This window comes from Colletes latitarsis, chromosome 3, assembly GCF_051014445.1.
Source record: "Colletes latitarsis isolate SP2378_abdomen chromosome 3, iyColLati1, whole genome shotgun sequence".
NCBI classification, from domain to species: domain Eukaryota; kingdom Metazoa; phylum Arthropoda; class Insecta; order Hymenoptera; family Colletidae; genus Colletes; species Colletes latitarsis.
The window spans coordinates 40,767,059-40,839,147 of record NC_135136.1 but is presented as its reverse complement, the minus strand read 5'-3'; the positions used below and the strand labels follow the sequence as shown (position 1 = coordinate 40,839,147).

Here is a 72,089-nt window from a genome sequence, read left to right as displayed (position 1 = left end):
TCAGACCAGTCGAACGATCGTCCGAATGACAAACGGAGTGGAAAGACAAACAACCGGTCGCGTGTGAGCGGTCTCCAGGAACGTAATTAATGAGCAGTTTGGCGGTCGGCTGGACAGCTGTCCCGTCTTTTTTTCCAAACGGCGACGGACGGAATCGTGACCGTCGCGGCACCGCCGAATGCCCGGGGAACGAGAAACGCGGAAACCTCCTCTGGATCCGAGTTAGAGACGCGCCTTCAGACGCGGCGGAAGGAACAAGATGGATTGCCTGACACTACCGGACAAGATCAATTGAATTTCTATTTGGACGTAACCGAGACCCGTTCTCCGCTCCCACCCACGTCCACGACGTCCCCTTTCCGCGCCAGCCAAACTCTAATTCTTCTTCCAGCAGTCGTCGACGTCACGATAATTGTACCCCGGTGATCTACCGCCGATCCATGACCACTCTGATTCATCGGTTATTCGATAATGGACGCTGTCCTGATTGCCGCTGGTTTTGTTAATTAACCGAGACCGATGGACCCCTTTGACGTCCCCCAAACGGCACCCAATGCTTTTTATCATACACAGTCTATGCTTGGAACTTCCACATCCTTCAGGACTAACTTTTGATTATTCTTTCCCCCTGGACACTCTGTATGTTCATGATTTATTTAATTGGTTACCGCAGTGTGTATTTACATCTATGATGAACCGTGAATACGCAAATGTCAACGAAGAATATTAGCTGATAATGCAAGAGGGTTGTGCAATTTTATGTAACGGTAACTACTCTCACTTTCAGTAATGCAAACCATTTTATAACGATGCAGGACGTATCTCTCGACGACAGCAGTTTGATTTGAACATCGCTACTGGTCTCTCCCATTTTTAACAAGTTCGGGTTAAACGTTCTTTGAAGCCAGCTCTGATCGATGACAGGGAATCTTTGAGCGTCAAAATATTGACATCCATCACGGATCGTTATCGATAAATGTCGAGAGAGTTCAAACGCATAAACGGTACGAGTGTTAGGATTGGTCGTGGCTAGGCGTAGAACGTTAATTGAGATTCGCAAAGGTGGTCGCTGAAGCATTAATAACGCGCTCGACATTTTCGACGTTGACCATCTTAGATCTTTTTGCAAGTACGATGCAAATGAAAGGGTACGCTCATTTCATGACCGTGCGAGATAGCCAAGTGATAATAAATGGCTTTGGAAGTAGCTGCCTAATTACCTTCACGGACATTGCACGAAGCCCGGCGATGGTGGTGCTGATATCGCGTAAATTCTTTTTTTTCTTCTGCGAGTGGCCAGCTACCGGTTTTACAGCGTCGGTTGAATTTAACTGCCTATTAATTAATACGCGTCAATTAATTTAGTCGCTGTATAAAAACGCCATTGCGCGTAATTATAGACGCGGCGAGCCTTGTCCCGATCGAGCCACGTCGTCTACGTGTCCCGTGATTTCCCTGCGATATTCAATCGAACATTTTTCTCTGGATCCGCATCGAGCGTTAAATCATTCTTTCGTTAATTTATGATGATTGTTCCTGGCCTCTGCTTCTCGTCTTGCGCCGTGCAATCCAAACCGAAACGAAGAAAATGTCAGCTCTCTTGGTGGTTAATTGAATCTTTGACACCATAGAATATTTCTATTATTAGCCTTAGAAACTATCCACACTAGGATCAAATTTTATAAAGGTTTGGCTCAAAACAAGGTCAAGCTTAATAAGACTGCCCTAGATTCGGGCAAGGCTAGGTTGAAATTGAATTATGTTGCTTTAAATGTGGACTACTATTCGAGTTATGTTTAGATCAGGTTTGAGCTAGGTTGCGTTACGAGTAGGACTTGGATTATATCTGAATTAGAAATGGAGTAGGTTAGAATTATGTTTGGGTTACGTCGAGTTTCGTCTGGATCAGGTTTAAGCTAGCCAGTTTAAGGTTGGACTAGATCTTGTCTGGGTCTCGGACACGTTTTACTTGGTGTTTAAGTTGGCCGTGGCTACGACTGGGTTATGCTAAGTTTCCCTCGACTGATCTAAACCCATTCTAGATCCGAAGTGCCACTTCCTCGATAATGCATAGTCGTAATTTAGGAGATAGTGTACCTCAGTTTTCACTGTCGATGGAGAACAATCTTTGAAGTACTATTGACGTACCAATATCACTAATCCCACGAAAATAAATAGGTTTAGTGCAAAAATAACTCGTTTGCTCGCGGCGATCGGAGCTAACAACTGCAAAACAGCGTGTCCGATAACGCGTAGCATGGTTACCCACTTTTACGTCACTTGGCCGTTTTCCACGGTGCGTTGTTTCTTTCCACGGACTCATGTCACTGTCAAGAAGGTATCGCGCGGAACAAGTGTCAATAACCGATTGGAATTATCAGCCAACCAAGAGATACGTCCGACAGGCGTATTCCTTGAAACGACGACTGCGAAAGTTGCAACGCGCGATAACACGAGGGTCGTTTCAGAGGAATATTATAATAGTTTCCATTTCTGTCGGCGCGTATAAAAAGTAAATAACAGTAAGTATATTCGTTACATTATACGGCTCTATAATAGTAGACTCTGCCATGATAAGCTTCGCTGAACCGACGCCAGTCAAACGACCACTGTCTGACGCAAATCATACAGAACAGAAATAACCATGTATCCCCAAGTTCAATGTAGTCGTCGATGTTGGCAAAACTAGCGAAAGATATTTGAATTTGTCGACTATGCACTTTTTCGAATCTTCTTTAAATTCGAACTATTTATATTATAGCTTTTATTTCTGTCAATGGATAAGTGACTGCTTCAAAGGCCTTGTTAAACGTGTATTTTTTCGAACTACGGTTTGATAATATCTTACATTGTTTCTGTTTGTTGCGGACTAAAAAGAGCTAATTCGAACAAAAGCCAGGGGAAGTTCCTGGTGTGCAGGACCAGCTCGTCGTTCAATGTATCATTAGGTAGTCATTGCGATCACCGTGGGTCCCGTAGGTACACGCACGGGCCGACGGACACGTGGGTAAGCCATCCTGGCTTCATTCACGTCAGATGCGAGGCGACCACGTCATTTATCTGCCAACCATTCCGGCTAACGATGCATTGCCGGTTTGTTGCCCGAACGTCGTGGCATCCTCGTGTTCTCTGGACGTCCCCGGCTGGAATTTGGAGCGCTTTTACGGTGGTACTTCTTTTGTCCAGCACGTTTTAAACCTTTAATTATTCGTTCCTAGATTAAGCTTCGCGCTACGTCAGATATATAACTCTTCACCAATAAATAAAAGACTATTCGAATGTAATAAAAATGTTCTTTCTAGGAAAGAGTACCGTCAAAAACAATGGAAGCTCAAATTTCAATTCGGGTCACACGAGACCGAGTTGCGGTTGAATTTAAAGCAGTATTAATCGGTAACTAGCCCCTTAGCGCGGTCATGCAATAAAGACATTAAACAAAGCAAAAGGTAAATAAATAATCGAGTAAAGAAGAAGCCCTGTACGGATGATTTTCCGGCCGTCAGACAGATTCTCTCGCGTACGGAAAACCGGAGACGCGAGTAGAGCAGTCACGAAAAGAATGTTCAAATTGTCGTAATGCAATATCACGGTACTAAAGGACTTAATGATCGTAATACTGTAATATCACGATACCGCGCGTCGGTGAAAATTGTGTTGTCATCTGTCGCCGGCGAAAGGAGGCAGACTTTTTTACTGGAACCCGTGGCACAGTTCGCTAATTACGCGAGGCATTTATGGTGCGTGCAAAATTTGGGAGTGGCCCGGACATTTGCGCGCGACGCGCGTTTACGGAGAAGGGTGGAAGCGTGGCTGTCTCTCTCTCGCGACGGCGGAGGAGTCCACTCGTTTCCGGAACACGCGAAACTCTCATTAACTTCGACCGCGCGATATTGTATTGCAGTTTAAAGTCGTTCCTCGCTCCTTCGAGCAGGCGACGCCGGCTGCGACCGGGGTTTTAAAAATCGTTCCAGCTGGAAGACCGAACTTCCACGGGGCTTACCGCGAACGATAACGTTGACGCATTTAAACAGGTAAATAATAAGCCAATTTGAACCGTGGGCGGAGCGAGACCTCCATCGCGAAACGTTCGAGAAATATTAGCGAGATCGAGACGAACCTGGCAAAAATTTCCACGATTTTCTCTCTTTTATTTTTTATTACGTACGTTTCCATTAAAGCGTAAGAATTCGTAGAATCGCGATCTATTCCCAAGATCGAGCGACTCGGTTTTCTCGTGGACAGACGTCGGAATAACGCCGATATAAAGTATCGGAATTATTATACGGTCTTCTTTATTACGAACAGCAATTTTACCTGCATCAATTACATTCATACATATTATACGCATTAATTATATTCGCGCCCGGGCGATTCCACCGGCGGTAATTCCGAGCAAAAGAGATTAATGTACATTAATTAAAGATGTGGGTACCCGTTAAAAGAGCTCGCGGGACAAGAACCGAATTGAAAAACGAACCTTTGTGATTCGACGCGAGTGCTAACAACATTCGTGTACTTGCTTAAAAATTCCGCGCGATACACGCGTGTCCTACTCGACGAACTTACTCCACATAACCATGATATATTTGTTATTAAACTCGGCTACACGATAATCTCATTGAAGTTGAATATTCTTAATTGCACCATCTTGGTGTTTAACCCGCTATAAATTCATGTATAGGGCAATTTATCTCTTCCTCTTTTTGATATATGGAACTTCGAATAGGGGTTGAGAATTCCTGTGGTAACCATAATAATACGAAGCGGATAATATTTTGAAAAAATCGTAACGCGTTTGGAGCTCGTTGCTCCCAGATCAGAATGTTAATTTCCCCGGTTGGATCATCGGGCGAACGATCGGTACGGTAGATGAGCAGACCGACGGAGCGTCGTGGCGTCGCTGGACCATCATCGTATCAATGCGCCGCGGATTGACAGTCCCGGCCATGATAAATGGTGGTTCGAGCGTCCGTGGCCCCGACACACCCCTCAACCGTCGTAGTTCCGCGTTCGCCGAGGATCCACCCCTGCTGAGCACAAAATCGGGAAGAGGGTGCCTCGCTCTCGGACCGCTCGCAGTCTGAACAGACACCGGAGAGACTATGAGCGGAGAACCGAAGATATCTGCGGCGAGAAGTAAACACGTTATACAAACGAATGCGGGATCGATAGCGTTGCTCGGGATCCCGTGAACACTCCTCTCTCTATCTTACTCTTTCCACGCGCTTTTTCCGGGGGGACCGTGTTTTCTTTCGATCGCTTCACAGGGGCTAGAGGTCTGGAGGGTCGTTGATACTTCGTGATCAATAACTCCGAGAAGGTAATTCTCAGATTTACACTCGGATGGACGTTGTATGCAGGGCCAAGCAGAAGCTCGGTCCTATTTATAGAATTTTAAGATACTCTGCGAAGGAAGTTTCGGTGTCATCGAGACGCGACTTTCGACACGAACAAGTATGAAAACGAGTTTGTTCGAGGAGAAACTGCTCCCCGTCGCGGCTCTTTCCAGGAAGTTGGCTCGCGGGCCCGTTGATTAATATTTAACGCGCGGATTATTGCTCCATCTCTAAGTAGAAAATTTCTTCTCCAAGTTGGAGGGGAATCGGCTCGTTTTCTATTCCGCTTTCGGATCTCGTTTGATGGACGCGGCTCGCGTAATTCGGTAACGCGTACCCGGGGTACGCGTCGTGGAATTTGATCAAAGATTAGCACGTTCGTGGCGAAATATCGCGACGTAAACGACATAATTTCGCGTTTACTTAAAATTCTCCTGAGAAAAATTCAACGTTCGATTAATCCCAACAAACTCGTTAGAACATCCTTCGAGCGTGTCTCAGTTTCGACTAAGCAGAGTCCCTCCTCGACGTTACGCGTGTTCGTCCGTGAACCATTGAGCCACCATGGCCGGACTAGCCGCATTTAAATTTCGAAATCCCCCCGGGGAAGAGTTGTTGGCTCGTCACATTCTGATTACTCGCCTCTCGACGCTTCAAGAAACCCGTCGAGGCCGGACTTTCGCACAATGCAAATCCCTCGGGAGTCTAAACAACGAGTGTGACCGACACTCCAAGGAATTAGTCGTCGGCTAATAGGTGTCAATATTTACCCTTTCGAGCTTAATCCCTGGAGTAGTCGCTTGGGATTTCGACTCCGAAGAAAGGAAGTCGTTGTTGCTCGTACCTGTGCCCCTTGTTTGGGATTAGTTTCCGGAAGAGCCGATCGAACTCGTCGAGTTTGGGATTTAGAAAGTCTAGGAGTTATTAAAGTGGTATCCACGTGGCAGAGTTTCAAGATATTTCGTCGAAAGGGAAAATATATCGTCAATGTGAGAAAAGGTATCGTGGTTTTTGCTCCAGTTTCCTCAATGCCTTTGGCCGAAAGTGCGGCCGCCCTTTGAGCGATTGCTCAGCGGTTTTTCCGCTCCGCCCCGAAACGCCTGGTTGTCCCGTTCTCTCTATCGCTGCCATTATAACCGCTGGTTTCTACTCATGAGCACCCATTTTGAATTTTCTATCGCTCCTTCTGCTACGTTCTATGCGTACGCTAAAGGAAACTTGCATCGACTCTTAAAGTTTCAAGTATACGATGAAATATTCCACGATAGACGAATAAAAATACAACTGTTAGAGGCGACGAATAAATTTTACCCATCTCTGTGCGAGCAAACACGGATAGTTCGAGGCGGATGGATGTGTAAAGTCAGCCACGTCGGAGCGCAAACAAAATATAAATCAATCGAACAATAATAGAGACCGTCTGGCTTGATCCCGATATTCCCAATTTTCCCAAATGGTCGCAAACGGCGCCCTCCCGACCGACGAAAATTTCTGTCCCTTCCGAGGAAGGTACACGGGGCGGACGGGGGCACATATGTTACGTGGCCCCCCAAACCCCGAGATGCCGCACCATTTCACGCAACGCGTAGCCCCAATTTAATTTGTCCCGCGAGCAAGAATCCGCATTCAAAGTAACTGGTTCGCCCCTCCTCCGTTGCTCACAGATGGACGAACGCGATCGAAAACTCTTTTGCTTGACGAAGAGAAGCAGATTTTAATTGAAAGTTGATTTCTTTATCTTTCAGTCATATTTTGAGAAAAATATCTCGTTTCCTTTCGTCGATCGAAGGTTTTACAATAATTGGCTGTCGACTGGTCGAGTCCTCGAATCGAAGGTTGCCAGTATAATTATTATTTCACTTGAGTTGACCGGTAATTCGTCGCAATTATCGTCGCGAGGCCTTCAGGAACGCATGATCGGAAGTCTTAATTACACGGTGAAATCCACGAGTCGTCGTCGCGACTTCCATAGACCGTAGGTATTCTTCTCGAGCAACGAGGAGAGGAGACACGGGGGTAAAGCAAAAAAGGAAAAAAAAGGGCAGGTCCTTATTTACAAGCGGGTCCAGACATAGTATTAAGCAAACTACCTGAACGACACCTGGGATGACGTATTGCAGCCAAAGTGCGCCGTCTTTATATTTTATGAGTCTGCCTCATAAATAGCAGCGTCCCTTAACAACCGAGCAGTCTCGAAGACACGCGCCTCCCCACGCGTTATCCCCACCCTGTGGCGAACGGACGTACTCGGCGACGTCGTCTTCATTTTTACGTTTCCCGGTGTCGCCTGGCCGCTCGCCCCGAACCCGGCAACCACCATAAACAGAATTATTGCCAGCTGTTCGCCGTTTTTGTTTGCTTCCAGGTAAACGTGGCTCACGAGCTGCTCGAGGTGTTACGAGAAATTCCCGGACGACCGACAATGAGCTGTAAAACTTTCACTCGCGGACCACCCTTGCTCGATTCTTTCCGGAAATCTGTTACGCGATGTTGTCTCCACCACTCGGGAGGCTATTGTTCGCCCGTCACACGGAACGCGTTCGCGTCGACTCTTGGACATTTTGATCTCTGTTTGGCCACTTTAAGGTTTTAAGGTCCCCGAGTACTGGACTCCTGAGGCCGCAGAAGTCGCAACCGTTGGCTCCAGGAGCCGGAAAATGTGAACGACAGGCATAAATTTTGTTTTCGTTTTGACCTACGATGATGCATGTCCTAACGACGCGTTGTCCATTTTCTAACGTCGTCCCTCGAATTTCCTCGAGGAGTACGTAGATGACCAAAGTTTCCCGCGGCCGAGGAAAATTAAGTCAGTAGGTGAAATCATTTACGGTTCGCGAAACGCTCTCCGAGCCGGGACCCTCGTTCCTTCCCACAAGTATCGCCCTTTGCGGATTATTATTTATTATCGCCGCACACACGCGAGCTCGGCCACGACGGTTGTTCTCCCAGCATCGTTTGGGTCTCTGTGTGCGTTGGAAGGAATCCATCTGTGCGTGTGGACGCGTGTCCATCCTGATCAGCCGGTCGGAGTCCCCGTTGGTTTGGTCACCGCGTCGAACGCATCATCAATCACGTTTTTTCGGGGTTACTTTACTATTTATAGTTTGTCCGCAAGGCCGTCTATTATCTTCCGCTAACGATAATTGTTTCGAAACCGGACCCTTTAACCGTAAGCCGATCATTAGCGTCTCTCAAGCGCGGAACGCCGATTGTGTCTCACTTAATCCCGATGATCGGCCTGACGAGGTGCTCGAACCGACCTATTTTTTATGCTACTCTCGGTTGACAGCAACGATAATCTTCTCACCTCTGTAAACGGAAATTAATAAACACGAGTCGCGGAAGACATTAATCTCTTCGTTAAGGAAAGGATTCGATTAAGATCGATGAAATTTATTTCTTCTACATCTTTCAGAATATGTAAAAATCTCCATAAAGGGAGAATACCACCCCTAACAGTATGAATAAGAGGCAGGGGTTGCTAATATGCCTAACAGCCACTCACAGGTTAAGAACAGGGATTAGTTAGTAAGATAGTAATATTAATAATTATAATCGATGTAAGTTAACGCGAAAGAGAGAGTACTAAATGGAACCTACGAGAAGAAATAGACAAATAGGTTTTGAGCGAGCAAACAGTTTACAAGATAAATGCATCCACTCTTGGTTACTCGAAGATTTATAAAATTTAATCTTGGATAAAATGACACCGGTACTAGGTGTAATTTAATCTATCGATTCGGCTACTATTTTCGAGGGCGAAGAAGAAAAAGATTTTCGATTGTCTCGGGTGCATTGAATGGTCGCGACCCTTTTGAAGGAGCCGAGCCTACTTTCATAATTCTTCAGCTTTCTTCGGTCTTTCCCCACGACGTTCCCCCTCCTCGCAAATGCGCCGAGACGAAAGTGGGATTAATGAAAATACAGAAGGTGAACGGGGGCAGAAGAGACGTGCTAAATGCACGTGTATATAACAGGAAAGAGGAGAGAGGGTTCAGCAGGGTTGATTAATCGTCGCCGGTCAGGCTTCTAGAAAGAGACGTCACTCGCAAGACTGCCTGCGTCTAGCTTTGGCCCCGCGTTCTTTGTTTACTTCCTCGAAATATCTATTTCAATCTTTTTCTTCTTTGAACAAGAACACTGCGAAACATTCGAATTACTAAACATTTTTGAGGGGACCTTTCTTTCATCGATAATACTAGGAGGCCATTAATGGTTCCAGTTTTACGCATTTTTGTAATTAAAATACCGAAGGTATCCTACTTTTTAACGTACCTTTAGAAATCGAGGTGACTGACGGGGATTGTAAAATGTAATTTCTCGAAAAATTAAGGTTTTAAACTACATTTTACAGCGCGAAGCATAAAACCGTGATGAGCCCATAAAAAGCGCGTACCCTCAGAAACGATGAAAGGGACACAAGAAAGAGATAGCAATACCTGAAACCCCCAGCCTAGAGTCTCTGTGTCACTCTTACTATTTAGAAGCACGAAATAAAAATTTTGTTCGTTCTTCATAATTTTAGTTAAGGGTCGAAGCATCATGGAAGACCCTCCCCTGTGTAGAATCTTCCACTTTGCCATCGTACTATCGACAAGATTTAAGTTGTAACACTGAACCTTGCCCTTGCACCCTTGCACGACTATAAATAATCTCGCGAGTTAATATTCGGGTTTCCGGCTTGAAAAATCCATTGGTTACTTCGATGTGTCATTAAATGGTACTTATCAATCGACTCGATTTTATCAGTTCATCTCGCGAAGCAGCTTCCAGTCGGGGGGTTGGCCGTCGACGATAGGCCGCTTAGATCCGGCCAAGAGTCGAGGGGGTCGCACACATGGCAGGCATTGTGCGAGGTCGGGTGCGAGGGGAACCAATATGGGTTCTGTGTCAATAGCGTTAATAGTGGGAGGGGATTGCGGCACGGATCGGAAAGCGGGTGCGTGTAACGGGGGTGGCCTTAACTCTGAATCAAAGGGCAGCTGATAGAACCGAGAGCTCCCCTGCGGTAGCCACGGGAGGCGCTACAGAGACCCCGAAGAGAACCCGAGGGTAGCCAGCCCCCTCCACCTCCGCTCGGCAGCCTCTGTCCGCGTGGTACGGCAATAAACCGGTGAAAGTTTGCCGGGGTGCCCCTTTTTGGCACGCGTGGAACCCCCTGTGCACCGTGGACGGTCGAAATCGTCACGGGGACAGAAATCGTTTCATTTCATTGTAAGTCGGCATCGGTGCCTGGCAAGAGGGCCTCGCTCCGCTGTCGTCCTCTGGAAAAGTGCTCCGACCTCGGTGCAAGTACTCGATGATAGTTCGCTACCGATAGTGTGTTAAATATTTTAGTGATTAACCCCGTGATCACCCATACAGTGTGCAACTACCCACGTGTGACTTCCCAAAGTGTTGACCCTCGAAACTCGTCGTAAGAACAATCTTCGCGCGTCCTTCGATTCGGTGGTTCCATCGCGATGACCAGCTCCGCGTATTTCGCCAACAGCGAGGCGGACTACTGGCCTTATCAGTCGTCCATCGGTGACCGATCCACCGGACAGGTTATGTACCCCGAAACCGTGTATCAGACCATGCATCAGCAGCTGCACTCGAGCTCGGATTACAACCAGAGGCCCGTCGAGGGCCTCTCGCCCCCCTCGAGTCTCCTGGAGACTCTTCTTCGTCATGGGAAGGACGCTATCGGCGAGGATTACGCGAATCCCGCCGTAAAACCGGATACGCCGTCGATCGGACAGAATATTCCGCACGTCCCGTGTCAAACTCCGCCGTACACGCCGACGTCCTCGACGGACAGGACGTCGCCCGTCGCTGGATTCCTGGCGGACCCACAGGAACGCGTCCAGCAATCCGAGTCGCGGAACGGATACATGCAAAGCTATCAGAGGTTCCCCGCGCAGCCGCGTTCCAACAGTTGCGTGACCCCCTCGATGATGACGCCGAGTTCGCCGCCTGATTACGCGGTGCAACAAGGATACGCCGGTTTCGCGAACAACAATAATAACGGGAAACAGGGCTCTAACGAGGTTAACGAATACGTGGACGATCAAACGCAACGGCAGCTCGACTATCCCTGGATGAAGTCTTCTTACTCTAACGGTTCGTGGAAGCGTTAATTTTCTCTTTGATTTCCGACGAAGTTGAATTCTTAACGTGCGTCTACCCTTATCCGAAAATTCCTTCCTCTGACCAAAAAACAATTATCGTGTTTCAGGCGACTCGAACGGCACCGGGCACAAGCGAACGCGACAGACGTACACCAGATTCCAGACGCTGGAACTCGAGAAAGAGTTCCATTTTAATCGATACCTCACCAGAAGACGGCGCGTCGAGATAGCACAAGCTCTGTGCCTGACCGAACGTCAGATCAAAATCTGGTTTCAGAATCGGCGCATGAAGGCGAAGAAGGACGGCAGACTCGGTTACAGCGGCCAGGAGACGAGCGCCGAGGACGTCGTCTCGACGAGCCAGAGCGGATCGCCGATCGACGGCCTCCTCGCCACAACGACGACCGCCACGACGACGACCCCGATGCACACCGTGGCGACCGCGACTCCTGTCCAACCGATCTCTGACGTGCAAGAGTACCACCGTCTCCACGAGGCTTATCTCCATTATCGTCATCAACAGGGCATGTACGATAGCCATAATTACTACCAGAAGCAGAGTTATGGCAGCCAGATGACGAAGCTCGATCATCACGGCGAGTCGTGAACGGTTTCAGGAAAGTAACTGTATTCGCGTTTGTCCACGGATCTTATATTGTTGTACATAACGTTCCCTCGCGTTGACTGATAGACTGTGGAAGACTGGTTAGTGTAATTAACGTGGTGGCAATTCATAATATTACTAAGTACCGACGACCAGGGGAAAAGGACAATTCTTGATCGAGATGACCTATATTCGACCGATTCCTCCGATATAGAAAGGGCATATCAACCTAGTCAACGCTACCTCAAACGGGAAACAGCTTGCAACGGCGAAGTCGATCGATACGTAATCCCGAAGAAAGGAAATTACGAAGAGCTCACGACAAAGTTCGACCTTTACTGTGAATCGTGAGGAGGGAATGGCGTTCGGGGCCAGCTGACCCTGCAACCACCATGATTTATGGCCGAACTAGCTAAACAGCCGAGCATCCTGTAGCTCAGGTATCCCGAAAGCGCGGCCGTTCACGCCGTATTTTGCTCGGGGACGGTACAGGCCGATCGGTTTCGCGTTACAGTACACCGACAACACACCTTCGGAGTACTGCAAACGTCATTCCGAAAATATTTTGACTCAACCGCTAATATTCATACTCGGCTGATTAATGGCGCTGACTCAGCGTCGCGCGTTTCCGCTTTCGCTACGCTTTTCGGGAAAACGAAGGTTCGAACCGCGGCGGAAACGTTTGTGGAGGTCGAGAATCGAAGAAATTAGTTTTATAAGTTGGAAAGAGGAAGAAATGCAGAAATATTTGTCGTTGGAAATGTACCGAAAGTTTGATAGGGGGTGATTTTTAAGAATAATTTTGTCGAGGACGTGGTCGAGAGTAAGATTGAACGATTAGTGAAAAAAGAATGTTTGCAATCGAGAACGGACGAGAACTGAAAGAACCGACCAGAAAGACAACGTGGGGAGTCGAAAAGTTAAGGGATAAAGAGTGGGGGGATCGGTTGGCAGCTGCGCCGTTCGCGTCAAACAAGATGGCCGAAAACGTTCCTCGTGCGTGTGCGAGCGTCCTTCTTACGGTTACTTTTTTAAGAAATAATCCTTCCAGTATGATTTGCAATCGAGAATTTTTGTTCACCGTTCGTTCGGACGATCAAAGTCGTGTTGCCGCGATTTTGAGACCTGTGCTCGTTAATTTTATTCGCAAAATCATGAAGTGTGCGTCCCGACGAAGTTATCGAGTATTATCGATCGTTCGAAAGTTAATTTTTGTGTAAATTTTGGTTCCAAGGTTCGCGGATTGATTTCGTATTTATTTTCACCGAAATCGCGATGGTAATTATGTAATTTATAAGGAATTCTTCTTTCTCTTATCGTAGAGTACGTATTCACTATTTTCTGGTGACACGATTTTGTGAATTATGTACATAAACAACGCAAAATGTTCCTATTAGTTAGTAAAATACTGTACATAGAACGATTTATCTAGCGACATTAAGGTGATGAAACGATTGTCGAATATTGTTCGAGCCCTTGCAAGCGCAAGGACCCTTATCTTTAAATATAATAATCGTAAAATTATAAAATTCTCTATTATTAACATAGATTTATTTATTAACGGGATAGACTACCGTGACAAATGCAAAAGTTTGTGAATATTTTTTTAACTGTATTGTAAGCGAGATACTAGTCGAACTAAGATAAGTTCCATAAAGTAATTTTATAGCAATATATTTTACAGTAAAAATAAATTATTCGAAAAGCGTTACTATTCGTCCTTTAACAATTTTACATCTTGTAAATGTAAAATCTGTACCCCTCGAGCTATATGGGTGTTCGGCCACTCCTGGAAAAATTTTAACGGAAGATTCTAGATGCCAAAATAAGACGAAAATCAAGAATATTAATTTCTTGACTGTGGCTTCGTTAAAAAGTTATTACAAAATTAAATTAAAAAATTTCAAATCATTCTGAAAAAATTATGTTTGGTTGCGGGGGTCAATTATAAGCATTTTTGGTGAATAGACATACCCCCGAAATCCTACGCATTTTCAAGAAAAAAATTCAATACGGACGGAACTTTAAACGTTTATTTTGGCCTCTAGAATTTCCCATTAAAATTTTTCCCAGGGGTGGCCGAACACCCTGTATATTTTCCGTTGTAATTCATTTAGAACATAACGTAGAAAACTCTTTAATAAACCACTCGATGTAGCAACGAGAAAGAGTGTGCATTCGTTGGAAAGAAATCTCAGTTCCCTGATAAAAATAAATTAATTTAGACCACCCGCGAAGGGTTGATCGCATCGAAGCGTCGCGAGAAAGCCCCACAGAAACGATTCGGCGAACGAGGCCGCTAAATCGCGAATCGTGCTTTCGTTATCAGTCGATCGCGACTCATCAATGGTGATCGATAAAGCATTTTAATGGCGACCACGGGTCTCCCTTATCGCGTGGATTCCTCGTGCTTAAAAGCTCGCCGCTTTTAAATATAGATTCCTGGTTCTTTCTTATGCAAACAGCGGGATCCATGGCGGAGGAGATGTGCCATTTGCGAAATGGTCACGGACTCTCCGGCCAGAAGTGGGGCGGAGAGGGAAATGGGGGGAGGGCCGGGAAAAGGTTTGTATGGCAGTGTATAGGTAAACCTACATTGCAGAGCGCAACCCTGGGACGAACGCCAGCAGCGAGAGTGAACCTTCGGTTTCTAGGGGTTGGACGAAGAGGGCGAGGGTCGATATTGTGCTTGACAGATAGTTTCCCATAGCTCCGGCAATCCATCATGGCCGGCACGCGGATACGTATTGGTTTTTCTGCAACGCGTCTTAGCTGTGAACCTCGAATTGAATATATTTCTTTTTTTCTCTGCAGCCTGTCCGGGTAACCCGCGCGGAATTTATCAGGTCTCCCGCGCACTGCCTCCCCCCACCGGCAGTTTATATTTTTTTTTAACAGAAACTTCCTCGAGTTAGGGTACCTTTGGCGCTCGATGACGAAACTCGTCTATACCGGGAAAGAATAATATTTCTTAATTTTCGTTACTGTGATGTTGGGAAGCCGGGGAAGATATTAGTACCGTTTGACAAACGAAGTCGAATCGATTAGCCTACGAGAAGTGGCAACCTACGAGCCCATAAACAGCGAAAAGAACACAAAACGAACCTAGTCACCTTTATTTATGCAGACGAATGAAACCGTCCACGCGCAGGTTAACATATGAGCATCGTGACAGCCACAACCACGACAAGATCTACATTAAAGCTCTGCCTCTAAACATACTCGCGCGACTCATTGCGTCATCGGTCTCCAACGTGTCCTACGGCCAGAGGTGGGATCGAGTTCAATACGTGCTTATAAATCTGAATCAATTGCTTGAAATCGAATAGCACCTAAACAAATTGACACTACGTTTCGCGAGTACTAAGTATTAAATAAAATCAATTCGTGTATATTCGTACAAGCGTCTAAATACATAAAAATAAATTACAATTGCTTTTAGAAGATCTCGTTTCATGCAAATCAACATCACAACCTGAGAATTAATTTTTTTAGCTCTTCGGTGAAGAGTCCTGTCACCCTACACGTATATTCGAACCTTTACTCCGCTTCCCTCCGCGATTAGGCACTACTTAGTCGACTCTCGATGGTATCCCTAACCACAAATGGTGCACAAGCACGTCTCGCAATTCGTAGCCGGTTAAAGCCCGGGTATCAACGGCAATAATCACTTCCTCGGACTCGTCCCTGACCAACGAGCTAGATTATGGGGGTGCAGCAAATTGGAGGGACGAAGTAGGATGGTTTGCGCGTCGTTCTCCGGGTCGCAGAGAGGAGGGCGGAACAGATACACGTGTCCCGGCGGCTCTGCTTTGCGACACGTGATTCATGGGGGTCCCGATACGTTTTTTACACCTGCGACGGCTTTATTAGAAATTCTAATGGGACGAACAAGAGAAAAGAGATGGAGAGAAGGAGGCAGCGAAGAGTGACACGCGGCCGCGAGGCAATGCTCCATGAATCGGACCGAAATACACCGGCTGTGCCCGACTTCTTCCACCGGGATCCCTTCGATGCCTTTGGCTTTCATTACGTCAGTCTGAAATACATCGACGTCCTGACGTGATGACTTCGTTATCTCGGCCAGGGGCCCTGCTGGAACCCGTCGTCCGCGTACATACGTGAGTCTGCGGACCACGGGCCCCTCGACGGCCCCCGTCGATCACCGGACGATATTTATACTCTTGATAAAAATTAACCCTTCGCTAACGGGTGTCGGGACGAACCGGATTCCTTCCGCGTTTACGATACGATAATGGGCAATTTTTGACAAAATTAAGGGTGGTGTCGATATGGTTCATCACGAAATTTGTCCAAAATATTGAATAATCAAATTCGAACGAAAGATAGCAAACCCAATTTCGATGCTCAGCACCGCTTGGACGAGCAACTCCCCAATTTGACTGACGATCCTCGACAATCAATACTCATCCAAAGCGTAAAATGAAACCCCGAACCGTTTTCGTCCGGTCCACCCTTGGACGACCCTCTCGCTCGAAGTTGCTCTCTAACGTCGGAAACAACCCCCTGGAAAGGTCTGGTGCAACGAAAGGAGGGCTCGTCGCCGCGATGACGAATTCGCAAACGTCTGGGCGATCGTCATCGCGTTTCGAGCAACTCGTCGGTGTTTTGCGGCAAGGATGAACCGTGTCTGAACCGCGATCACTTGTCAACCTCTTTCTCTCTCTCTCTCTCCCTCCCTGCGAGGAGATCGGTCGCGCGCGCGCGTTCTCAGGGCACGCCGCCGCCGACGCCGCCGCCGACGCCACGACGAGACCGAGAGGCCTAGGAAGGATGGTAGGTGTAGGACAAATACCGGGCTCCGAAGTGGCGAATACCGAGAAGGTGGTGGGGATCACCACGTACACGAGCAGAACCGCGAGAGAACTTAAAGTGGAAGAGATAGCCGGTTTCGTCGGCACGATGGTGGGGGTGCGGCGGCGCGATGGTGGGGGTTCGCGGTAGAAAGGGGAGGGGCGGTTGAGGGCGGGCGCGCGCGACAATTCAACAGGAACGGCCGCGCTTGCCACATCTGGCGAGCGACCGACACACTACCGCACAATTTTCTCGTGATTTTCCTTTTCCATGGCGCACGAAACAATCGAGCCTCGATGTTTTCTGCGCGGCCGTTCTTTTCCTCGAGTTTTTTGCGCGACGAACGAGGGGGGAACAATGGTCCCGTCAAGGACGACGATCGCGAGAGCGAGGATGCAACCGCGAGTAGGTAAAAAGAAGAAGAGACAATAGGGCAGAGAGGCGCGATCGCGCGGAACGCGGAAAATACGCATGGAAAACGCGGGTGAAACGGGCTGAAGCGTTATCCGCGAGAAGCGAGGAGAGCTCCGCCTCCTCGGCCGTCCCCTTCGCTCCGGAACCCCACCGGCGCGTCGCCACCCCGCGGTGCCCCCCGTTTGACCAACTGGCTACTACGTCACACATGCTTCTGCTCGCCTTGGAGCCGCCAACTCCGAAGGCTCTCCTCTCGACCGGCTCAGTCGGTTCAGTGAGTTACGAGTTGCGTCCGGGTTCGCCGTACGTGCGATAACGGGGGCGTCAATCGGACCGCGCGATTGGGAGAGGATTCCTAGTCTCGTGCACGCTTTCCATTCTCTCTCTGTCTCTCCCTTTCACCCGTCTCCGTCGTTCCGTCCCTCGGCCCGTCCCTCTCATTCGGCTACGGGCAACAGGTTTGAATTTATGGGACAATAAAGAGTGCGGTGCGTAGTGCGCGCGTGTTTCCCTCTCGCTCGCTCCGATACCGGATCGTCTTTCCCGCCAGACGGCCGGCTCCGTCTCTCCCACGGACACGTTCCGAGTTCTCTCGCGGCGTCGACGAAGAACAGCGCGCTGGAGACTATCAAACTCTCATAAAACTGTCAGCCGCGAGCAGCTGACTTATGCGCGCCCTTCCACGGAGCGCGGCAGGTTCGTTTCCCGGCCCGGGCCCCGTCCGTTTCGCGGGTTCCGCGATGTTTCCGGAAGTGAAACGAGTGCACCGGTTCGCGCAGTCTAAGAACTGAGTCCGGTACCCCTCACGCAAGCAACAACAGCAGCAGCATCACCACTCGCAACGAGACACGCGGACGCGTGACCGCGAACGATCGGTCCGGCACCGTTGACGCGCTCAGCGACGAGTTTCCTCCGGAGTACGAACGATCGTCCCGAAGCGATCGAACGAGATCGTAGATCGAGCAGAACCGGCAGTCCCGCGGGGAACCACCTCTTCCTCCTTCTTTCCGCGCCACGAGGGTGTACGCGGAAGGGGGCGCGTGCGCGCGTTGCCCCCTCGCGGAGACGGCAAGCGGAAGACTACTTCACGGTGACGTTGCGGCCAGAAGGTTGAAGAGAAGAGAACGAGAGAGAAGCAGCGAGATCCTCGCCCCACCATCGGTCCTCGGGGCTCCCGAATATCTCTCCATTAGCCCCCCTGACGGTGCTATCCCCTCCTCTGTGACCCCTCGTATTTCCTGTCCTGCTCGCACACCCCTCTCGTCGGCTCTTGTCACGTCGGGTAGCAGCCAGGCAACACCACCACACGAGCAACCAGCGGCGGCAGCGCCAGCAGCAGCAGCAGCAGCAGCACCAGCAGCACCGCAGACCCGACGGAGACGCAAGGAACGGGGTTGAAGAATCCTACGCCGGCGGAGAGACCAATCAAGGTTTGACGAACGACGGGGATTGGTCGAGGCGCTCCTCTGACACGCAGAGAGCGCGGGCACGTGACAAGCTACCGCACACACCGGGCCTCCGTTGGATCGCGGCGAGGCCTTCAGTACGATACCAACCACCCTCCGCGCACGCAACAGGAACGGTGAACGCGAGCCGCGGCATACGCTTCACCCCCTAATGCGGTGATATCGGGCACACACCGGCTTACCGAGAGGAGCCACGGACGGTTTTCAAAGGTTTCGCGGTTCCATTTTTCGGACGTTTGTTCGGCCGCGTGTTCCGATCCGCTCGCGGTCCACGGATATTTGAATCGTTTTCGGCATTCGACGCGACTCGGATTCGTGCGGATAAATCATCGGAGGAAGAGCGGGGAAGTGCACGGGGGTCTCGTCTTCAATGGGGCGACCCGATAAGCTGGCTGTTACGCGCTACTGCACGCTGCCACCGCGAGTTCTCTGTAGGTAATTGCGACTCGTGAGGTCGTAAAGAAGCAGAAGACAGTTTTATAGCCCAGGCCCACGTGGCCCTCGTAAACTCGACGCGGCTCGGGTCGGCTTCAGACTCTGCCCGCCTGCCGGCACACGGCCGCCTCTCCTTCTATTCGTCGCGATCCCCCTCGTTCATTATCGAGTCGTTTAGGGAGCCGGGGTTCGTCCGCGCGATAGGTGCGAACGCGAGTAAACGGCCCCAGTGTTATATCGGTAACCTGTCGCCAGTGCGAAATGACACCGCTGCCGTGAGACCACCGACGCGATGACACGATCCTGTACTTAACGATAGTGCGCGTACCCCGTCATCCGCCCGACGACCGATCGTGCCGTTGTTCTCGTGAATGTCGAGCCGTAAGCGCGCCGAACGATCGGTACAGTGACGTCGACGACTGGTGCAACCGCGTGAACGATGAGTTCCTATCAGTTCGTGAACTCGCTAGCGTCGTGCTACGCGGGCCAGCAGCCCCAACAGCAGCCACGAGCCACTGCGAACTCGCCCGGAGAACCGTTGCAGGCGGCGTCGCCCGCGGGCGGGGACTATTACAATCCGAACGCAGCGGCCACCAGTTACCCGGCGCCTTGTTACTCGCCCCAGCAACACTATCCTCAGCATCCTTACGCGACGCCCGCGGCCGGGATGCCGCACGCGGCCCCCGCGGGCATGATAGACTACACGCAGCTACAGCCCCAGCCGAGGCTCAGCGCGACCACCACCTCGCAACAACACACCCTGCACGCACAACAGTCCCAGCATCACCCTCAGCAGCATCATCCTCAACAGCTTCACCAGGACCCGACGACGCCGCTCTTGCAAGCCGCATCCGCGCCCTCGGCACCCTCCACCTCCAGTTGCAAGTACGCCGACTCGACGTCCTCCGCCAGCGTTGCATCGCCCCAGGATCTGACCACGTCCACCTCCAGGAACAGTCCCACGCCTCTGGTCGCTTCGGGCACCAGCAAATCCGCCACCGGTCTCACCTCGCCGCCCGGAAGCTCCCTCAGGTCCTCCGTCGCCGCGTCGGCCGCCTCGCCGCCCACCGGAAACTCCAGACCCGGGGCCGAGGAAACCTCCACGCTGACCACCGCGACATCAGCTTCGTCGCCGGCCTCCTCGACCTCCAGCACCTCCAGCACCGGCAACAACTCCTCGAACAAGCAGAACGCATCCGGTGGCACTCCACCGCAGATTTACCCCTGGATGAAGAGGGTGCACATCGGGCAGAGTAAGTCAGTTCCACCTATCTTTCGCGTTTAATTCGGGGGTACCGTGAGACTCGCTCCCTCCGAGTCACGTGACTGGATCCCCAGGCGAGTCGAGTCTAGAAGGGTTCTAAGAGCCCAAGTATCACTGGGTACCGATCGTTCGTGTAAACTCGATGCAAATGTTCAGACATGATTCTTGTAGTCGAGAGATCAGAATTCCCGAAGTTTATCGAATAAGTAGATCGTTAAAAAATGGTACAAACATAAGCTACGATGCAAGGGTTGCAAACGCGTCGTATGATCTTGTTGAAAAATCACTGCATCGCGTTGGAGCAGAATTCTAACAGTCGGTAGTATTGCAGAGTCGCAAAAGACGCAACGTTTTCTTGCGACGTTTCCTGGACGCTTACCACCCACGACGCGTACACGTGTTTCGTGATTTTTCACGGGCCGAATTTGCCGAAAAGGAGTTCGGATTTCCGTGGGAGCCGTTGGGTTCTCGTGTTTCCCGAAAGCGCAAAGGAAACGGCGACCGGGCCGCGAGATTCCGTTAAACGAATTGCGGCGGAAAAAGAAGCGTAAAATCGTAGCTCGCGCGTCCGGGCGTTCTGTTAGGCCGTAAATCGCGCGTCGGCGAGGCCCGATCGGTGGATAAGTCGTCGTGGAAATCTACGAAAGAAATATCGCCGGCTCGCAAAAGTTAGCGGTGATTTGTGGATTAGCGCCACGAAAATTTGTGCCAGTGTGTCATAACAGGAATGTGGAATCGCGGCTCCTTGAGAATCGCGATTATTTCGCGGTGGCCGGTTCCCACCCGAGACCGCTAAATCACGACTAAAATATTTAACGGCGCTATTATAAATTTCGATACACGCCGCGATAGCGATCCTCGCTCGTATATCACGTTCCGTGCCGTTGAACGAGAAGTCACGGCGAAATTAGCGAGTTCTTCGTTTCGCAAGGTCGAGGAGTCTTCGAATTTCGTACATTTCCCGATCGATAGATCGCGAGAAATCCTTCGAGGACAAATTGCGCGCCAAACGATTTGATCGTCGATTTAGAGCCATTTGCGGCTCCGTCAGTCCGTGGTTCGTAAATGTTTCACGTTATCGCGGAATGGCTGACGCGCAGGGACGAGCGCCGCGCAAGAATAGCAGAAAAATAATCGATAGGACTGCACGGGTTGTTCGAAAATAGGTAGAAATTACGCGGATATTGTGTCGGTAGCGTCGGAAGGAATAAAATCTTGAAGAGTTTAGACCCACCGGGAACCAGTAATCGAGAGAAATTTATAGCGTTAAAGGCCCGTTGCTAGACCATTCCTCTTCATTACCATAATCAGTAAAATAGAGCCGGCTACAAACGGAAGCGGGGTTTGAGAATCCTCGTGAAGTTTCCGATAGATCAACGCGCTTAACGATCTAGCGTGATTCGAACCAGTTTATGATTGGTTGGGAGATTCGAAGCAACGAAAATATCAGGTTTACCACGGCGATCGTGGACGCAGGTTTGAAAAACGAGAGAAAGAGAGAGGCGCCGAATCCTGTCAGAAACGTCCAGTTTCAGAGGACCGCTATTTATCAATTTCCTTTTGCCACGAAGACCTCGAAACCGAGCCGGAAGATTCGAAAATTATTCGCGTAAACTTTTCTCTTTTACCTCAACATCCCCCATTTCAAAGTCTCGAAGAGACCGCGGAAATCGACTCCCAATTACCACCATTCGATAATGTCTACGGCCACGAAATCTAGTCAGTGAAACATGCAAACCCCCGACGCCTACGAGGAGTCTAAACAACAACGGGGTAGCTCTAAGCGCAAGTCCCGAGATTCATTAGCTATCGTCGGAGGAGCGACATAAAAATTGCCACGTCGAACAGCCGCTGCCGCGAACGCCCACGCCAGCACTCCCGGAAGGTAGCCGTCACCGTGGGCCGATCCTCTGGCGAACCGCGATTACGTAAACGTTGGTCCCGACAAGTGGCTGGTGCCGGGCGAGCGGCGGCAGTCCCTCGTGAAATCGGGCTGGCGATTCTCGGATAACGACGACGGTCGTCGGGCTATAAAAATACGGAAACGGGAGGAGACAAATAGAGTGCGTCGCCTTCGGTCGGCGGGGACCGTTCGAGGGGGGCAGAGACACGGGGTGCAAGCAGCGAGTCCTGGGCCAAGAGTAATTCAGCGGAGTCCAAGGGACTGGATCCACCTGCCCCCGTGGTTCAAAGGAGATAAGACAGCGAGCGCTGGTCGCGTTCACATTAGTCGCCCCGCGTGATTTACTGCGCGGCCAGTATGATTCAGTCAGCGGGGAATTTGACGAAGAATTAATGGTATTATGATATCGTGTGTAACTCTATGTATGTGCGCCCGGGCCATAAATCAGGCTGCATTGTAAGGCGCGGGGGGCCCTTTCCTTCGTTCTCTCTCTCGATCCGACCACGGACCGTTCCCTCTTCGTCTCTCCAGCCTCTCTCGAACGAAGGCCGAAGCCCATTCGACGGGCCTCCAAACGGGATACGAAAACCAAAGCTCCTTTCCTGCGTCTTTCGACTTCCTCTCTCGGTCCGCCGCTCACGCCTCCGCTGCGTGATTCGATTCTTTTCCCGCGTTTACTGCCATTCCGATTAGCCCATCGACAACCAAAATACTCACGGTTGCTCGATAACCTGGCTACCCCGAACGGTCCCCCTCAAATTAGTCGGAAATTAAACGATCATTTTGCTTCTATGATTTCCCTAAACTCTGCCCTGATCTCTGCACCACGTTATGCATTATTTAATTTTTTAAAGATATAGTCGTAATTCTCAATAAGTTCTCAGTATTCTTTTTCAATATCTTAATGTGCAATATATCTGAAAGTAAAGCTTATAACAGCTTTTCCCATCTCTAATATCTTGGGTATCATTTATCAATCCACGCTGCAATTTGCTCAAGAACAACACGTTTCGACGACGCGACATAATTTTTCTATCAAATTCAAATGATTCCTCGCTTTGTGAGAGGAAGAACGTGCTCAAAACTTTGGCTAGTATGAAAATTCACCGTCGGGACAACGGTCCCTCCGAGTTTCTACCGGAACACTGCGGATAGAACGCTCGAGATCCGAATTTTTCGGACAAGAACTTCTTACAAAACGTCTTGAACGACCTACGGCGTTAATTGTACGTTTCCACGGGAGAAGACAGCGCCGTGATAATTGCCTTCTTCTCAGAATTGTGCATCAATGAGACGAAGCTGCACAAGAGCGGCCGTAAATCACGAAGAGTTGCACGACAATTGCCCCGTCAAAGGGGTAATTGTACCAAAGATAATTATGCTAGGTGATTTCTGACCTGACCGTGTATTTGCCAAACGATCCTGAAAGCAAAGGACCCCGTTGTCCTGATTTTTGGATACGCTACCTTGGGCCTAACCAGAACTTTGCCTGGCTTCGATTTACGATTATGTTTTTAATAATTCTGGGGAGATTTGGTGATCATTCGAAGCACCTTGATGCTCAAAACTGTGATTTTTGAAAACTTCGTATTGTACTGTCTCCTGTGTTCAGAGATGAAATATAATATTATGAGTTATTTTGATCCTAAAAGCATAAACGTTGACGTATCGTTTGCAAGCTAGATTTTCCAATATAGAATACGACGTTGGAGAAAAACAACATCGCGACTATCTTCTAACGCAGTTAATTAAATTCAACGACTTTAACTCTTTGTAGATACGAGTGGCAGTATATTATGCAATTTATAGAGCAAGACACGACCATAAACAAGATACTATTCGTTAACGAACGTACAGCGTGACGGGGGAAGTCGATTTTAGTTTGTCGAAAAACTCATTCCAGTTATCTGCTAATTTTCAATCATAGATCAATTATATAAATTAAAAGTTTAATAGTAATATTATTGTGTTAGGAGAATTCCTTTCTTCGCTTGTACTTGAATCGATCTGCTATCGTTCGGAAATGTTCTATATTAATCACGATTTATTAATTGTTACGAGCTGCTTCCCTGACATTAACGCTGCTCAAAAATATAGATAAACGTAGAAACAATATCGAGGAAAAGGTTCGTACAACATTAGTCAATAGGATGGGGAAACATTCTATTCCTTTCACTTCGTAAAACCCTCGTTGCTTTAAATATAAAATGATACCATAATATTCATTTATTAGATTGTCTTGGAAAATATAGAGCACTTAAAATACTTGTTTCCTGGTCATTTTTAACTATCGAAGTGAAATAAGTTCTCGATTTGCGCGGTTAATTCATTCCGGAGTTTTCCACGTAAATTGAATTCTATAAATAGAATGAATAACTAGGAGAAAGAAAGATTAGTCTCGCATTAAGAATAGTATGGTATCATCGGTAATTATTATTTAAAGAAATTGTTAATTGCAAGCCTTACGAAGGCTGAATAAAACATTCGACTTATCGTGACTCGAAATTCCCTCCAAGCCTGATCTTTCTTTTTCCCTACATTGAAATTAACTCATAGACGTATCTTTAACTTTTTCGGTTTTCAGTCTGTTAATGAAGAAAAAAAATTACAAGTAGAACAGAGCTATAATTAGTCGTGTACTTTAATATTGCCCTTAATTTTTTCTCTGCACGAATCCAGTATAATATCGAAGAACGCTGGACAAGATCAGGTCTGGTATTAATATTTATACCGTTAACCCCCCCTCCCCCAACTACGCGTCCCCCAAAATTAGCTACGAGATCGTCCCGGTCGCGATTTCGCAGGATTTTGTAAGAAAATAATTGCTCGGTTGGTTGTAATTGCTGATATAATTGCTGATAGCAAGTAATAATTAAGGAGCGGGATCAAGTTCGAAGGAACACGGCCAGCAGACTGGTCTTTCGACGTGAAATCGCGGAACGAGTCGAAGGTCCGTTACTCGGTCGCGATCGCGACGGTTTTGTCCGTCATGGCGCGACACGGCTCCAAGAAAAAAGAAACGCTCGGACACAAATATAAAACTCAAGGATTTCGTGTCTCGAGAGCGAAGAAATACAGCACAATACTCGAATACATTTAGAAATAAATAAGTAAATGAGTTGTACCACAGTTTACTCGAAGGCAACACAGTGATAATTGTTATTTTAATCGTCTCGTACTATTTAGAGATACAGAATCATAATTACGAAGTGTAATTTCATTTTTTTTCTCAAAATACCTATAACGTGACATTCAGAGAGATTAAATCGAAGATTGCAAGTGTCTGACGAACGTAGGAAAGAATGCCACGTCGCGAGCCAAACGTAAGAAAATAGACAACGCATCGGGGTTGAAATAATTGATTCGTCAAGGACCCTGTTCAGCAAACGCGAGTCGTACGGCTTGCCGTCGCGACGCTTTGAAGCCGACGCGAACGTCTTGGCGTCCGATTTGAAGAAACAAACGAACGTTGAGAGAATCTGGTGTTTCCACGTCGAAGAGCGAAATCGTCTGTGTTGGTCGGAAATATATGCTCTTCCGGAACGAGACATTCGAACACACCGAATGAAAAACAAATTTTAGAATAGTAGTTGTTAATAACTAACCGAGTTTGTGAAAAATGACTTTTGAGATTGATATCAACGTCGACAAATCAAGTTCCTTTCTAAATTATACACTTGGATTAGACGTTGACGGCTTTTCGCACGCTACAAACTGTTTTAATTTTTCAATCTTCGCGTGCTTAACCATCAAATGAGTTTGCAACCGGTTGTTTCGATGCAGAATCTGTTATTATTTAGAACAGAAACTATCAAAAGAAATAGTTGAAACAGCATTAAATCGTCAATAAACGTGGATAGTTTAGAGCGTCTATGTGTTAGCCTTATACATCGAATGCAAGGGATTATATTTATTTAAATATTGCGAAAGATTAATTACTGGCGCTTGCAGAAACGTGTATGTCGAAAGGTTGGATCTATTAAACAACGGTCCTGACCATACTGCACGTGTTGTCAAGACATTTTTAAGGGAACGTAAAATTAATGAATCGCAGTGGGTGGCACAATCTTCTGACCTTAACCTTATCGAAATGTTGGAAATCGACGTGGAAAAGTACGTAAACCGGCGAAAACCGGAAAATGATGAACAATTATACAGCGTTAAAGAAGAAGCATGGAAGGAAAATACGTGGACAGACGTATTAAATTAATTGATTCCACGTCACGAAGACGAGTTGCCATTTGACGCGGTGTTATTTTTTTTAAACAGCGATGTCCAAATACGAATAACTAAACTGTGGCCTCTGCTAAAACTTTTAGTCGTGTACTCAAAATACAGTTTTAGGATTGAATGAATTACGAAATTAGAACGTTGCTCGAGGAAAGTTTTATGAAATCTTGGGGTTTTTATCAGTAACGTGATAAAAGGAGTACAAATATCTTGACGCGTCGTTGCTCTGAATTCAGCATTTTAAATTACTACGATTTAAGTCATTTTAAACATTTCCAATAGTTTGTCGAATTTATTGTGGTTCACTTCAGATACAGTTACGAACAAATTGCCATTGGTCCAAGTGGTTATCTATTATTCGAATGAAAGTTTGCCCATTTTTGGTGGGTCAGATCTGGCCCACTCACAGTTTTTCGATTCCTAAACAACGCTAATCATCGACGATCCGGTCAGAACAACGGATGCAAATACGAGAACTGGCCTCCAATCCGCTGCCAAATGTTTATTCTGGGCGTGTCGGGTGCCGGAAAATCGGCGAGAGGAGCGAATCGTCGGTCCTAAGAGCGCGCGTTAATGTCCGTAGATCATGCAGCTTTGTGTCCGATACAATGATCGAGGAAAGGTGATCCATTCCAGTACGATTCCTTGCATCGACCAAAGCTAGAGTAACTATGTTTCAATGCATGGTGGAGCATGACCAGTAAGTACAGGGGTATTTGAAAGATGATTGTACTGTCGGATGCTGTCAAACGAGAAAACTTCAACTTAAATTCCACCAGAAAACAAGAAGAAAGATTCTGATTATAGAGCGATCGTGTCCATGATTACTCCTTATCTTCGTCGAAGTTGATCTTTCTGACCCACACAAGTGGACATTTTAATCTACTTTTACGAGTGCTACCGTGCCCATAAAATTCTTTTAGGAGAATTTAAATTCCCTCGTCCAGATTACCCTGAGAGAAAAAAGTGTAAGACGCCATGATTGGAAGCAGAAGAAAATTCCGAGAGAAACTCTGAGATTTTATTTCCATACGAGGCTCCAAATTTTAATAACAAGATGACCGAACGATGACACGATCAGATAATAGTATTCAATATTTTACTCGTAGGATTTTTCCGAGATCTCAGATTGTCCGTCAAGATCCTTCACGACGTCTTAATACCAGATAACTTGCAAATGAGCGAAACACTGTAATTAAAGTTGTTCTATCAGATGCATAGATTTTACGCAGACTGCTTATAGAAAGCTGCTCGGGGACGCCACGGAGTTTTCCAGATAAGACGGTATCGATAGAAAATTGCGTGGATAGGCCCAACCACTTTCATGAAAGTCATCGCGGAACGACGGACAGCTTTTTCAATTCCCTCTGCGACTTTCTACCTCTTCTTTTATATAATTAATCAGTGAAAACTTGCTGTAAGATTGTAACGTAAACGATTCTAAGTCGACGTAATTCTGTTTACGAATAACGCAACATTTTTACATGGATCAGTATCAGTTACTGTTTGCTGAAGAAATCTAATTCTTTTTCAAGGAGGTTATAGGGTCGAAGAATCAGAATTGGGATCAGATCGGGGAGCTTCGAAACTAGGAAGACGTATCCGTGGGATTTAGGTTCGAAAAGTCGGTGTCCTTTCAAGGAAGGCTGTTCACTATTCAGTAGGTGGAAGGTCGTTTCACTCCCGCGGCCCATAATCACGGGTCAATCATTCCGCCATAAATAAGGACAGGCAAAGGGCCTACGAGCAGTGGCAAGGGTAGCAACATCGAGCAACTCCCAAGGCAGAGATGAGCTGATTGGACCGCGCGCTAAAACAGTTCGAACTTGATCGCGCTTAACTCGTTGGTACTGATGGTCATTGATTGCATATCAAGTGGTTGGAACCTGTTACCACGACCCGTGGAAAGCAACTTGGTCGAAGAGTAACGAGTCCAGAGTATGAAAATGTGTTGCAAACGCGAGGTAACTTTTAGGGACATATTCTAGCGGATTATAGCAACGCGTGGAGGAAGACACTTTAGATCGATCATGAAGTTTTCGAGTCGGATAAGAAATTGAATAGTATATTTTCTGGCGAATAGAAGTTGAAAGTCTCCCCTTCCTCGTCCTCCTATGGCAAAAGCTTTAATCACGGCGATACTTCAAAGAACGCTTAACGTTAAATCGAAGGAACTGGATGGAATTGGCAACGCGCGTGTAACGATCGGCTTTTTCTTCGATCGTCGGTATGAAATTAACAAGCTTAAGGATCGTTTCGCATTGGAAGGATCCTCGAGGCCGACTATACCGCTCGCACGATGATGAGAGAGCACGCCAGACGTGTATGCATCTACGATTACCATGGCTAACAGGCGAAACTAACACGGGAACGCCGGGACTGGAACTGGTTTTCCCGGTCGCATCGTATATTTCATTTTAGTTAACAACAAAAATTCTTTTCATTAGTATGCATTAATCAATCAGCATGCATGAGCAATTCCCTGTCAAATATATTGCTAGTTCCGCGTTACGGGTACACGGGCTCATCCGCGAGGATACGTCCCGCTCGCCTACATCGTTTTCCCTCCCGCGATCTAAGTTAACAATACTTAATTTAACCGCGGGGATTGCTACTTCATGGAATTTTTACGCGTAAAGTCAAGCGAGGCCGACGGTTCGCGATGGGAGATTTTAACGATAGAGCCCGGAATCGAACGGTCTTATCTACTTTCTATTATATAATTTTATGCGTCACAAAGAGAAGCGTACAATCTACGCGATAGAGAGGATCACGTTGACGTAAGGTCAACGATGTCGCGCAGATACCAAGGTATCGCCGTGGGTAGAATTTTCTGCTTTAACGAAGACGTAGATCCCGCCCCAGCTTCTTGTTTACCCATTCGGGCTGCTCCAGCGGGGGCGTGACACGAAAAAGTGGGGTTAGCGAAGAGAAAGACGAACGATAGTAGCTTCTTCGTCGGCGGGCACCGATAAGAATCGAATATGGATGAACTTTAAAAAGAGATCCGTTCGAAATTTTGCTTGAAAAAGAAAACAGAGACTTGAACCCGAATCAGAAAAATACGTCGGGACGATTGATGGCTGGTTGGTCGGCGCTTATCACCTCCCACTTAACGATATGCCTCGAAGGGGTGCAAAGGATCGCAACGAGGATCGTAATTGCTCGTTCTCCATGAACGGAGGCCGGATTCGAAAGTTGCACGCCGAAAGGGCATCCAATTTGCCAGTGTCTGGAGCGCGAGCGGGCCCGTCGCGGCAAGGACGCGGTACAAATCACTTATTAGGACATAAATTTTCATTGCAAGCAGCTAGTGCAAACGGGATGAGCCGATGGGGTAATGGATGTGTGCCGGGAGCGAAGTGGGCCGCCTGTTGCTGCGTGGCCCGCTCGCCACGGGGATCCTTGATCCTTATGCTCCTGCAGTCGCTCTTTCGACCCCTACAAACCCCTCCCGAAGGAGGATTCCCGCTCCTGAAAATTTACGAGCTGCCGCTGAATGGAGCCCGAGCAGCCCCGCCGGCACACTACACACGTTCCGTGGTTTTCCCGCGACAAAAGTCCCCGGAAAACCGAGACACGATCGTCCCAACGATGTCTTTCTCCGGTTTATCGCGAGATGTCTTCATATGGTACGTGGTCTTTCTTCTTCCTGAAAGTCGAGAGCCCGTGGCTTCTTTTTTATGGGGAAAGTTTGCCCCGGAGGACGGTCCGGACCAGTCCTTGGCAATTTCCTGCGACATTCCGTTGCACGCGTTTAAGGGAATCGCGTTGAAATCGCCCATAAATGCTTTTGCAATACGAACGATGGGTTCGGAACTCATATGTAAATCGTGTTACACGAGACTCTAATATGACAGGCTTTAAATATGAAGAAAGACCAGGGAAAATTTATTGAAAATTTTAAGTTTGAGGCAGAGTCGATCGAGGAGACGCAAAGTGGCCAGCAATTACGCTCAATTTTCTGATTCGATCGTCTGCGGTTGAAATGTTATCGACGACACCGTGGGTTGAGTTATTGCAATTTTTATCGCCGGGGTCCATCTCTTCGGGGAATTAAGTTAATTTTCTTTTTCCACGTTGTTTTTTACAATAACCAATTTAAGTATCGGAAGCTGTTCAAACGAAGATGATAAAAAATCCGGTGGAATTCGAGGCTCGTATGAAACAGAGCGTTCACTGGTTCGGGCTGCACCGGTGATCGTAAAAAAAGCAGTCTTTCGCTCCCCAGGAAATTTATGGCCTGCTCTTGAATGGCGTCTGTTCGTGCGTCTTGGGGCTTGATACGACACGAGCACCGGAACAACCGAACACAATGATTATTGCGGACGCACGCAGCGAATATTGACTCGAATATCTGGAACAATTTAACGTGTCCTCGAGGCGTAACATCGTCGTACAATTCTACCTGGCGGACGCCACGGACCTGAGTTATTTATGTGAATTAGAGAACATTTTTCGCCCCTCCGAAAGCCTCTGATTTTCATTCTCCGGAGAAACTCGGTTCGAAACGAAACGTCGCTTTCAAACTTAATTCTTATTTGTGGGAAGAACGTAATAAATTAGTACTTCCTGTTGTTACGAGCAATTTGATTACATACATTATCGAAATTTCAATCCTGTTTCGCGATCGTAAATAAGCTATCATGAGAGATTTTATCGAGCAAACAAAAATAATTGCTCTTGCGAAAGATCCTCGTATGTCCACAGTTCCCATCGTTATAGAAATAAATTTGAAAATCGCTAAAAAGAACACGAATGGGGTTGGAAATGTCAGATAATTTATGTAGCCGAATGAATCAGAGCTTATATATTTTCATTCTAACCTTTATATTTATGACGAATGTGTATTGTGAGATTTTTCCGAGACACGAGAAACGAAACAAATTTTTGCGTTCGAAGAGTCTTGAGCATTAATGATGTTCTTCCGCGTGTTTTTTTTTATTGAGACGATTACGTAAGAACCTTCGCGGAGCGTTGATAAACATCGCCAATATCTCTCCATATTTTTAAAAGTTTTACGAATTCGCATTTCGATACGTTTGCGTTTCGAGTGGCATCATTTCTCAGCTTGTAAAAACGCCAGTCTCTGCGCGGTTCTAAAGTAAACAACCATGTTCCTCCGACTAGAACGCTATTTAATAGGAAATTTTGACATAAATCAGTGTCACAAATTCGTAGAAAAATGTACTCTATTTTTACTAACAACCTATCCCACTTTCGATATATCAAACTTTAAACTAAGAGCTTGCTAAAGACTTTCCACGATGTAAAATATACAGGGTTTTCGGCCACCCCTGGGAAAAATTTGAATGGAATATTCTAGAGATCAAAATAAGACGAAAATCAATACCAATTTGTTGATTGAGGCTTCGTTAAAAGTTATTAAAAAATTAAATTAGAAAGATTTCTTTTAATTTGAAAATCTGATGCCTCCTTAAGAAACATTGGAAGATTTCTCTCGAGTCCAATGAAGAAAGAGGTATTACATTGTGAGAATCGATGCTGGAGGAAGGTTGGCGAACTTTTACTGTGGTCGATGTAGTAATTTGCAACAGACGATTATTCGAAATTAGAGCAATTTCGAAATGATCGTAGAATCATGGACGGACGTCGCGGCGTCCGATTCGCGGATAACCGAGTCACGTTATACCATCTGGATATAATAGTCGCGTACAGAGGCCGACCGTGCTCGTTGCAAATAAATCACGCCAGGATCAACGGTTCCGCGCATCTACATCACCGTTTTTAAACGTATGATCGAACGCGTTCCCCCGATGTAATCGAACTCCCGAGCAATTTGCACGGGTCCGAAGTTTCCTCCTCGGGACGCGCGAACTTTCCTTCGTCGACCGTCGATTGATCACTAAAACCACTCGTAAAATTGAAATTAAAACCGGCGATCGGTTGCTGTTACGATCGAGGAATTTTGCGAAACAGAACTTTGGAAATTACTTGTCGACGCTGTCAGCGATTTCCAAACAAAATGAATAGATGAAATATGTGATATTTTACTGAACCACGTAAGATCAACCTTGCGTTTCTAGACTTCCGTTCAACCGTAAACCTGATGCAAAACGCGTGGATAATTGAGACGTTTAATCTAATCGCAGAAATTGGTGCCCTCGATCGGCGCGACTACGAGAGATCGATCGTCCATGTCGATGCAGAGCGACATCGATCGCGCGAGTGACGTACGGAAGCAATATTTCTTATTGCCTTTAATTGAGACGCTGCTTTGCGACTTGTAGCGCGATTCAGCTACGCTCGGCGCGGAATACGCTCCACGGAACTCGTAAAAATCGACGTTCTCCGCTGTTATGGTTCATTGTGCCGTGTAACGGATGGACGTATCGAATATCCGGTGTAACGCGCTGCACGACTCGACATATCCGCGGGAAACCGATGCTCGACCGCGGGGAAATATGACGTCCAAGTGACGGGCAACCGAACGTGTTCGAATTTGTCGATTGCTACGCGACCCGCCATTCGCGTAAATAGTTTTCATCGTACTCTGCTCGACGAGCATCCTGATTAATCGTTCCACGCTTTTCATTCACCCGGGGATCTTCGATAACGGGGATGGATCCTCGATTTTTGTTTCAAAAATGTTTGTACACCGCGTTGTTTATCGAAACAACGTAGTGCCCGAGTTAACAGCTCGTTAGGAATATGATTATAGGTTCGTCCGATTAAAAAGGCGCGTTTCGATCGGCGGTCTTCTCGTTAGCGGAGTCGAAGAGAGGCAACATTGTGTTTAGTTTCTTTCACGCTAGAGGAACTAATCTGGCCAGCGGCTCGGCGGACCAACGCCACGAAACGTTCGAGGCAATCGTCTTGAAAATGTCTACCGAGTTTCCAGAGCACGGCAACCATAAGCGCTAATCGGCGAACGGCAACCGTTAACGCGCGCAAATCGTCCCATTAACGGAGTCGGTGGTTAAAAGCAAATGAGCTCGTTCGACGCGATTCGTTAGCACCTACGTACTATGACACGGCACATTACGTTCCGTGTAACAATTTCACGGGCGCACCCCGGCCACATAAATTTTCCGTTCGAAGATCGCGACGGCAGATTAACGAGAAAATTTCCGCGGACGAAACTGAAGAGAAAAGAAAGAAAGAAATAGGTTCGCATAATTCGACGGTTAAGGGCCGCGACGGGCTCGCGTGCGCGCGCAACAGAATTTATTTATTTATTCGGCGTCCAGCTGCACGCCTCGGTTGCTTAATTATCCTTCGGATATTTCAATCCGCGAGGGCACGAACGCGCGCGTTTCGCCGCGTCGGCTGGCTGCCGCGCCGCGGAATCACGCTCAGCTTGCAACGTCCCCTTTTACACCCTTACCCAACTATTTTCGGACCGACTCTGGTCCCGCACAGCCTCCATTATCCTTCCTAATCAGGATAAAACTCACGGATCCAAAATAAAAGTGCAATTTTTAACTAATTGTTTCCGAACGATCGTCTATGGCCGCTTCGTCGCCAGTGGTATCTCCGCAGAGTGATTTATACTTCCTGTTCTCCGGAGATTGATTTCTAAGTCGCAATAATATACGTATTAGCCTCGTATAAAATGTCAGAACATCCGAGGAATCTTCGGAAGACCTTACTTTAAAAGTCAACTCGAGCATCGAAAGAGAAGTTATGCCGATTTGCTGTTGGCTCGGTATTGAAAAATAATCGTGTTATGTAATGAAAAGGGAAGAATGCACGGACGACATTCTTGCGATTTCTTTATTGGAAAGGAAGCAGAAGAAACTGACAATCGTTGATTGCGCAAAGCGGAATACGCCGAGTGATGTCAGATATTTCTTATTTGTCAATTAGCAAATGGTATAGCGTCAATTAACTGGTACGAACCGTTTCGAGTGTACGGATCAGAGTGGAAGGCGGAATTAAGTAGGAAACAGCTTTATTCCGTGGGTGATGCTCGGTGTAAAATATGTTCTGTAAAGTGTGTTGTAGAGGCGGCCCCCGCGCACACCCGGTGACCCGAGACCATAAATAAATGCTTGCGTGAGGTTTACACACTACTGTGAATTCTTCCGAGAGATCTTACTATACGGATATGACTTTCAAACGTTGCCGTCGAGAGACCGTGAGCGATTAAACGAAACCCAAGTTTAAAGGTTTCGCTTTTTTACCCCTCTCGCGATAGTTCAGAGATTCCGAATGCAATCTCGCTCGAATTTAATAACAATCGTCGGAAGCTCGCTGGAAACTGCACAATATAAATCGTGAGACTTTAAAAGTGAATAAAAAATTATAATTTAATAAGATTTCTGAATCCCTAAACGACATTCTAATACTCAACACGAAGCTAAACTGAGCTTGAAGTATTTAAGAGTGTAGAAACTGGTTGATATCGAATGGACGGCTCGAGAGAGGAGTAATTCCCGTATAAAATGAAGGAAGGGCTCGGAATTAAGCGGGGAAACAGCTTCATTCGACGGGTGACTCTCGGTGCGAAGAGCATTATGGTTGTGTAGAGGCGGTTCCACGTACACCCCAGCGATCCCGGACCATAAATAAATGCTCGCGCGAGGCTTACGTACCACCACGAACTCTTCTCCGTGACTCCAGCGCCACCCGACCGGGGTAACCAGGAGGAACGCCATGGCCGATCAAAACCGACAGCCTCCTAAGAGGAACAACCTGACCTAAAACATAGGTACTACATGATTCATAGAGGACGGGGCCGCAACGTGTCTGCCGGAGTCTGGAAAGAGAGATGCGTTTCCGATGATATTTATCTGCAACGCGTACGACTTGGCATGGAAAATAAGAAGCAGATGGCGTACGCGATCGGGCCTCGTAACGGATTCTGGCAAGTCCCGCGGAAACATTATTCTCGAGATTACTCTACGTTGCACGCGATAAAAGTTTCGCGGATTTATTAATACGCGACTCGAATCGGTCCCGACTACAACAATGATGCAAGGACGCGTGTTGTTGACCCGGTGCACCTGTCCGAAGTAAAAGTAGATGGCAAATTCTAGCGCGGTTACCTGACGCGCAGGGCTACCGAAGAAGATGGCCGCCGGGTATTTTTAATGTCGGAGGAAATGGGAGATCTCGGTCAGAGATGGCCGAAACTCTTATCTACGTAACAGTTTAATTTCCTAGCAACGAGTAATATTTTTAGTATAAAAAAAGTAACGTTCCTTCGTCTCGGATTTGCTAGTTCGATTCATTAGTAATCCTTATCTAACGTACTCTGCCTTTGACGCGACATTATTAATCATTAGAACAGTCTTCGATTAATCAGCAGTATATTAGTAGATAATTAATTTTAACAGATTGTTCAAACAATTAATAGCCTCAGGCAGCGTTTATTCGATACGAAGATTTACCGACTACACCGGCTGGTAGATTCACCATAAATCACAGTAATATTTGAATAGCGTTTCCCTAATTGCAACTAAAAAATCACGACCCTCGGAATCCGTGCTCCATAAGATAATCAACCCCCTCTCGATTTCTGATCCTAGTCGCGCGTGGGGTATCTCGACCACGAGGAAGAACGTTCGAGGATCGAAAATATAGTTGCAGGTTATAGTAAATGAGTGGATAGGACCGGCGACAGTAACAGCCAACAATGTAACGCCAGGAAAGTGGCGCATAAAGCACGATAATCCAGCGTAACCGTGGCAAATCGCGCGCCAAGAAACACCCCGTCGAACGGATTAAGCGTTAACGGCGAAGGAAAAAGCGGTCGTATGAAAATTATGTACGTTTCGCGTTCTTGCACTCGCGCTCGCTGGAAATAAATCGATCCACGCACACGCGGCGCGCTCGTTTGTGTGTTTTTGTCCGACCTTAGGCAGTTCGCATCAACGCGGCGCACGGTACTCAGACACGTAAAGAGTCGCAGCTGACTGTATTGTTCCCACTGAAGGTAAGTCATTAATTTTCCCGCGCCCGGGAACGCTGCCCGGGACCGTGTGTGTACGGGTACACGCCTCTGTGTGGGCACGTGCTCGCGCGAGCGCCCTTACATTTATAGAATGTCAGTACATTCTTCGGGGGAGACGGTCATTCAACAGATCATCGCCGATTAATAGTTGGCCACTTTTGTTCAATTTTTATGGAATCTCGATGGAAAGTTGAACGGTTCCGATTATCGTGTTTTGTAGTTGATTTGGAATATTTTTATGGGAGTACATTAGAGGTTTTTCCAATTGCGTGGGACAGTGTGGAGAGAACCAAGACCCCTGGAGCACCGACGGTCTATCAAAGTGAAAATACTCGAGGTACACGCGGTATTCAAAACATTCGTGACGCTCATAGTCCCAGCCAGGACGTCCGAGACGTTTAAAACATCCGCGGTACGTATAAGGCAAGCATAGGTAATGGAACGTTGCGAGGCAAGGACAGTGACATCAGTATCGGTCGTCGCAGCGAGCCATCCGTTATTCAACGAACGCATAAAGACCCCTAAACGCTCTGATTATCGAAAAGACATCGACTCCGGAGGATAGCCGCGCACTGGCAACGGACGGAGATAATGCATTCGGAGGTTGTCCGTAGGTTCGAGTCGCGTGTGTCGAGCGATCGGACCGTTGCCTGATGGATGGAGACGCGTAGCCTCTATTCCCCATTCTTCCTCAATCCCGTTCCGTCGTTCGTCTCTCCCCATCGTACGGATGCCCCTCACCGGCCATCTTCCTCCGGTCTACTCGTCCCTCTCTTTCATCCGATCGCACAAAAGTAACCCCTCGTCCGCGACAGTTTCTTGCGTGCACGGGGCAACGGCGTCCACCGCGTGAATTCAATCCGACGCAGGGCTGAGGAGGGGAAGGGACCACGGAACGGATAATATGTTATTCTCGAGCCCATCGAGAGGCCTCGTCGGATGACCCACTGAAAGGCGTCTAATTTCGGATGTACTATGATTTACCGTGTCGTTCGGAAAGGATTGAGAGATTACCGGAGAACAAAAACGGCCCGCGAACGTGCACGGGCTTCGTGAGAATCTCGGTTGCCCGTCGGGGCCCCCGTTCGCTCGCTCGATAACGTTTAATTTTAGATGCACGATTCTTTGAAGAGATCGCGCGTGCCGATGTCTCGATCGTCCAGACTAGCGTCTACGGGGCACCCTATATTTACAGCGAGCTCCTCTTCGCGAAGGTTTCTCGCTTACGCGAATCGAAGGTCGAGCCATTTTATACCGATTGCAAATACTCGTCGCTGCTCCGAGACTTTCGAGGAACGTTCCACGGGATAGAAAACCACTTGTCAAATCGTTTGCTTAGCGAGGAAACGTTCAAGGCCATCGGGCGTTCGGAGCACGTACGTCAATATTCCGGCGGACGATGGCTGCGCATAAAAGAGACGAAAGAAAGACCCGCGGCGACTTTCGTTGGCTGTCAACGGGTACAAAGTGCAGAAACGGAGGGGAGGCGACGGCGACGACGAGGCGTTAATTGAATTTGGGTTCGTGTGGATTATTGTGAAGCGTTTAAAGCGGCCAGAAACAAACCTATTTGCGTCGGGGAGCTTTCTCGTGGAAGATAACAAATGATCCACGAGGCGGCCGGCTCGCAAACTTCGGCATAAAAGCTTCACCGAGAGAACCCGTCTGTCCCCTTTCCAACCCGGGCGCCGGGACCGCGTCGTTTCTTTCTTCAACCCCTTGCGTTCTTTCCTCCCCACCCCTACGCCCACCCTTCCCCTCCTTGCTCCCCTCCAGCGACACGCTTCTTTCGAGAACCTCTCGCCGAGCAGCGCCGCGGATTGAAAAGCAATAGTTTTTGAATTCTATTTATAACTGTCCGTTCCACGCGGCCGACGCGGAACAGAAATGATCTAATTCGACCGTAGCCGGGACTTCCCAAAGGAGGTTTCGACGGGCGCAATTATGCGCGCACCGGTCGTTGGTCCGAATCCAACAATTGGTTATTACGTTCATCGGTCGGAAATTGATGTTGCGCGCTAGGATATGTTTAAACGAACGCGGTGGGAAAATAGATGTGGAGCGCAAAGATGATCCGGACGGGTATAAACAGAGGCGGCGCGTACACAGGGTGCTTCAGAAATACAAGCAAATGCTTGAGGAGCAGACAGGGATAATTGCTGCAAAATTCCAAAGTAATCGACAGTTTCAGGTCTGCAACTAAAGTCACGGCGGAAACCGTCTCGAATCGTTTGTTTTTTGTTCCCATTACCGAGCCTCGGTCAGCTTCGTAGTCATTGGGGGGTCTCGAAGCTTAAGGTTTAAAAGCTTCATGGTAGATCCGCCATCGGTAAGGGTTCTTTTACGGTAGCCAACCTCGCGAATGACCAGGCATTTTCCGATACCGATTCCCAAGAACGAGACTCGCGAGTGGACTAAGAGCAGTAATTCGAGGAGGATCCTTGGATTACGCGCGTACAATTTCTGTGAAGTCGTTTCGTCGAGACGCGTACCAAGTGGCAGCCAGTCGAGCCGAACCGGTCGTCACGGCTCATAAATATAGCAGGTCCCTTTTGAAAATGATTACTCCGGCGGAATATATAACCGACGAGTTAGTCGCGCGGCGGGTCGACCGTGTCAGCTGTTTATCAGTCGAAATAGATCCCGGTCGGCTTTTCTGCGTCGGGTTTAACGGGCGACATAGTCGGGAGCGGGTCGGACGCGCGGTAACAGGTGGATCGCGTAGCGACAGAGCGGATCGGCCGATCGTCGTCCCGGGACGGGCGTCATCGTTGTCGTTGTTCTCGTCGTTTTCGGCGTGGAATGTCGACAGGTCGTTGATTTTGCTGGCCGACTGGCCGGCGATCTTTGGCCCGCGATCGGCCGCCAGCTGCGAAAGCACCGAAAGGTCACAAATCAGCCGGGATGGAGGCTGAATGACGCAAAACACGCCTAGATAAATTTAAATTGCGCACGGACCAAGCCCCGCGACTCTTCGTCGCGGTTTCCGCGAAAGTCCGTGGGCGCCACTGGCCGCGAGCCAGTCGTCGATGCGTCCCGGCCTGATCCCTATCGTCGCCAGGGCACTTTGGTCGTCATCAAAGACGCGTGACGCGGGAAAAATAAGCGAATTCCGCGATACGGCCACGGCTGATTATGAATTCGCTCGGTTGCGTTACGGCAACATCGAGCAAAGGCTTGCACTCCGGCGATTCTGATATTTGGCGCGACTGTGGAACACCAGTTGTTGACATCCAAGGGTCTCGATCCGAAGAACCGTGTCTTCATCGGGTTCGAGACGCTTGAACCGCGTCCAACGGTATTTATATATCGATATCAGCCACGCGGGTAGCTTCATCAGGATCAAGGCGGACGCTGTGGTTTGGTGTCCCTATTCGTCTCTTTGAAAATAGAGTTGCACAGTGCTATACAAGTTGCAACCTAACGCAAAAGCTAACACATCGGAACATTCAACGAGGACAACAGTGTTGCTACCTTCTCACCAAGTACAAATTGTTAATCTGTCTAAAGCTAGGAAGACTTAGCTGCATCCTCAGTGCCCAACGACAGTCGCGTTTTAATAGTATTCTGGTAATCCCAGAAAAACTGAGGAGCACCTAGCGTTTGATCAAAGGGATCGTCGCCCCTTGTGATGCAGATATCGCCGCGAAGCAAGACGGAATTATCTTCCAAGACGCGCAATTAATCGTCTTTGTCGCGAGAGAGGAGCGGCGAAGACGCGAGCAACTGGTAAACCGCGAGCACACAGTAGAATCGCTCGATTAAGCAGGCTGGACGGAATCAGAATCTGACGCTCGGAAACGGCCGCGTGTCGCATTCCACGGCCCCATGGCGAATGCTTCGCGCATGATAGCGGCCCTGTGTAGTTCCAGTATGCCGGTTAGGAGCGGATTCTACCAAAGTATATATAGAATCTTACCACCGCTAACCCCTGCCACGCGTATCTGGCCAGTTATCTGATACGAGCGCGAGTTACCAGGGCCCTATCGACCGCTTCGATCTGACCGATCGATCGGGGAATTCCAAAAGAAATAATGGAACGTCCTACGATTCGCGACTTAATGACAAGAAAGAAATTAAACCGGGGGATACCGACCGACTCGACGTTCCGGAGCTAGGAACTTTTGCGTAGCTCTACAACCTTGAATCTTCGTGAACTGGTTCAACGTGCAGACAGTTTGTCGAGAGCACTTTTGTTGAAATAGGTTTCTGGTCTTCTTACGCAATATTTGAGTTCGGTAGCTTCCAAGACTCGAATAGAACTGTTTTAATCGAAAAGCACTTGGACTGAATTTACATGGGTGTAAAACACTTGATTGCAAAGATAACACACGCTCTGTACGTTGGTTCGAACATAAATTGTTGCCTTTGGACAACCCGCAGACAACGAAAATTCGATGAGAGAAGTACTGTAAGGAAATAGGGGTCAAACAGAGGATCACATTTAAATGGCGGACATTGAGAACCCTGAGACGAATTCAGCGCATTTGTCGAATACTGAATAGCGCATCAATAACGAGTTAGTATATATTTATGATAGCAGCTGCACCTCGCGTTTGCACTGTACCTGTGAATTCATCTCCACATCTGCTTATCGTATTTTATCGAATCCATTAATCCACGCAACTTTAATATAGTAAAGAACCATTACGATTATTATCGTTATTAAAGACCTGGGACGTATCGTGACGATTAGTAACTATGAGGGTACCATTTTCCACCGAGCATCTGGACCTGCTCTTACAAATGCACGTCAGTGTTAAACATTTACGGCCGACCAAATGCCTTTTCTCGAACACGAATTCGTTGGGCTACGGCTGAACGCGCGACCATAAATCCATACCTGCGCATTCCTAAAATGTATGGAAAAATCCTGCGCTCGCGTGATCTCGGGGCAACGAGAGATGCCTTGTATTTCATTAAACTAAGACCGGCCGCGTGGAACATACGGAAAGAATGTCGTTGCCACGGAATTTCAGCCTTCGGCTCGAGTAAAAAGCGGAATGGACGCAGAAATGGTAAAGTGTCAGTTTCGTTCGGAGATTCTGACTCTAGCAGCCTAAATTAAAATGCAAATAAGCAAATAGCGAATCTTCGAGAGTTCTAACAACAAAAGATAAATAATTACTTTAGAGAACGATACGCTTTTTCAATTTCCAAATGCCAAACCAATGTCTCAGGCCCAGCTTATCGGGCTTCGAACACGACGGACTCGGAGCAACAAGTATTTATAGCTTCGAACAGGAATCTGTGTCCGTAGAAATTATAAATCATCGATCCTCGTCGCGGAGATTAACCGGGAGGCGAAGGAGCACCGCGTGGCACGACGACAAAGACGATGTTAGAATCTAAAATCTACTCGAGACCGACATCGTGGCCCGATCCACTGAAACACATCCAGCGCCGTTCAAATCTCAGCTCCCCATTGACACGGCCGACAAAAGAAGAGAAGAGGTTCATAAATAACCCGGCCAGTTTATCGTGCCTATTATGCAATTACGATTGCATCTTTGAAGCCTAGGTGGTCCACGGCCTCAAGATCGTACGGCCGAGCCAACGAGATAATGCCTCTTAAAAAGTTGTCGTTGTTTCGGCCTGGATGCTTGGCTAACAGTTTCGCGTAGCCCCTGTTTCTCCGTTTCTGTCGCTTCTTTTTTTACCTTCTCGTTTCAAAACAATAGCTCCGTGGTTCGCGTACTCCTCGATACCGCCTTGTCATTTTAACTCCGAACGAGCGATTTTATTTTTAGGCCCCCCCTCGGGCCGTCTACCTTGTCGCCAACCCCGAGTTCCGCGTTTCCCTTTCAGCGTTTCCCTAATGGCTCGTTTAGGAGCTCGGAACACGGTCGAGTCGCGATCCGTACACCGAACAAATAGCCATGAATATTTCATTGCGAAAGCGGGCATTACGTTGTCCCTGATAAGAAGATCTTGCGTAATTGATAATTGGGGATCGGCCGGAGAGTGGCGCGTGCGAGCGAAGTTTCGATAACAAACTGTACCGCTCGGAGACGAAAACAGGTACACGCGTCATAATTTATGGACGAGTGCTTCGGCGTAGGCCTAAGTGCATGAATATTTATGCGCGAAACTCTTCGTCTACGAAATTCGCGATCTCTGCGTCGGACGGATTTGAATACAAAGTTGAACGTTCTCCAGATAGTCCATCGTGAGAAGCGCGATTTAATTGTTGTGCAACGCCGAAAGAAACTATTCTTTACATCCTAACCACCGAGCAAGTCTGAGATGTTGACACAGAGAGTATGTTTTTGTAAGTCTGACTTTTCGATATCGAAGAAATTATTCGACCCAATTATTTCTATACGAGTAACGAACCGTGATCGTAGTTTAAGAATGGATGTAACAGTTTAATGGGTTATTCGTGAAGAAAATTGGCCAGAGTGTGTCGCGATATCAGTCCCGCCCCTAATCGTGTCAGAAACAGCATGGAGGCCGATCGAGCGGGGTCGCTGGAGGTTATCCCGGTCACGCGTTAGTCAGCCTTAGCCAGCCGGTCTGTCAGTCAGCTCGGTCAAAAACGGTCTGGCGACTGGCAGCCAGTGACACGTTCGGTACAGGCCTCTCTGTACGAATACATGGGCGAGTGGCCCGTTCTATTAAGAGCGAGCCACGAAAACGCTAGACGACACGGGGTGACACCGAGATGCCTGACACGACACGGCCCTGCGCTTAGCGCAGTCTTTCATTCCGCACCGGTCGCCTCGGTGTCTTCGCGCCACCGACAGCTATGCGACACGATGACCCTGTCGCCCTCCCTCCCTTTTCCTGCCGTTCCGTGGATGTCAAACATTTTTGCTCTCCTCTGCCATACCCGTCAACCCGCCAAATAAACCTTCGATCGCCCGGACGGAACACCGAAATCGCAATCTAACGCGATCTTCATCCAATTGCAGTTTCCAATACCCGAACTAATTACGAAACAACTTGGTATTCTTCGTTATTAAATACAACTTTCTCCCATTCGTTCGGCAACTCGTCGATTCCCGATACGAAAGCTTCGTTTGGAGCGCGGAATCCGCTTTTGTTATTGCACGATTGCGTGTATATTGATACGAACGGCGTAGTTTTATTACGATTCTATTCCTTCTTCTTTTCCACTTGGTAATCTTCTTGGACGCGTACCGTGGCACAAAGGGGAACGCAGCGAATGCTTGCAGCTGCTCTTATTTGTAAGACGTGCCCACTGTTGACAGTCGGTATATTTTGTTATAAAATGGTTGACGTGCAAGGATTGGAGTGGCTCAAAGCGCAATTAAAGCGGCTAAACAAGGCTCCCTGTCGTTGCTGTCTTCTATTTCCAGTTACCGTAAACCGTACGAAAAATGCGAAGCGTTGTAAAACGGAAATTGTATAAAGATTTTTCTTTGGTACGCATCGAGATTTTTTATTCAGCCGGTTTATTGAAGAAGCACGAAAGAAACGACGGACAGAGTTCGTGAAACGAACGTAACGCGGTTTCATAATTCATGTATAATTCAGTAGTCATCGATGGATGGTAATCTGGGAAGTATTTCCCAGTAGAAGAGATATTTTGCAAAATGTCCATACAAATCGTGTATCACGGCGACACGCATTGACTGTGCGCGCCTGTGGCTTCTTCGGTGTCTGACGAGTGACTGTCAGGTTTTCCTTATTAAATGACGCAATACCATGTCGCCGTCCGTCGTTCGTTTCTAATGCAAAGATGTAGTACCGCGTCAACGACTGTCAACTTTTTCCAAGCAGAAACCACGTGTCGCGTCAACGGCCGGCAAACTATTCCCAATGCGAGCCAAACATAGTCAAACCTCGATTTAAAAATTGAATATAACTATGCAGGAGAAGATAATATTATTGATTAGCGGGTAGTTGAATTCAAAAGAGCATTTAACGTCTGTGCAGAGTGCGAAACTATAATAATTGCTCGTTATTAACGTCGATTAGTTCTCGCGAATTAATCGAGGCCAGCGAGATTTCATTCGACTCGAAAGGGTAACGCGCGTGACTCGAAACAAATTGCTAATAAAACGTTGTTCCGCGGCGATTCGCGCGAGCCAGCTTTCCTCTAATTACCGGTAATATCTTCTTCCTGGCCGAGTGAAAAGATATCGTTGATTGCGGACCAGCCACGCGTACGTTGAACCGATCTCTCGCGCGATCGCTATTCATCATTCGCGGAACAAATTTCGCGATAGTAGTTGACCCCGTTCGCGATAGTTTAATTATCGTCGCGATTCTGTCGGACTATTTCTCCGGGTTATTTTCGGTCCTCGAGTTCTCCACGCTCGGCGGAAAAAATATAAAGCGGGGGAAACCTATTCGCCACGCCGCTCGTCTCTGGGAATAAAATGATTTACGCATTTATCTCGACAGGACGGAAGCTTGATTGCGCGAAGCGACGGGGGTGGCCTCTATTTTAAGAGGGAATTTCGAGTGGTATGCGAGGATTCGAAATTTACGCGAGTATCTTGCATCGAGCTACGTTAATATGATTTATAAACTTTCGGATTTGTTAGCACCAATCGCGTGACACTTTGCGACTGCGTGTTTTCTACGCTCGACGAAGTTGATTCGGTTCTTATCGATTTCGATCTTAATATCTACATTGCATTCCATCGACATCCGTGCAATTACATTGGACTCTTATCTTCTAGTCGATCGTGTGCAAATAATCAAAGTTAATAACCCTTACTCGAGATCGGTTACAGTCACTTCTTGTGTTTCTCTAGGTTCGTATCTAGATCCTATTTATTCTGTTAACGATATTGTTAATGAGATCCGAAGGTGTTTAAAATAATAATTTCCGAGCCTGATGCCTCGAGTATGCTTGATATTGATAGGCTTGAAAACTGGTGTCGAGTGAATAAGCTCTCCATCAACATTGTAAATGCCATATAATTAGATTCCCTCCCAGTTATTCAATAAATACAGTTCCTTTCACGTCACGTTGATCTCGTCTGCTCGATCGTGAAAATCTTTCAAGGGAACACCTGGCATTAGACATTTTCAACAAACGTTCGTTAGACCCACCTACAAATTTAGATTGGCTCGTGTCTGTTTTTTATTTTAAAGAAATCATACTAAAAGTCTGGAGTGATTTACACGTGGGGGAGGACCTTGAACGTCCCCGACTCGATGACGGTAGCAAAGTGGCATTAATCTTCCGAGTTGCAAAAGGAAGTCAGGAAGGAATCATATATTAAAATGAAAAGTAAAAAGGAACTAAATCGAACGTCGATAGCGAGAAACAACGATACACACCTCGACTTTCACTGGGTCCACATTCTTCTGTGCAACCCGGTGCATCGACGTTGACAAGACAGGGACAGCGATTAATCATCGGGTCAGGTCTCGAAAGAAAGAAATTTCAACCCGGCCACGCATTCGAGTCACGGAATATCAGGCCGGTACGCGGCTATCTTTATCACCGGCTGATAATGGATCATTATCCGCGGAGGCTTTGTTCGCGGCTCGCGTCGAATACGGATCCGCGAACGCATTCAGATTATTCAAAAGGCGGCACTCGGTTGCGCTGGAGCACCGTCCGGGGCTTTGTTGATGCGAATCCTTGGTCGTGGCATTCTTTCAGCCGTGGCCCGATGCGACGTCGACGAAACGCGCGCGCGGATAGCCATTAATCATCGACGAGGATTTAGAAAAAGCATCGCGCGCGTTGTCCTTCTCGATGACATACCCTAGCGGCGCTGGGGTTTATACTAATAGTTTGATCCGTGTTCACGATGCTCGCGATGAAGTGCGACTCCCTTTCGGATTGACGCACCGCCATTTTTCCCGATTCTCCCCTGGCTTTCACCGTGTACTCGTCTATTTAAAGGATGCCTAGGCAGAACCGAATCAATTTTAAATAATAGACGCCTCGCTGGGCCCTCCTTTATCCTCGAATACCTGGACTATACCAGTTTATAAACGACCGTGTTATTAATGAATTTACGAAGCGTGTTTGCAAATGGCTAAAAACTGTTGATTCGTCGTTGAATGCTATTTATCCGGCTTAGGGATTGAAGAAGGAACCGAGTGACCGTCGCTAGGAACGAGAGTCCAGATTGTCTCCGCGGCGCGCCATAGGTTGTATCGACGTCAGCGGGACACGGATAGCAATTAATCACCAGAAAGGATCCATAGAGAGGATGCGGGAGGACGATCGAGCACGCTCGATCCCCCAGGCCTCGTTCACGGACCTCGGGTTGCGCGTGCCGTCTAAGTTCGCGCGTTCGACTGTCGTATAATAATGAGCCCGGCCAGAAAAAGGAATTCCGTTCGTCCGTTACAAAACGGCTAGGTGTGCCGAATAAACGAGATGCGTAGCCAGACAGCCGGACCACTATTTATTAAAAAGTCAGGACGGGGACGTGCTACATCGGGAGGAAAGCGATAACGCGATGCTCGAAGGGTTCGGTCATTAAGCTTCGCTGGACACCTCGACGCCGTCGCGCCGAAACCTCGCCAAGGGTTACACCGGAAGCTCGAATACCCCTCCCTTGTCGCGAATGAATTTTCACGCTCACGAGAAAATCGCTCGATTATTTTATATATTTTTTTTAATAGAGGAAACGTGGACAAATGGATCGATTCGAAATAAAAACACATTCAATTATAAGCTGCAATGAATAATGAACGGAGGGCACCTGTTAAGCACCGACACACGTGCCGAACCCGAGTCTCCGCCCAAGGCAGATTATGGCAACCGTTTAACTTCCTGTACTTGGTATTGTCCATTATGCCTTCCCAAAGCCAGGTGAAACCATACATGCGAACAAGTACTGTCATTGAATTCAAATTGTGGCTTAAGTAGGTCTTGGTTAGAAAGATCAATAGTGCAACGATTCGACGAAACAGGGATTCTTTAAACCAACCCAATTATTTCTATTTTAATTTAGATACCAAGACGATCCAATCTCTCAAGATTTTTTAACCTAACCCGATTGTACCAATTAATTCTCGACTTCCAGCATCTGTTCCGACCAACGACGAACCTTTCCAAAGTTCTTTTCGCGATGTTTCGAGTCGGCAGTGTTTTCTTATGTCGTGTTTATGTTTTTCATGTTTTTCGCGCCCATCTGGATAGTTTGTTTTTCGCACACGCGACTGTTGCAGTTCTTGCGGCAGCATCGCAGTCCCTGAGCGAATCGCACTCAGCTCTCCCTCTTGCGATGCTATTAATAGCGTGTTCATTATTGCTGTAAATGAGCCGACTCTTTAATATCCGCATTGACATGGATCTACGATCCTGTTTGAAGCATGAACCCGTCTCGCTTAGCACCTGCTTCGATCAATGATCCAAAACGTTCGACTTTCTCCGTTCCCAAAAAACCATAAAATTGAATTCTTTCGATACTAGAAAACTTATCAAACATTCCACCAACTCAATATATAAACATGAATTACTTTCGTATTCAATTTAGAAAGGACTCTTTCCCCCCTTATCTTCGAGCAAGATGAATCACAGGAAAACTCGCTCAACGGAAAATTTATTATTGTACAATAACGACGCTGGAGTTCTTTTTTAAGAATGAAATTGAAGGCACTATCGTTCGAGCAAACAACTTGTCGCTTCTAGGATGAGTAACTTGTTCTTATTAATAGCCCCCTAGACGATTTATGCGCATTCCTTGATAAACGCATACTTTTCGAATTAATTCGCCCGGGATAGCAAATTTCTAGACGCGAAACTGTCATAAATTGATAAATGTCGAGCTGCGAGTAAAATACCGAAGCACTATTTTTTTCCTGTACTCTTAGTTGATCGAGTACTAGTAACATATTGAATAATCATGAACATTCATCTTGCAGGAAGCTGTAATTTACCCATTACGTGTATAAACTCTCAGAGATAACGTTCTAACCATTCCCAAGCACTTTTCCTATCGCTTTCACTATTCCTAACGGAATCTTTAGTAAATAAAGTTCTTTTTCTCATTGTCGATGCTTCACCCTCGAAGTATGCGCTGTTCTTATTGTGTGTACGTTCGTGGTTATTGTTTGCCACCATTCAGAGAGCGACTGGACAGGATATAAATTATATTGGAGTGACTTTGAAGTACCTACACGGTCCGATAAAGAAAATGTACGCGATCGCGTTACATTTAACTAGCGACCCTATGCAGAAATCCACGATCAAAGGATTAGTTCACGGATAATTGACTTCTTCATTATGTAATTCTCCGTTTCTACCGGCAAAACTGAAGCGTTAAATCTCGGCTATCACGCAATTGGAATATTAAGGTCCCGCGACTGAATCAGAGTATTTATTCGCGACCAGTCGTTCCGCGGTGCTGGATAAGCAGAAGTAACAGGTTATTGGTATTTAAAGCCGGCCTCGAGGTTTCTCCGATGCTCGTTGCCCGAGCCATTCATTACCAGATAGTCGTAGCTTTTGCAACACGAGGGAGATAGGTGTAATAGGCGGAGTATCGTAATAACAGCGTTGCAAAATTATTTATGGCACGGGCGTGCTGAGCAAATAGGTAAAACAGCTGCCAAGTGACTAGTTCGCGATCCAGTAGCAACGGTCGATGCATTAAACTCGTTGAAATAATTAACGAACTCGCGAAGCGTTACACGCCGAGCCCCCGCTATTATGCGCCGCGCGCCTTTGATCGTCCCCTTTTGTTCCCCCTTCGTTCGATACGAGCTTACCCGGTGTATCGCGATCCCTTCAACCGTATTCGACCGTACACGGTTCTCCTTCTTTTTTGTATTCCTCTCGATTAGCGTTGCAACACGCGTCCAATCAATTCAACAACACCACTCGGACACGTTGAACCGCGAGGGTTGGAATCATTGCGCGAATCGCGAGCCCACTCGATTATCAACACTTTTGCGTTCGATCGAATTTTCGGAGAGAAAGTATGTCGAGTCCAGTCATAAATAGTCGCCATTTTCTTGGGCAAACTTTAAAGAACTAGACAAATTTTTGGCTGCACTTTGGGATTAACTTTTTCAGCGGATCTTCGCTGTGTGTGGCATTGTCGCGCAGAAGCGACAACCCCTTAGGATCGACGAGTGCTGGTACTTTTTCTCGCAATTTTTCTTCGACTCTGACTGCCGAACATAAAGTGCTGTCGTGTTTCATAACGTCGCAGTAACTCGTAATGAATTAATCCTTTGTGGTCCCAACACTCGCACAGAAGAGTCTTCGACTGAGATTCGCTTTGAGTTCGGCCGAGCTCGCTCGTTCCCTTCGTCAACCTGACAGATTGTCATGTGTGACCCAATTTTTCGACTACCGTAACGAGATTGTCTACTAATGGGTAATTTCAATTTGTAGGCAAAAATGCAGAAGCCACTGTTTCAATCACTAGTAAAGCAGTGTTTGTGATCTATACCGGGGGACAACTGTTTTTAAACTAGCACACCCTTGAACGCCAAGTAAACGCAAAGGCCATACCAGACTATGGATCGTTTGAAATTTATGAGGACAGTCATAAATCACTAGTTGCACTGGAAACTACTCACGACTCAACCTAACAATTTAGGTAAACCTGATCGAACAGGTGCAGGTGCACCTACAATGACTCTGATCGTAGCAGGATGTGACTTTGGATCACATGCCAGCAGGGTCGGTGCCAGACGATTATGCGCCCTAAGCAAGGCTAATTACGCGCGCCAATAATCATGAACACAGACAAATACGTCCTAAACTTTATATATCGGAATAATAATCGACAATAATTGAAATACGAGAAAATTTGTGACAGTCGTCGGAGGCCTCGTACTCAAGGTCGCTCCTTGAACTCATTTAACTACCTCAACCATATATCTTCGTGTATAGGAACATAAACTAGCCAGCAAATAGAGAGACAAGTTACAGGGTTCTCCAGACACACCGATTTATCGTGCGGCAAGTTATATAATTTTGGTTGATACGATTATTTCACCGATAATTGTAAAGCATTGTACAACCTGTCGCAGACGTAGTGTTGAATGGTAGTATGGCGCCGCAATATGACTATCATTACCGCTCGACGCACGACACATCGTTCGATAAATCGTTGAGTCTACGACCCCTATTAGCCTGGTGTAAAAGTGGTAGCCTTGTTCGATATGATTCCTCGCTAGAGCAAACGGCCTTGACTAATCAATTGCGTCCGATCTGACTATCGATGTCGTCGGTACCCCTAAAGATTAAGTCGATTCGAAGTCAATGCTCGGATAACTGCAACTCAGTTTCGATCGGATAAGTGAAGTCCTCCCCACTACCGAGACTCCCCCTGTAACCTCATCGTGTTTGGACTTGTTTTACTCGGAAAAACCTCGCGAATATATTGCTAAACTCCCACTAACAGAAAAATAAACATTATCCAAGCATTGCTGTAGATTGTCCTGTCTATGAAGACTAGTTCGACGAGTCCTCTAACTGAGCAATTTGGTTTACAGGCACGGTGAACGCGAACGGCGAGACGAAACGACAGAGGACGTCGTACACCAGGTATCAGACGCTGGAGCTGGAGAAGGAGTTCCACTTCAACCGCTACCTGACGAGGCGGCGTCGCATCGAAATCGCCCATGCCCTCTGCCTGACGGAACGTCAAATAAAGATCTGGTTCCAGAATCGGCGGATGAAGTGGAAAAAGGAGCACAAGATGGCGAGCATGAACATTGTACCGTACCACATGTCGCCGTACGGCCACCCTTACCAGTTCGCGCCCCACCCAGGCCAGTTCGCTCATTTGGCCACATAGGACGAGTTCTCGCCCGCCGAGCTCGGAGCACACGCTGTCCGGTTCCCCGGGATGTACGGCGAGCAGAACTTCTAAAAGGCTTTTTTCCGCTTTCGGCCCGGTCGGGTCACCGACGTCACGCGTGACCCGCCGGGCCGAGACACTTCACTTCCAGTAGGACACGTGGTGAGACCCGACGGGGTCTGACACAGGCCACCGATGCCTCGACGGATTGTCACTCGTCAAGCGGAATTTCTACTTCTCCTTCTGCTTGCTTTCCTTTTTTCCCCCCCTCCCCTCTGTCCGGCGGAGGCATCCTCCGATACGCCGGGACCAAAGGGTTCGAGATTTTTTGCCACGGAGACCCGTGGAACGACACGTCCGTGTTTCGAGACTCTTATCGTGTAGTCTTGTTGTTTCTACCTAACTCGGATTTGACCCTTTTCTGTTTTTTTGGAGTACCTGTTTTTGTTACCTTCGACGCTATCGATTTCGAAATTTGAATATTGCGCCCGAACGCCGCGATGTTCCGTGACCCGTCAGCATCGGTCTGTGTACGCGAAACACTCCGAACACGGTAGGACTATTCGAAGTTGAAGGGAAGCCAAAAAATTGTCTGCAAGCACGCCGTGCGCCCGATTAAATGGACTGGACGCGCTCCGAGGGGCTCTCGTCGCGACTAGATTACGAAGTACCGGTGTTGAACGCGTACGAGAGGCCACCTCAGCGGGTGAGATAAAACCGAATCAGTAGTTTAAGGCGTAGAAATTAGCGGTCTAAGTGATTAATTAATTGAACGACTAATTAATTAATTATCTTGCCTGGCTGCACACTGTTTCGCATCTCTGAATCACTCCCACCCATCCTATCCCCACAAACACACCATCCCCGTCTCCTGAAAACCAACGAAAATCGAACAGACGATGCGCTGATGTACTTATTCCTTGTTTCTTCTTCCACTTCCTCTTCTTTCGCTCGTTCGATCTGTCTCTCAGAGCGTGTTCATCGGGGGTGGCTCAACGCGAATTTCGACTTTGCAGTTCCGCATCCCGGGTGATCCATTCACGGTGAATTGTAAAACGAAATCGCAGAAAGTTTATACTTATATTATTTATATAAGTTTAAAGTTTAAATTAATGTGTGCACTGTTCACCGTGCACGAATAATCCGGGATGCGTGAATGCAAAGTCTAAATTCGCGCTTAACTACGCGATCGACGCAGCCTCCCCCGGTGAAGCGTAGTTTCTATGTGCACGTTAAAGTCTCTACTTCGTAGTACGTAAGGTGCCTATTAATACTCGACGTATTCTCTGCCGTTTTTCGATAGAGGCTGCTGAATCTTTGAACGTCCGCTAGAACGACGCCCCGCGAATCTCGTAGGAAATCCCGAACCACTCACGGCCGACGAAACGCGTAGTATTTTACTAGGGAGTAAGGAACGGTCGCTTAAGATGACGGAAACGCAAAGTCCTCGACGCGGTCGACGCGCGACCGTGACTCTTGTTCGCTGCATCGTAACGCATTAAGCCAAATTAATCGGGAATGTATACGCGTCACTTTGCCCCGAACCTATAAAGTTACGCTCGTTCCTCTTCTTCGTTTTTTTCTTCTCGACATATAACGTTTTTTCATTCTGTACTTCCTCGCGTGACAGAGTCGAGTTATAGATACGTATAATGGACTGAATTTGTAGTACGACGTTAAGAAGGAAACGGTGGGCAGCTGAGGAATCAGCCGTCTCTCTGTAAATATAATAATGTAATCCACGTTCCCCCGAGGCAGTCGACCGGCATTGTTCCTGAACAGTCCATACATGTAGGTTGACTTCGTGCGAAATAGGTCGTTCGTTTGGTTTCGTCGAACCAGTTTCCGAGAATCGTACAAGAAAGCAATTAGTCTACGTCTGGGAGTTCCGCGCCAGGTAACGTCTCTTTACGAATTATTATTTTCTCGATTTTCTACTGTGCCGCGATCGAACGAAACGAGCGACGACATTCTTCAGCGTATCGCGCGCGATCACTTCGCCAGAGCAACGCGTTTCGACGTACAACGATGGAAATTCGAGATTCGTAGCGTACGGGAAATATTTCTTCGCTTTACGGTGCAATTGTATTCAAAATTGAGCAGGAAAATACATAGTTTTCTAATTGAAAATCACAGAAACTCGTCGAATGTCGATGCTCTGCGAACGAAAGTTACTCGCGGCCGCGCATGCGCCTTCCGTTTGGTTGCGCACACGCGAACGCGCAACGCGCGATACGAGCGAGCAAATAACCGACGAAAAAGGAGCAGCTGTCACGAGGAGGAGGAAGAGGAGGAGGAGGAATTGGAGGATCCCTCGGCGACCTAATCGAACAAAACGGCAGGTGTGTAAATGAATTTAGATGGCGTGTTCGCGAGCGAAGCGCGGGTTAATTGGTTATCGTACGATACGAAAATCTAATAATGAAAAGCAATTAACAGTCGCTCCGTGCTTACTAAGATGTCGTATAAACTGCGCGATACGCGAAGCAAATTCGGAAGAATACAGGGATCTAAAGTATATTATCGCGATTTAGAGTGAGATAGAGAGAGGTCAGAAATGTAAGGTGAAATCGAACAAGGCGAGAAGAGAGATGTAAGAGTAGGCTAATGTTGAATTGTACATAGCTATTGAATATATGATAACACGATATCGAATGACGTTATTATCGTACGAGGCGTTAACGAACGAACCGATTCCGCGAATTATTTTTCATTTTTACAGCCGATAAGGGAAAAGTATACGAGCCACGCGAGACACGATTATTTCTTTATGTGATATTTGACGTAATTAGAAGGTAAAGTTAGTCGACGAATTAAAGTAAATTCGACGTTAGAAATTCTTTCGTTACCGCCTGGTACCCTATAGGGATATTTAAAAAAAAGAATAGTGAGGATTATAATTATTATTATTAATATTATTACGATGATTATTGAAATTATTGATATTATCGCTATTATTCTATTGAGAGTGAGCCTGTTGCTAATGACTTGGTCCAGTGTTAATATTGTATTTTATTTGTTTCGTTATTATTATTATTATTATTTTTTTTCGTTGTTCACGCCGCGTGTCGTACAACACGTTCCGTACCTATGAATGCAAGAGTTCGGTTTTTCGTGCTCTATAAGGGAAAGAATCCGTCGTCAAAGATACACGATCTTCGAGTTCTCGCGGAAGACTTTCTTCTCCTTCGTTTCCAGAGCCGACTGGATCGTTCGCGTCCGTTCACGCGTCGCCGGATCGAAGGATCGAGGAGGAAAGAAACGGGGTTAAACGTAAACGAAAGCTATATTACTCGTCAGGTGCGAAGGATGCGTTCTCCACTTTAAATTAAGCTCAAGTATTACGTTCGTGTAGCGTCAGACTCAAATGTTACTTCATTCCATGTAATATACGTAATAGTCTAACTAAAATACCTACTTATTACATCTACGTAACCTAGAGCACCGTACGCGTAAGGTCGTATAATTATATAATTTAAATTGTAATTATTAAATGGTATGACGTACAGAAACACACGACTGCTACATCATTTCTTTGCGACACCCGCAGGATAATCATTTGCCATCGGAGATTGGACAACGTTGACGACTACGATCTCATCAAAATTAATTGGCCGCCCAAGTCCATCGAGGACTTCTCTCCACCGCCATATCTGACTACTTCACCGATCTTTTTCTCGTCTCCTCGAGTACACTTGCAGGTAATCTGTTTCTCAAGATGGGTGACAATTTAGGATACAATCATATGGTGGAGGAATCGACTGTAAACTAGAAAGAGGTCTGTACTCTATAATGAAACTATGGTCAAAGAAGAGGACAATTTAATTCCATAGAGACCTGAACATTTTACTAAACCGTAACTATCGCGAAGGCTTATCGTTATTATAAAACAAGTTTTTGCCTGTTCAAAGAAGACCAAACAAGCCAGAACATAGCGATGCAAAAGCTAGATCCTCGGATATCATTTACAAAGGTAGACGCGAGCTCGAGCTGTCAGTCGAGTATGATCCTCGTACAATATCTCGAAATGTAAATTCCAATTAACACGTTTCTCGCGGAGGAAGTGCATCTATATATTTTCTTGCATCCGGTTAGGGGAGGCAGATATCTTCTTCGTTTATTACGTGTTTATTTCTACTGCTCTATTGCCTTTGCAATCAGTCACGAATTCAGTGCCAGTCGAATCTAAATTTCAAAAATATTTTAAATACAAGTCTCTCGGACTGTGAAACTGGCGATTCGAGTATGCGGGTTCGAGGCAGCACAATTTGTTCGTGGAATATCGCATGTAAGAGGAAAGGTTTCGGTTCAATTACAACGAATATTGCGCATTACGAGATACCGTCGACGATAGCGCGACCGTTTCTCCTTCTGCGATAGGGTTTTATGAATTGCTCGTTAATCGCTGGAATAACACAACGGGACGACGAGTGGCGACGTATAAAAATCTGGTTAATTACCGGCGACTCGTAAATCGATAATTGTTATATTTACGACTCGTGCATCGGTCGCGGACTCCCAGTGCTTAAATTCCAGGCCGCGGCGATAACATTGGGAGTCGAAAGATCGAGCGATGCCCAGCCGGAGGTTATCAGTCGCGCGCGGTTTCTTCTCCGCTCGGCTCGATCGTTCTTTAATTGGCCACGTTCCACGCTGTCGAGTCTTAATTTCAATCGGTCGAGTATTATCCGTAATTATCGATAATAAGGCCGGCTGATTATATATTTCGCCGCATCGGAGAATAATAGTTTCTCCGCGGACATCGGGAAGATAACAAGCGGCAACCAGCGCGGAATAATTGCCCCTCTTAATAAGAGATCGGGTACCGATTCCCGCGATCGTTTATCCGATCGTTGCCTAGAGCAAATTCATTTTCGCCTATCTCGCGAAATCCGAGCCATCGTGCACGCTTCTGCGTGTACTTGTCCGTCCGTGCGCGTGATTTCTTTATCGAGCCGATCGACGGCGATCTTCGAAAGTACGATCGCGAGAAAATCGACGCTACTCGAAGGGAAACGAATCGATATTCCAGATCGGTGATCGTGAGGTTCGTGCGCGGCCGGAATCGACGAGGATCCGCTCGAGCCGGGGTTGATAAGATCGCGTGACAACAACGGGGGGTCGCGCGTGATAAAGCAACCTCACACCCTCGAAAACTACCGAAACGGACAGGAGTCGTGTAACAAGGAGACAAGAGAAGACAAGGCCCGAACGCAAGTCACGATCCCCGCGAGCAACACTCTACTTCTCTCTCTCTCTTTACCACGGTTCCTCCAAGAGGTTCACCATGCTACCGACGATGACGGCGCAGATTCGATCGGTCTACCCGCTCGATTCCGAGTCTCTCTCTAACTTGGCGTTGCGCCTCGACGACCGTGACTTTCGTTCTCCAGATCGTAACGATAGACCGCACGGAACGAACGGTGAACCAACTCCGGCGCCGTCGAATTATCGATTCTTTCCGTTTCGCTGGATCCACGAGCAATCGTGGATCGGTGATTGCCGGGGCTGGCAACGGAGGCGCGAGTGTCCGCAGTGATTTTGGATCGCGGTGATTAAGCTCGATAAAAATGGAGCTGGGTATCGAACCGATCTAGCTTGAGAAAATTGTTTTTTTTTTTAACAAAACACGTTCGTTAAAGTCGTTAACGATCTAACTACGACAGTAGAACACGCAGGTAGGTGAAATTTAATCGCTGTTGTTTCACCCGTTGTGTACATCGTGAACGAGGCTGATGGATAGTGCAAGATAATGCTGTGTGTAAATATAAAATAAACGGTCAACTCATATTTTTAAAACATAAATTAAAACCTAGTAGTCTTATCTATTAAACGGTGATATTAATTAATGTAAGACATAGTAATCTGTTTCTTGCGTAATATGTAACCTTTAACTGATAGGTGCTCTATGAAAAAAGCTAACACCGCCAGATAGCTGCACGCTTGAACGGTTTCTCGCGGTTAAGATAAGCTAACACGTTTCTTTTCATAGGAAGCAATCGCTACGTCCAACATCTAGTCGCGTCTAGTCACTTTTTTTAAGTATCACCTTGCTCAACAACGAAAACGATCGTGTCTCAATCAAAAGGATCATTTCCGTTAATCTGTTCCTCGATATTTTCGACGTCAGTTTCAGGAACTCGCGCGACCGTCGACTTCCGACTTTCCACGTCTGGTACGGAAAATCCGCGTCGGAAAGCGAGCGAGAGTTTCGCGCGAACGCCTTAGGTATATAATACCTCTCGGCTGGCGTCAGTCACTCAGTCAGTCATTGATACCGCGGGGTGATTAATGAAGAGTCAAGGTTCGGGATCACGGTGCCGAGTTCAGAGGAGGGGGCACGGCGGGAGAGCTCTCGACATCGAGGGACGAGTATCGATACCGCGCGCGTTCCTCGGGAATAAAGTGGAGACGTAGTCGTCGCACGTGGAGAGCCTGGCCCGGGGAATGCCTGGTGTTTATTTCAAATGGATAGGATACCGTTCCTAGAGTTTTCAAACTCTTTAAAGTCTCTATCGCGCTAAAAATATTATTATCGAAACCTAACCGCGACTGAGTAAACTCTGGTACCGGGCAGCGCGTCGTAAGAGATCGTATTGCAGAAGACATCAAACTGGACAAAAGGTCTAAAGCTGACGTTCGTGTCAGATCCACGGGTTTCCCGTTCCCGGCGGAAAAACTGACTCCTTCTTCAAAGCGGATCGGTGTCTCTGGAAAGCCATTAACGGGCTCCCGGCGCGGATCGGCGATCGGCCGCGTTTGGCAAACTTCTAACGCGGCCGGCGGTGTGTCAGTTTTTCCGCGGCGATTGCAGAAAGTCGCGAAGGAGGCCGGTCCCGTCCCGCTGGCTCTTTCTCGTTCCTTCAGCGGCCGATCGGTTGAGTGACAGGCGACGCCAGGAACCAGAAGAGACTTGGAAGCAGGCCGTCCATCCGTCCGTCTGTCCGTCCGCGTCGCGTTTGTTCGTTCCGTTTGCCCGTCCGTGGGCGAGCCGTCGTGGACGTTCGTCGTGGTCGTGGGTTCGTCGAGCGGAGTCGCCCCTGTCCACAAACGGAGCGGAGCAAGACTTCACCACTTTTATGTACGGAGTCTGAATAACAAATCTGTCCAATTCACATGTCGACATCAAAGAAGATAATATAAACACTACATCGATACATCGTCTACAAAACCTTAATGTTTTATTAATGCGGCCTCCGTCCTCGTCCCATTCCGCCGAGTCCATTCCATTCCATCCCCGGCCAGGCGACCAGCCACCGACGATCGGACGGACACCCGGCATCCGTGGCCACGAAACAGCTTCGCCCGTGGAGTATCGCGCGCTACGGGGAACACCCGATCCCCCTGGCCAATTCTTGTTTTGCGCGTTTTGCGCGCCGCGGTTCGGCCAAACGTTTTGATCGGCTGTCCGGCCATAACGTCGAGATTCTTGTCTTGACGCCCGGGTATCGTTGCCCTCCGATCGTACGCGCGATCGAGAAAAAATCTGACGGCGAAAATGCGCTTTCTATCGTCTTTGGCGCCGATAGCCTTCCCCTTCGACGTCCACGATCGCGATCCACTCGAGCCCCGACCATCCATCCTCTTCGCCTCTAATCGAATCCGTGGCTTCGCGTGGCCAAAATCCAATTTTAATACTTGTTTTTTCAATTTACGAACGTTCGTAGGACGGTTTTTAGACGAAAGGGAACCACTAAGGAACTCCGGAAAGATGCATAATCGGTAATATTGATCGTGCGTGGGTGCCTTTAGGATGCAAGCTCGAAGGAGCCTGGCGGTTCTGTCACCGCCAAGTGTAATTCAATTTGCCAGGCACGTTTCCCGAAGTCATCGATGGCAGCAGCGGCATAGCGCGAGATTACCATATTTCGCAGTCGCGATCGATGCTCCTCGCGCGACTTCAATTTGTATGTAAATCTTCGCGGGGCTGAAACCGTTTGACCGAGTTACCCAATTTGGCAGCGAGCCGCGATAATCATCGACATACGCGACGACGTCGTTGCCCACCGGTTGCATTTATTCGAAAATTTGAATATTATCCCCGAGAAACTCGCATCGTCGTGTCTTGTAATCGATCAGTTTCTTTCGAAGTCTCTACTCCGTTCCGTATATGGGCGATCGGTGATTTGTTTTTAAAAAGAGGATAAACGGTCTAGTTAAAACGGTCAACTTTTTCAATATGAACCGTTTACATGAAAAGTATGACAGAATGGGGATGAATTTGAAGTTATCTGGTATCGTTGTACCGAATAATCGCAATGATAGAATATAGAAAAGACGAAGCAAAATAAAAAGGGTTCCGGACAGCGTGTTCAAAGGAAGCGTAGATTTACGAGTGAGGAATATCGGAGGGAAGTAGTAGAATGTTGATGTATAAGAGAAGGAGGCTCGAAGCTTGTACGAACGGTAGATTGGGACGACTGAGATGGGTGTCAATTGCGTGCTAAGAGATGTTGGTTGGATCAAATTATGCACATATGTCGGTGAACGAGTGGTCAGTGTTTGATACTGGGTACGACTGAGTTGGAAAATATATTTCAGTTTCTGAACAGAGAAGAACAGTGGAGAAACCGTAGCCAGGATCCACGCATAATAACAACCAATTTGAAAGAATTGAAGGGGGTATATTTGACAGGTCTGGATTAAAAACTGTGCAACGTGGAGCAGTATTTCGGATCTGAGAGTTTCCTAGGCCCCGTCGAGGGCCGATCGAGCTTTCCAAAAACGATCGTGCAGAAGGTCGGCGCAGAAGTCGACGGGTTCTGCGTCGAAAGTCAGGCAGCGAGCAGGCGAGCGTTACGTACGAAATGCATAAGCGCAGCCCCGTGTAATTGTATGCAGGAATGCAGGCAAGGTAGCGAAGACAGGGTGTACGGGTCTGTTCTGTAGGGAGGTTTGAAATCGAAGGGACGAGGAGGGCCGTCAGGCGGAACAGAGAGGAGAGCAGAGGGGGATATAGCAGGAGGGTACGGAGAGGAAGAAAAGAAACGGCGAGGTAAGATAGAGAGGAGCCCCTGATCCGCGGCTGATGTGAGTGAAGGCCGAGGAGAGAGGCCCCGAGAGCTGAGTGACAGCCTCGCCACGTACGTGGGAGGCGAGCTCGCAACAAAGGAAAGACGATAGCCTTATGCAAATAGCAGCGATATCGCGAGCACTCCCCGCGAGACGCGCGGACCCGCTTCTAAGGCCGACGGGCTCGCAAACCACCGGCAGAAAACCTGCCCCGTCGCGCTCCGTTCCTGGATTCGTGAGTTCTCGCCGAACCGACGCGCCGTGGAACCCCGAGAAAAATTCTACGCCGCTTGGGAAAACCGGAACGCCTGACCATAGGAGTCGCCAGAAGATCCGTCCTGCCACGAGACGGATGGCCGGACTCCGAGGATCTGCCTCTCGAACCCTCTTCGAGGGATTTTAGCGTCGATTTCAACGCGCCTCCGCTCTCGTGTTTTCGGACAATGACCGTTTCTCCGCGCACAAATATATTATCTACCTCTAAAAAAAGTCTATGCACTCCCAATGTATTTGCAACTAAGGTGGACACCGAGTGTCCGAGGAAAGCGTTATCGCGGATTCCCGATTTATTTTCTCGCGCAGAGCCAGCCATCCTTTACGCCATTGCCTGCATTACAAATTGCACGTAGCCGGCAATCCGGAGTCATCGATAAATAACTCGCGCAAGTAACAAAATTGCACCCGAAAAGAAATCGCCCCGCGACTCGAAGCCACAAATCTTCCACGACTCTATGACAACGGCCCAACGTCGCTTTATATTCATGTATGTGGAAATTTAACGCTCAGCTTCTCCCACTCGACCGCGAAACAGAAAGTCGTTGCAAAATATCTGCAAGAAACGGCAGAACGAGCGACAATAACGGCCGCGGAGGGAAAAAGCGGGAGCAGACAAAGAGACCGCGGCGGTAAGAAGTCGGGTTACCGGTTAAAGCAACGGCGGCCTTTAGACGTCACTCGGAATTCCAAATATCCGCGAGTTTCTACGATGTAATAACGAATGACACGGCCGGAGAACAAACGAAACGAGAAAGTCTGCCGGTGGTAAGAGCGGCCCAGAGGGTTGAGTGGAACGGGGGCGGCAGCACGAAGAGCGAGAGGGGTTGGTCGGTCGACGGGGCGGAGGAGGAGAAGACTGGTGGAAGGGGCGCTACAACCGAGTTCCAAAGGGTCTGGCGCTTTCCGGGCGAGAATTAATCATCCCTGGCAGCTCTCAATGTCCCTACCTACTACTTTCTTCGCATTCCCAATTATACGCTTATCTACCAAATCCGCGTCAAAGCTTAAACATAAACGATCCCCCCCCCCCCCTCGAAAAACTGCAAATTCCACCCTCGTCAAGGTACAACTACTTTCCGAAATTCATAACTTTGTCTCGATATTTAGTTCATCGACATTGCGATGTGAATTGTAAATGTACTAAAAAAGAAACAATGTCACAGAGTGATTGCAAATTGCCAATCGGAGAAAGAAAGGAATCAGGATTTATCTGTTTAGAATTCGATGTATCCGAATGGGAATTAAGGGTTGAACGCAACAGCCTAATTAACATCCCACTTGTAACGCGAGGGGCAACAATAGGGGCTCGTAAATAACTTTCTAGGAGATCACGATGAAAGAAGAGAGGAAGTAAGGAGTAAACACTTCTACACATGGATACAGCGAGGTAGGAGCAGAGAATTTACGAGATAGCTACCCTCGCCCCGCACCTTCCCCATTCGTCCTACCTTCCTCGTCCTGTCCTCAACAGGTGGTCGTTTTGCTCAACTTCTGTATAGTAATTTATAATTTAATTGATTTATGCTCTCGAAGCGCGGTTATACAGCCCCGGCACTCTGTTTTGGAGAAAAGTACCGTTCCGTAGCATCGGTTCGGATAACGGTCCCGCTGAGAATCCGATTTACAGCCGCGTTTCGCCACGTTCCCCTTTCGATCTATCGATCGCGCGAATTGCAACTACTCTCGAGAACAATCTTTGCCAGAATTTTTCGCTATACTTTGCAACGCGACTCTTAACCGCCACTTTAAAAACTGACAATTTTTATGCAAAGTTTTAGAACCTCAAATAGAAATTGTGGAAAAATGTTCGACGCTTCTGGATGTTTAAAATTTTTCCTGAAATCCTGAAAGTTTCAGGAAAGCTTTCAACGAGTCGAACCGATTCCATCGGACCATGGACCTTGAGCCTTTGAAAGGGGCACGCGAGGCAAATGCAAAGGACATCCTCCTCCTTTGTACGGTTATTGCTTGGAATGCATTTGCATGGCCTTGGCGCAAATTTCGAGCAAAAGGGTTTCGACCATAAATCAGAAGCACCGATCGAGAAGCTTCTTGGAAACTCGCATATTTACTGGCCCATGTCGAAACAACGCAACCCCTTCCTGCTTTACTGTTTACCGTTCGTTTAAGAATATTAAATCTAGTATCAACTATTTTATAAGGGACAAAATCAAACTCTAAATAATAGACGTGTTCTACGCTATTCCCTAAAAAATCCTATTATCCGGAACGCGGAGAATCCGAGATACGAATCGACGAATGCGACGAATTGGCTAGAACGGGATGGCGGCATAGTTTCGCAGAACCGTAACCTTTTAACCGCTACCCCGACTCCGTTCGTCCGTGCAAGACCACGGTGGGGGGAATTAGACTCAGCGGGAATTTAAATTTCCATCGGCAAATGGCAGCTTTATCGACGTAACATCGGTAAATTAAAGGTGCCCGCAATTCACGGCGCGGGTCATTAGGAGATAGACGCGGCATGGTAGTCGAATCACGGCCGCCTTATCGGGATCTTGAATCGCGGGCAAAAGAAACAAGTTCTTCTTCAATTCAACTTACTTGATGAACTCGCGACCCGACCGTTAGCTGACGTGCAACGACGATTCGGTCGACACCTGGAAACTTCTAGGTTCCTCGCCGCCCTTCCCTTCGAAGGATGTCTACTTTCAGTCTCATCGATTTGTAATTCGCTCGCGTTTCACCCGCGATGGCGAAACATTACGAACAGAGTAGTTAACCTTCCCGGCAACAGTAATGGCCAACGAGGCTGCGATTTGTTTCTGCATCGTCTGCTCGAATTGGGACTATGGACGCAACGGCAAGTGGTCGGTTACGGTACCTACGCCCAAGCCAGCGTAAGTCATCCACAAGACCGTCTAAACATTTTCGCTGGAATGAGAGGGGTCAACGGGGGTTAACCAGTCGCAGCACACGAAGCATAGATAGAGTTTAATTTGAATTAAAAAGGAACCGCTCGAGATGCTAGCCTAACGTGTGCAAATTGAATTCACTGTTACTTGTCCAAGATGGAGCAGAGACAGGCGAACCAGTTCTCTGCTGCATTTGCAAAAAGTAGTTAGAAGTTCCTAAAGAAAGTACTTAAAATACATCTTTCTCGCCGAGGAACGTTTATACGCGACTCTGCCATTAGCCAGGCCTCGTGGTCGTTCTCGTCTTCGAACCAAGGTACGAGGATACTTTAAATCGCGAATAGGCAGGAAGACGATCCAGACCAAGGGTCGTGGCGGAAAAATCGTGGCCGCGCGGGGCCTCGACAAAGGCTGGGGCGAGTCGTGCGGCAGAAAGGGGGTTGCAAAAGCGGCATCAGCCTCGGAGTTCTTCTACTATCGCAGGGTGGCTCTCCCTTAGACTGCGTTAACCCTGCGAGCAAAACTATTACAATTCCTGGTGTGGCTGAAGCGCGTTCCCTTCCTTTTCACCTCCCCATCCCCCAGCATCCTGGGCTGCCACCCCGCCCGTTCCTCGCAGCTCGTAGCCCTCCGCAACCCACGTCTCCTCCTCCTCCCCGCCGACGTCCTGGCATCGCGCCCGTCAAGGGAGATTTATAGCAACTCGAATTCCTCGACTACTAGTCGGCCGTGGCTGAAGGAACGAAGAGGAGACGCGGAGAAGAGAAGAGAAGCAAAGAGCGAAAGGGGGGCGCGCGCCGCGGTTCCGGAGAACCTGGAGGGCCCTCTGGTGGGTGGTTGTAGGTGGCGTTGGGTGACGTTGGGTTGTTGGCCCGCCGGATGGGCTGCGTGGGTGTCGGGGGACGCGAAGGGGGCACTCGTCACTCCGACGTGACGGCCGCAGAACTCGGTTCGTACTCCATCGCCTAACCCGTCGACGTCGTTGCTGTTGCTAGAGGGTTGGGTCGGTGGTGGTACGCCCGTGTTCCGCGCTGTGTGGTCGATGCTTTTCCTCGTGTAACGACTAGCTGAAAGTCTCGTTGTTGCGCGAAATTGCACGATGAGTGTCGCGGCCGTCAATAGTCACGGTAGTCGGCTACAAATGTCCCGGGGAGCATTCCAAGCATAGGCTTTTCCAATAAGACCGACGCAACTTTCAATCGTCATAGCCGACGTAGTTGTTCGCTTGCGTTAATGGAAAAATTCGAGCCACCGATCGACGCATTCCAACGCGTCAACCCAGGCCAAGACGCGAAGAGAATATTGCTACTATAAGGGAAATTGTTGCTGAGATTACGAGTTTATCGATTCCACGACGGTCTTAAGAATTATCCTTGCGAAGGAACAGGTTTCAACGAAGGGCGCGAAGAATTCGTAGCCGGCGCGAGACAGGCTTTCGTTCAGAAACAAAAGCGCGAACGGTATAGTTTTCTCTTCGCGGTGGGATTGGTGCGGATAAAAGGAAGGAGGAAGCGAAATAGATATCAATCACGCGAGCCGGTGACGGGCTGAGATTTGGCAGCAGCTTCGGAACGCGAAGGGCGGAGGGGCGCGGGGGCGGCTGAGCCGCAAACAACTGCGTCCATTCTATCGTCATTTTTCTAAGAAAGCCCCGCTATATTGATTCACGAGCTATCGAAGTGTCAACGCCTGCTCCCATTGTCGTGGTCTCTGGGTTGCGCTGGCTGTCGCGTCTCGACGAAACCTGTCACGTTGTCCGTGGCGCTTCTTGTTACCGCGTTCCAGAGACGCCGGAATCTTGGCAACGAATCGTAACGGCCTGCTTCGTTGAGAAACTGTGGGAGAACTTGTCTCCGGACCCACCGATTTTCATTTTTTCCAACCCTTCGCGGTCCTCTATCGGCCTGGACTCGACGCGTATTTCGTTTCAACTTTGACTTTCTTGACTGTCGTTGCAACTCATATTTGTAACGTAACGTCAAAATAAAATTGGGTAAAATCACCCTCGTTTGATCAGCAGTTAATCGAATGTACCGTGCCATCGTCAGCAAGAAATAATCGGTCCTACTCATTGTCAGTTCGGTTTCATTTCGGAGACGAGATGTTTCTGCATTTATGCTTGTGGAATTCAACGGAAAGCTCGAGGAACACGGGCGTTTCGTGTGTTGTGCGGATTCAGTCAGCGTCAGTTTCAATGAGGAAGAAACCGTGCTTCTCCTCTGACCAGTGTCAGTTACATGTTCTAGAATACTGGCCCCATGGGAGCACGAAGGTAAGACTTCAGCCGACGCAACCCGTGGGTGTCAGGATGACTGAAAACGTGATGTGACACGTGCGCGTGTTTAGGTCGACGAGCGTCGTTATGAGATTGCGTAACCGTAAGACGTACAATACGAACACCGCTTTAAAAATAAGCCTGACAAAATGATCGCGGCAAAGACCTGTCGCGCCGAGGTTACGAATTGGCTGCAAATTGTTTAATTTTATTTACAATCTTATTGCAATTAATGCTAAATATAGTCATATGTTTCGATCGAAAGAGAAAAGTTTTGAAAGTGAAAAAATATTGCGAAAACTGGTCAAGTTTAAATAAAATAGAGACACGGTATATGTTTCTAAGAATTTTGTAGGATAATTTTTCCTTGGATGGATTTTAACGAAAGCAGCGAAAGCGTAAACTCGGCCTCCGGAGGACGAGAAATTCCGCCATCTACGAAGCAAGAGGAATAGGTTCTGCAAGGACTGCACACTAAGCCGATAATAGACCTAATTTTGTTTCTGTTCTACAATATCAAGCGATAGAGGCATGCAACGAATTCCGTTGCACTCTATAAGATGGCGTCTTGGTCGGTGTACAGCCATCATGAATCAAATTATGTCAAGAAGAAGTGGGGGTTGACGGTGACGAGAGGTGGGCCTTTCTGGTTAAGCCTACTACTCGAAGGGTGGAGTCGACCACGCGTGACCTACGACCACCTGGATGTGCCACATTGGCGTAGGATTGTTACACAAATATTTGAAATTGTTGCGTGAAAGAATCTTGAACAATGAACTAATGATCCTTTAGTTTCAATCGCAGTATACTATATTATTTATCATAAGGAACTACGATTCTACAGAAAGGCTAATGTAAACTATTATATATCATATACACATTTAAACAATAACGATAAGTCCCTGCGAAATATATTATGCCAGTAGGAAGTACTGCTTCTTCATACATTTAAGATGTGAATATAAATAAACTATTTACAATGAATAATTGAAGACATTGGACATGGCATGAAAATGTTTCGTTCTCTGTTTCTGAAAGTGACCATCTAGTGTGAACTACACGAACATCCTTGAAATATACGCGTCGATGATTCTTTTAATACAGATCACAAACTATATCTATTTTAGACCTTGCGATCGAGTTACTACTTTCATCTATCATAGAAAATATATCCATCGTCTCTCTCGAATAATGCAATTTATAATACGAAATTAAGAATTTCCCTGATCAAATGGTACAGTTGACCACAGTCGTTATAAAGATTTCTCTTATACCAACAGATGACTAAAGCAGTTGCCACAGAAGAGGTATACGAGAAGACGTGACATCTAACGTATTTTTTAAGTCCATGGGATTCTAGAGCCCCATAACCATGTCGGTATCACTCGCTACTTTACCAACCAGCACAAGAAAACGACCATAGCGCTTACAAAGGTAGGAAATGAAATTAGAGGAATTCTTCCCTTCTTCAACAAACTGAAACTGTACGGACCAGAGTCGGGCATCAAGTGCGATTAAAAATTTAGCAACCAGAATTAAGACCCGATTAAAAATTAGGACAAACCGTTTCAGGCACCGGAAAAGAGCAGCTCATGCAGCTAATTAAGCTGCTTTGTAATTGTTGGGCACTACCCTGGAAAGTAAACGCGAAAAAATAAACGCAACACTAAAAACAATCGCGATAAAATTCATGTTATTATATTTACAACGCGAGAAATTTTTATATTTCGCAACGCTACTACAAACCGCGATTAGTATTTACACGCAACACTACCCTGGAAAAGCAACCGCGAAAAATTCTCCGTTCGCAACACTAAATGGAACTATACAATTAATGTAAATTATTTGCAACTCTAACTAGGCAAAGAAACGCGAATAATTCATAGTGCGCAACGCTGATAATAAACCGCTATCAAAATTCTTATTCGCGACACTACTCTGAAAGAAAACGCGAGAAATATTCATCGTTCGCAACTCTAACTGTTAACATAATATATTAATATCAGTCGCAACGCTATCCTGGAAGCAAACGCGATAATATTCATATACCGCGACACTAATAAAATCGCGTATTAAATAATACGCAACGCTAATTTTACTAATGCGTACAGCCGTTCCAGGCTGCTTCGTGATGCTGAAGAAGGTACCACCTGAAAAGCTACAAGTACTACAACTACAGGCGACAACAGTGACATAATAGGAACATGGAATGACTCTCCATCCTCACCCGAAGATGAAGATGCAGAGCCATTTGTTGCAGCCCAGTCTTGCGACAGTTTGTCAGGGCCTCTTCAACTCCGTAGAGTCTCTTCTTTTTTCGGCGGTCCTGCCAAAGCCTGAAACTTAAACCTACGCTCGAGATTCCATGCAACACACAGTGCTCCAACAATTCTACGAATCGTTATCGGACCAGGTGTGCAGAAACTCGAGCGGGACGAGCGTTTCGGTGAACATACCGCGAACGAACGCGACCGCGAAGAGCGACTGTAAAGCCGCGCGATTCCAAAAATCGAAAGTAAAACCAAAACCAACGGTACAATCCGTTTGGATCGGCTAACGTTTCGATTTTCCAAATCGAACTACAGGTACAGGACCTGTGACTGTCCTGCCCTGACCCTACCTACTTATATCTAACACACATACCAGAAAGTAAGTTACCTACCTACCTAACGCTATATTTAAAAAATTGCAAAACTCAATCTCGCAAACATACGCTCCACGGTTCTCACACATAATGTCCGGGCGCAAAAGCCTACACTAGAGAGGACGCCCCGGGGTTCCTCCGACACCCGAACATTGCATACAACATTCATACTCTAAGGGTACGTACCAATACCTGAAATCAACCGACAAAGACTAGTGATCATTGCGTATTTCAACTAACTTTCAAATAATAGAATCTTTGATAAAATGATTTTCCACATTCTGTTGTTTAAATTCAAGAAATTAATTGCATTTACGTTTCATTAAATAATTTATTTTATTGTCTTCAAGCATAAAATAGAATTTTATTTATAAATTATATTAAAGATTTAAGACGACGCAATTCCGCAGCCTAACCACACACACACACACATGTGAAATTACGTCGCGCACGATACACTAGCGCAATGTCAGTCGCAAATAGATATTATTAGGAATATTTAGAAACTAAATCATCGTGCTCGTTGCCTTCGCTCACGCAAGTAGCACCTGGGCACTTGGGTGAGTTTAGGCAATGAACACGGAAAGGTATCCTGAAAATCCTGAACTAAAAGAATAATTACTGTAAATACTAGCGAAGGACGAAATAGAATTCGTATATTCTTTCTTATTTTATTACTTTTACTGGACTTTATATCTCTGATAAATAAAGAGGAAAAGTTTAAAGTACAATAATAGTGAAAAATATTATTTATAAAGGAAATTACTCTGAATTATATAGAATGAAAAGTTTTAATCTCAAGATTTTACAATAAAATAATTTACTTTGGAAATATAAGGAAAAATTATTGAAGCAAACTGATTAAAATATTTAACCCTTGAGCAATTCTGTTGTCAAAGCGTATTTTTTAAAGACAAAAGTAGTACACAATGCATGTTACTTTGACTCAAGAATTTACCCCATCGCGAAACGTCTTTTTGTACATGAATGTAATCATCAAATGTTTCAATAAGAAAAGACTTTGATGCCTTTGTCATCAAATTATATTTTTATATGAACCGCGAACAATATAAAAAACAAACAATATTACAAGTCGAAGAATTTATTTTCATTTTCTATGATATATTTTCATGTTAAATTAAAAATCGCGGCGTACAAAAAGACCCTAGCCTGATCTACAAAATAAAACAATATATATGTATATGTTCCTATTCACGGGTATAAAAAATACCCGTGGTCACTACTCGCCAAAAATACTACATATACAACCGGGCACCCGTGTTGTTTCAGACCTTTCGCCCTACAACATGATTGGGGACCGGAGGGACAAAAATCATAACTCACCAATTGCTGACTAAGATGATGATGATGCTGCCCAGCCAAATACACCAGCAAAGTCATCTCCATGGTCCTGCTGCTGGTCTCTAAGATGTAAGGATGAAATCCATAGTCTGTAAAGCACAGAAAAACAATTATAATCTACCATAGAAATTATATATATTTAATAAATTAATATGAAAGATGCTACGTTCAATACTAATCACAGGTTTTTGATAATTTAAAAAATGTTAAATCGTTAGCAAAATTTAAAAATATTACTTTTATCTAAAGGTGCATAGAATAAAGTAGGATGATACTTACATTTTTTAATCGTAAACTTTCGCTCAACATAGATAGATTTCCCTTCGGCGATGCACTGCTTCTAACACCGGCGTCGAGTAATTCTAATTTTTAATGAAAAAATGAAAAAGAAATATTTAAAAAATGATAAATTAACGCGACCGAAAATCAGCGTCGGCGAACAAGTGGCTCTACTGTCGCGATTTAGAAAGCAAAGAGCCACGATGCTCTGGAAAAATATAAAAATGCGCAATATACACTGACTCGACCGTCGCGTATGCCTAAAATATAAACGAAACTCTACTCGAAGCAAGTGTGCTTCGAAAAACATAAACTAATCTACGAAACAAACACTGATTCTACCGACCGCATTGCGCGCGGTCACTAAAATTTCTGAAAAAAAATGCTGAAATAAGAAATAAGAAATAATTAAATAATCACTGAGACTTGGCTATTTATATACTTAGTATTAAATTTGACCGATAAAAACACAAAAATTTATAAACATATATAAGTGCACACTCACTTGTTATAACGAAGTTGATTTCCCGAATATTCTATTTCGCGTTCCTTCCATTAGCGATTTGCACGCATAATGGCGTCGATTACATTCCGATAGCGTCCCTTCCAGTCGAACACGACAATCAAAATCTGTAACAGCAATAAAACACATATTACGATCCAATGCGTTAAGATAAACGTACCTATAACTTAATTAAACATCAACTAAACCCGAAATATGGACAATGAATCGTTAATTACGTTTATAGACATCATAATTAACGACGATTATGTATGGGGAGAGCACGTGCGAGACAGATCAAACATTTTTCGCGATTCCGATTGACTTGAACGCCAGAAACGTGTTAATATTAAATGAAAGCACTAACAGACAATAAAGGAAAGTACTGCGAACGATTTGGAACATGAAAATGGCAATAGTTAAAAATTACGTACCTCATTAGACGCGAAGCCTGTCACTGCATCTCATCACTCGAGTTTCCAGAGGAAGAATGACGGCCAGGAACGGTCGCGCTACCAGGGGGAGCATGGGTGGGGAGCGGTTTGAGGTGGTCACGTAGTCCGTCTCGACTCGCGATCTGTATTTCAGAAGAAAAGGTTAGACTTTATATCTTAAATAACTGAAAATAAATAAAGTAAATACATAAAATAAATACAAAATGATATCAGACAAGCAATTAATTAATGATTTATTGTCTTTATATCCCTGTGACGTCACAATGAGTGACAGCCAATCACAGGCGCTGTTTTAAAATGTAATATCGATCTGCTAATCGACACATAAGTAACTAGATCGATTGAAATACATTAATTATCACTATTTTAATTAATGCTTTTTATACAAATTTTGTGAATGCAACAACAATAGACAAATAATATGTATATATAGAATATGGAAAGACGTTAATTTTTCACGATGTTCTTCCTTTCTGTCATGGGACTCTGACTCCCACTAAATACTGCCCTAGACTATTACTTGTCTGTACTTATTTCTTTTATATTCTACAATATATTGTAAAAATAATTTTATTCTTACCGTTGCTTACGTTCGTCAGCCGTTACTGTCATCCGATACTCTTGCACGCTTGGTTAGGTTCTGTTTATGTTCGCGCCCGCCCTCCTCCCGACTTCACCTTGCAGCTGAGCGCGAGAATTCCTTGCCCGTGCGACACAAAAAACAGTTGTTTTACACATCTCCACTATGCATTGTCTGTGCTCTTAATCTGCGTGTTACGAAAAAAAGTTCGGCAGGGATATCTACTCCACACTTCGTTTATGTCTGTACTACCAACTTTTTACCATAAAACCGGCCCAATGTTATCGACGCAGAATCAGGATAGATGTTTGTATAAATCTAGTGAAAAATTAAATAAATACTTTTCGAAAATATACTAAACACAAAAGGAACGTTTATATGAGAAACCGATTACAATTTAGATTAAAAGTTAATATTCCCACGTTATATGTTTCTATGGTTATAATTAATACATTTGAATCGATCTAGTTACTTACGCGTCGATTAACAAATCGATATTCGATGGTCAAGCAGCGCCTGTGATTGGCTGTTACTCATTGTGACGTCACAGGGATATAAAGGCAATAAATCATTAATTAATTGCTTGTCGGATATCATTTTGTATTTAGTTTATGTATTTACTTTATTTAT

At 46.7% G+C, this 72,089-nt stretch overlaps 2 protein-coding genes across 3 annotated transcripts; both read left to right on the top strand.

The window, feature by feature from the left end:
* Positions 1–10,798: 10,798 nt before the first annotated feature.
* Positions 10,799–12,053, top strand: LOC143340624 (uncharacterized). Its single transcript, XM_076762802.1, has 2 exons — positions 10,799–11,438; positions 11,554–12,053. Exons 1-2 carry the CDS (start codon positions 10,799–10,801, stop codon positions 12,051–12,053), a joined length of 1,140 nt encoding a protein of 379 aa, XP_076618917.1.
* Positions 12,054–18,901: 6,848 nt separating this feature from the next.
* LOC143340290 (uncharacterized) lies at positions 18,902–62,357 on the top strand. 2 transcript variants are annotated; one of them, XR_013079409.1, is made up of 4 exons: positions 18,902–20,433; positions 50,894–54,501; positions 54,752–54,902; positions 62,262–62,357. XR_013079409.1 is itself a non-coding variant. In XM_076762058.1 (2 exons), the coding sequence occupies exons 1-2, from the start codon at positions 19,620–19,622 to the stop codon at positions 51,196–51,198; spliced, it is 1,119 nt and encodes a 372-aa protein (XP_076618173.1). In that variant the 5' UTR covers positions 18,902–19,619; the 3' UTR covers positions 51,199–54,681. The 2 variants fall into 2 exon arrangements, 1 of the variants encoding a protein (XP_076618173.1); XM_076762058.1 differs by lacking the exons at positions 54,752–54,902; positions 62,262–62,357 and having other exon boundaries at positions 50,894–54,681.
* Positions 62,358–72,089: the final 9,732 nt, after the last annotated feature.

What these genes read in the sequence shown, in the direction of transcription:
- LOC143340624 (XM_076762802.1), top strand. Translation starts at nt 10,799, where the DNA reads ATGACCAGCTCCGCGTATTTCGCCAACAGCGAGGCGGACTACTGGCCT. An exon ending in GAAGTCTTCTTACTCTAACG is followed by an intron (nt 11,439 to 11,553) that starts GTTCGTGGAAGC and finishes ATCGTGTTTCAG; the next exon opens with GCGACTCGAACGGCACCGGG.
- LOC143340290 (XM_076762058.1), top strand. Translation starts at nt 19,620, where the DNA reads ATGAGTTCCTATCAGTTCGTGAACTCGCTAGCGTCGTGCTACGCGGGC. An exon ending in GAGGGTGCACATCGGGCAGA is followed by an intron (nt 20,434 to 50,893) that starts GTAAGTCAGTTC and finishes TTTGGTTTACAG; the next exon opens with GCACGGTGAACGCGAACGGC.